The sequence below is a fragment of the Lonchura striata genome, chromosome 20 (genome assembly GCF_050655825.1).
Source record: "Lonchura striata isolate lonStrDom1 chromosome 20, ASM5065582v1, whole genome shotgun sequence".
NCBI classification, from domain to species: domain Eukaryota; kingdom Metazoa; phylum Chordata; class Aves; order Passeriformes; family Estrildidae; genus Lonchura; species Lonchura striata.
Window position 1 is genome coordinate 4933509 of NC_140722.1, and position 60948 is coordinate 4994456.

At 49.6% G+C, this 60948-nt stretch overlaps 4 protein-coding genes across 8 annotated transcripts; 1 reads left to right on the top strand and 3 right to left on the bottom strand.

Annotated features, from left to right (window-relative positions):
• Positions 1 to 10074: 10074 nt before the first annotated feature.
• On the bottom strand, positions 10075 to 27394 carry MYBL2 (MYB proto-oncogene like 2). 4 transcript variants are annotated; one of them, XR_014949627.1, is made up of 15 exons: positions 23458 to 23566; positions 22838 to 22931; positions 21681 to 21752; positions 21218 to 21310; positions 19389 to 19609; positions 19074 to 19230; positions 18060 to 18329; positions 16471 to 16857; positions 14907 to 15046; positions 14532 to 14631; positions 13772 to 13885; positions 13142 to 13258; positions 12836 to 12982; positions 11139 to 11343; positions 10075 to 10810 (listed from the first exon to the last, which is right to left on the bottom strand). XR_014949627.1 is itself a non-coding variant. In XM_085557972.1 (15 exons), exons 4-15 carry the CDS (start codon positions 21735 to 21737, stop codon positions 10682 to 10684), a joined length of 1932 nt encoding a protein of 643 aa, XP_085414098.1. In that variant the 5' UTR covers positions 21738 to 21752; positions 22838 to 22931; positions 24889 to 24938; positions 27305 to 27394; the 3' UTR covers positions 10075 to 10681. The 4 variants fall into 4 exon arrangements, 3 of the variants coding, with proteins under 3 accessions (XP_085414098.1, XP_085414097.1, XP_085414096.1); XM_085557972.1 differs by lacking the exons at positions 11139 to 11343; positions 23458 to 23566 and adding exons at positions 24889 to 24938; positions 27305 to 27394; XM_085557971.1 differs by lacking the exons at positions 11139 to 11343; positions 23458 to 23566 and adding an exon at positions 24889 to 25029.
• Positions 25308 to 27092, top strand: LOC144247204 (uncharacterized). The gene is made up of 2 exons (XM_077787092.2): positions 25308 to 25417; positions 26117 to 27092. The coding sequence occupies exon 2, from the start codon at positions 26142 to 26144 to the stop codon at positions 26889 to 26891; it is 750 nt and encodes a 249-aa protein (XP_077643218.2). The 5' UTR covers positions 25308 to 25417; positions 26117 to 26141; the 3' UTR covers positions 26892 to 27092.
• A 2175-nt stretch (positions 27395 to 29569) lies between the features above and the next one.
• On the bottom strand, positions 29570 to 38431 carry IFT52 (intraflagellar transport 52). The gene is made up of 13 exons (XM_021535482.3): positions 38190 to 38431; positions 37224 to 37311; positions 36833 to 36962; positions 35900 to 35975; positions 35741 to 35812; positions 35277 to 35403; positions 34614 to 34700; positions 34251 to 34319; positions 33440 to 33594; positions 32349 to 32436; positions 31095 to 31203; positions 30460 to 30605; positions 29570 to 29884 (listed from the first exon to the last, which is right to left on the bottom strand). The coding sequence occupies exons 1-13, from the start codon at positions 38306 to 38308 to the stop codon at positions 29837 to 29839; spliced, it is 1314 nt and encodes a 437-aa protein (XP_021391157.3). The 5' UTR covers positions 38309 to 38431; the 3' UTR covers positions 29570 to 29836.
• A 604-nt stretch (positions 38432 to 39035) lies between these two features.
• On the bottom strand, positions 39036 to 58042 carry SGK2 (serum/glucocorticoid regulated kinase 2). 2 transcript variants are annotated; one of them, XM_021535474.3, is made up of 15 exons: positions 57915 to 58042; positions 54057 to 54208; positions 48923 to 48992; positions 47694 to 47751; positions 47201 to 47250; positions 46579 to 46636; positions 45912 to 45995; positions 45501 to 45632; positions 44592 to 44704; positions 43507 to 43543; positions 42852 to 42938; positions 41476 to 41571; positions 41051 to 41206; positions 40597 to 40686; positions 39036 to 40391 (listed from the first exon to the last, which is right to left on the bottom strand). In XM_021535474.3, the coding sequence occupies exons 2-15, from the start codon at positions 54106 to 54108 to the stop codon at positions 40236 to 40238; spliced, it is 1239 nt and encodes a 412-aa protein (XP_021391149.2). In that variant the 5' UTR covers positions 54109 to 54208; positions 57915 to 58042; the 3' UTR covers positions 39036 to 40235. The 2 variants fall into 2 exon arrangements, with proteins under 2 accessions (XP_021391149.2, XP_031362401.2); XM_031506541.3 differs by lacking the exons at positions 54057 to 54208; positions 57915 to 58042 and adding an exon at positions 52511 to 52747.
• Between the last annotated feature and the right edge of the window lie 2906 nt (positions 58043 to 60948).

The following is a 60948-nucleotide window of genomic DNA, read 5'->3' on the forward strand; positions in this document are numbered from 1 at the left end:
CCACAGGTCACACCCCATCACTGCTCCCCACAGCAGATGGATCATCCCACTCATCCCATGTTGGAACTCAAAATGTCTCTCAGACATCTTTAGAGGTTCCAGGCCTTGGTCAGAAGCATTTTAGACCCTGACAGGCAGCTGGAAATAGCTGTGATTTTGAGTTTGAGCCATGGAATGAGTTACCAACTTTGGAGGTGGAACAAGCAGTCACAAAGGGTTAGATAGCATAGTAAAAGTAATTACAAAACAGAGGGGAAATTCTTTTAGCATTGTACAGGGGGGTTTTAGCACCTGTCCAGGGGGGTTTTTACTTTGTACATGGGGGTCAGAAGTTCTAAGATGGAGGAAAGTGGGCTGATCCTGTTCTTCCTCCTTCTTCTTCCTTGCCTCCATGTTCTTGGTGATGTTGGCACTCACAGATTGGTTTAGAGTAGAAAAGCACCATTTAATATAGGTAGTAGGTATTGGGGGAAAACTATAAACATGTAATACGTAATATATCATATAAAAATAGCAGCAGCCCTGGGCAGGGGGAGAGAAGAAGAAGACAGCAGATAGAGAGGATGTCAGGGTATGTGTGTGCCTCTGCCCAGGCTGCTGACCAAGAAGAAAATCTTTTAGATAACTTGCAATAAACTGCCTTGAGACCAGACAACAAGAGGCTGCAGAGATTTTCTTTGGAAGCACGGGTTGGAGGAGAGACTTTTCCACCACACGGAGCCCCTGACCAAGCCCGGGGTTCTCATAATCCCAGACATACCCTGGACTCCTTCAGACACCATTTCAGTATAAACTACACCAAGACCTCAGCCCTAGCTCTGCTGCATCCTCTGGGATGAACCCAGGGAGAAGCAGGACACCAAGGGCCACCAGGTCAGGGAACCTGCAGAAGTGGGGGGCCTCAGGCTCCCGCCTGTGCAGCACAGAGCAGCTGCAGGACAGCAGGACACTGAGCATCTCATCAGCTGTGCAAACAGGGCATTTCAAGGTCCAGCACACAAGGCCCTTCTCACTGCAGTATACTTATATTTCAATTAGCAGCTTATGGGCTGATTACCCTGTTGTTATCCGGGGTACTGTGTGCAGGGCAGGTGGGCTGCCAGCAGGAAGGGGGGCTCCAGGAGGGCAGGCAGGGAGCCCACATCACTGCCTGGCACCCCTCATCCTTCATTGCTCATTGCCCTGGGGCTGCTTCCTCGGGGGTGGAGGAAAACCGAGGTGGGAGAAGCAGGAAAGAGCCCCTGTCAGTCTGTTGAGACATGAGATGTCCCCAGTTCCTCACCCCTGCAGCACATAAGGCAGGCAATTCATGAAATACCACGGGGCTTTGGGGGCTGGGCCACCTCACCCCAAAGCCATCAGCTACCTGATAACACTAAAGTCTTATTTTTATCCTAAATAAGAGGGATTGAATAAACTAGGGCAGGTGGTGGAAGAAGAGGATTAAGTCCATAAACTTTTTTTTTTTTTAAGACAATAAAACTACTTTAATATGTGGGTCATACATCGTTTACTGCCACACACCTGCCTACATCTGCACACTGCAGCTCAGACATGCACATGATCCTCCTCTAAACCTGGTGCTAATCCTAAAATCCTAAAAACTGTTGACCCATCATTATTAATTAGCTTGCTTACCAAAGCACGCAAGAAAGATGATGATGTTATTAATTTCTGTGCTACCTGCTGTGATGCCATCTTGGGCACAGGGAGCCTGACAGAAAGGCTGTGGCAGGATTTCCCTCCCATACCCCCAGCAGCACCCCAGGAATTGGCTGTGCCCCCAGAGCAGAATTCCAGCTTGGAACTCCTCAGTGCAGGATAGTGTGTCACCATAGCAAGCGTGCAATAAACATAATTATAGAAGAAACTTATGATTATTCAGAAAAGTGTGTGGGCAGCAGCAATACTTGATGTTAAAGCATTTCAGTAACTGCAGCAGAGCTTTCCAGATCTCCCAGATCCATATTTTATGAGGAGAGCAGACAGAGGCATCAGCAGCGGGTCTAACAGAGCTCCCTCTCTAACCTCAGCACTGCCACCACAAGCTCAGCATAATCAGGGTTTGCTGACACCTCCTGCCACGGGCGTGTCTGGGTGTCCCAGAGCTGATGGCACCCAGCTCTTTGCTCCCAGGTTCGTTCCAGAAATTTGCTTTATCCTGAGAAAAGGACACACTGGTGCCTTCCCCCTTCGCTTTGCCTCTGCCACCACCCAGCAGAGACCCCAGTGGGGTGCAGGATGACCACGGGCAGCAGCAGATGGGAGCACACTCAGCTCAGCTGGGAGGACACCAGGCTCTGTCACACAGCCCCAGCCCTGCCTGGGAGCCCACCTGGGCATGCTGGACCACTCTTGGTGGCCTGAGCTGCTGACAAGGCCAGGCAGGCTGGTGGGGTGTTGGATTCACATTATTTATGGCTGGGGTGGTGGGAAGCTGTACCAGACACACACAGCCCCACCAGGAGCTGATGTGAATGCCTGGGGCAGGTTTCCTAACAGAGCTATTATGGATTTAAATGATAGCAGTTTCCAAGCACTGGCAGCAAGATGTTTTCAAAAGCCCTGTGCTAAGCCTTAGCTGAATAGCTGAGTGATCTCTTGCAAAGATGGGGACCCAGAGAGGAGGAATTTAGTTGATTCCTTATCAGCAATACCTAAAATGGCTTTTTTTTTCTTCCTAGGAGGAGGACTTATCCTTAGAAACAGCAGCTTTGCATTCCTGTCCAATGGAGACTGAAGCCCTTTGTCCTTACTGCATCATCCCACTGTGCTCTCACCAGCTTCCCACCCTGACCTGGCTCTTTCTCCATCTCCCAAAGTCCATCTGATGTCCTGCAATCATCCCTAGCCCAGTGCTGTGGCCACAGGGGCAGGAGAGGAGAACAGCCAGGCCAGAGTCAGCTGGGCACCAGTAAAACCCCACAACTGGAATCTTAAAAAAACATGAGGGAGATGGGGAAGTTTTTGCATTTCAATGTGGCTTGTCCTGATAACAGAGGAAACTCAGCAGGTCTCCAGCCAGCCACAGAATGCTCAAAACACCCACACAGACACAGCACGGCCTTTTATCAAACTGAAAAAATGCTCACCTCCCTTCACTTTATCTTGAGACACCTCTCAAGGCCACTGACCCAGAGAAGGCAACAGGAGGAACTACACAAACATGTCATGCTTCAGAGTGGCTTTTCTGACATAAATACCACATGTGAAAGCCCTGCCTGACCCAAACCAGCAAACTGCATGGGGACAGCTGGCAGAGAGCACCCAGAGAGCATCTCCCAGGCATTTACAGCTCAACGAGCCATCCTCCCTGGGGTCAGCCTCTGCCTGGGCTCAGGAGCCAGCACAACACCAGATCAGGCCTTTCTCCTCGGGATTTCACAGCTGTGGATGCACAAGTGTGAGGTGTGGCTGGGTTTGGGCTGGGAAATATCCATAGTTATGGATATCCTCATAGTTATGGAAATCCATAGTACCAGTCCGGAGGAAAGTGCTTTGTGAGAATATTGTTGATGTGATGGGAGGATGCAAGAGCCAGAAACACCAGCCTGGACAGAGGCTGAGGAGTGATCAGCCCCAGCTCCTTGGCCAGGAGGTTCCCAGGCAGCAGAGATCCTTTCTTTTTACACCAGCACCAAAAGCATCACAAGCTGTGCCTGCAGGCAGCGAGGGATTACAGCTCCTTCTCCTCCTTCTCCCTTTTCCTTCCCCAGGAGCTGGAGTTCCCTGCCAGTGCCACAGCTCTGAAGTCACACCCAGCAGAGCTCACCCTGTCCCTTTTCCCAGGGAGGAAGCAGCACAAACGTTTTTCACCAAGAGCTGACAGGTTTTCCAGCCTGCTGCTTCCCTGCCTTTGGGCTGTGCTCCTATTTACCCTCTCCTGAGGGGGATACAGCAGCTCCTCCCTGTGCAGGTCATGCAGCACGGTGGAAAGAGCTCTTGATTTCATGGACAAGTATTTTTAAGAAGCTCATGCTGGAGCCTGTGCTTCACCTCCCTGTTTTATTTTTAATCTCTGTTTCATAGAGCTCAGACAATTCTTTCAAGGTTCCCATGAATGATCTTTATCCCTTCTGCAGCTCTTTCCAATGCTGTGAATAAAATCCCTGGGTGGCCCTGAAAGAAGAAGAGAAAAAAGGATGACATTTGAGGTGAAGTAAGAAACTAAAAAGAGAACATATTTTTAAGGAAAACTCACAATTCTAACACCAGCAAGCCACAAACAAGCGTGTTTGGCATCTGCAGATCCCAAAACCCTGTGCAGGGAGAGGTAAAAAAGAGATGAAGGTGGGGTTATCTGCAGTTCATGGGCAGAGGGATTGGGGTTCTAAGGAGAGAAATCTGAACTGCACATGCATTTTGTGTCTCTCACAGGGCAGGGGAATGACCTTGAGGTCAGTTTGAGCACAGCAGTGATGACACGAGCATCAGAGCACAGGAAAGCTGCCAGAAGCAGAGATCCTGACCTGCCCTGCCCCAGTGAGCCTCTAAGCCCCATTTTTAACTCTCTTCTCCAGGCAGGGAGGGACCCTTTCCACAGCCAGTTTTGGGGCATTTCTCTTCTCCAAGATCCACTCTTTTCTGTAGCAGGAAAGTTCATATCAAGAGCTGAGGGTCCTTCCACCCTCCTGCATCCTCATCGTGCCTCTCCCCAGCAGTTTCCATCCTCCTGGACCAGCCAGTGGCTCAGCCCACGCCAAAGCCATGTGGCTGCAAAGGACGATGATTGTTTATTGTCCAAGCTGGGTCTGAAATTCGCGTCACTCCCCACTTTGACAGCGACCAGGAGGGTGTTTGCCCTCCCCCGGGTGATGCTGCGGCCATCCCTGCTTCACTCCTGCCTTTCCCACCGCTCCCGGAGGGAAAAGCAGCGGCGAGGAGGGGAAGGATGCGCTGCTTCGGCCTCATCCAGCGGCTCCTCGGCGTGGCAACACTCCCCCTTAGCGGTGGTAACGAGAATCATCCTTCAAACCAGAAATAACTCTAAAAGAAGGGACAAAACCATCTCCTGGCTCAACACGGCTCTGCCTGGGTGTTAATCCAGCTGCATTTCCACGGAGTGGGATTGGAAAACAAGAGGTCTGATATCCAGACAGGGGGAAAAGATTTCCTTCTGAAGAATTCACAGAATCACTGGGTTGGAAAAGACCTCTAAGATCATTGAGTCCAACCCAGCCCAACACCTCAACTGAGCCCTGGCACCCAGTGCCACATCCAGGCTTTGTTAAACACACCCAGGGATGGGGACTGCACCACCTCCCCAGCAGCCATCCCAGAACTTTATCACTCTTGCCATGAAAAACTTTTCCCTAATATCCAACCTGAATTTCCCTTGGTGCAGCTCGAGGCTGTGTGCTCTGTTTCTGTCAGTCCCTGGAGAAAGAGCCCAGCCCCAGCTGAGCACAGCCACCTTCCAGGAGCTGTGCAGAGTGATGGGGTCACCCCTGGGTCTCCTTTTCTCCAGGCTGAGCACCCCCAGCTCCCTCAGGGGTTCCTCACAGGGTTTGTGTTCCCAGCCCCTCTCCAGCCTCGCTGCCTCCTCTGGATGTGCTCGAGCATCCCAAGGTCCTTCCCAAACTCAGAGGCCAGAACTGGGCACAGCACTCGAGGTGTGGCCTCACCAGTGCCCAGCACAGGGGCAGAATGAGCTCCCTGCTCCTGCTGGCCACACCATTCCTGATCCAGGCCAGGAGCCATTGGCCTCCTTGGCCACCAGGGCACACTGCTGGCTCATGTTCAGCCAGGTGACAAACAGTGTCCCCAGGTCCCTTTCTGCCTGGGCACTGTCCAGCCACACCATCCCCAGCCCATGGCAGTGCAGGGGGTTATTGTGGCCAAAATGCAGGACTGGGCACTTGGATTTATCAGACTTCATCCTGTTAGACTCTGCCCATCTATGCAGCCATTCCAGGTCTCCCTGCAAAGCCCTCTGACAGATGGACACACACTCCCAGCTCAGTGCCATCTGCAGATTTACTAATGAAAGGCTCCATGCCCTCATCCATTCCTTGCAGTGGAAGGTGCTGGGTGCAGCCCTGAAGGCAGAGCTGGGGGGTTCTGCAGGAGGGGTCCCCATACATCCCCTGATCATGGGCTGGGAGGGAGCCATGGGGCAGGACAGGAGCCATGGCAGGGAGGGCCCCAGAGAGCTGCAGCTGCAGGGATTATTAGGCAGAAATTAATCTGTAAAGAAAACTTAGCAACAGTTAGAGCAAATATTGATTTTGTGTTTGTCTGCTTGCACAGGGCCTGAGAAATGGCAGATTTAGATATTAACTGGGCTGTTTTGGCTTAATTCAAACCTCAATTTACACTGACCCTGGGAATAGACCAGTACCTCAGCAGAATTGAATTTAAAGTTGTTTTTTTTCCCCTCTTATCTGGTCCTTTTCTGCAGATCTGACAGCAATTTTGGCACCTGTTACCTCCTGTACAATTACAGATAACTCACTTTATTTTCACAGCCAGGCACTGGGCTCTCCCTTCCCCAGTGGACTGAATTGAGCACTTTCAGCAGCCCAGTGTCCCTGGCTGAACTCAGAACTGGGCACAGCACATTGGCACCAAAAACCCCCAAAAAAACCCCAAACTGCACCTTTAAAGACATCACTGTTGTACAAGGTATCCCATTCCCTGGACTGGCTGCTTTGCTCTAAGTCAAAGCTTTGAGTGAACTTCCCCAAACTGAACAAATTTTGAAAAAATCTAAGGGGGATTAGGAATGCACCATCTATTTTCCTACAGCATCTATTTAGTATTTTGGGAAAACAAAACCAAACATTAAGCATTTACAAACACAAACCTGCTATAAAGTATTAGATTTGCCTTTCATAAGCTTTTCTGGGCACTGCCAGCCACACCTGTACAGGCCAGAGGCTGCCCATGGCTGGGGAAGGTGACCCTGTGCTTGTACCCTGGGTAATTTTGCTGAGTCTTTTCACAGCAGGGGTTTTAACTCCCTGAAATTTCTGTTTCCTAACATCTTCTCAGTGGAAACATTTATTTCCTCACCCTGGACTCTTTGGTTTACACAGCAAAATGTTTTCCCCTGACCTAGTACCATATTTCAATATTTGATTATTCTGTTCAGGCAGAGATGAAGAACTGCAGTTTTCTCACTCCAGAAACAGGGGCAGGCAGGATTTTAAGTTTCCAAAACACAGTTATTTTCCTGTCTAGCTGCAGCCAGCTCTTAGCACAATTGGTCTCCATCTCTTGCAAGACCCAGGAGCTGCTCAGCTAATCCTCAGCATGCGCCTGCCTGTCTAAAATCCTTTTAATTTTCCCAAACCTCTAAACCCACAGGTTAGAGCATCAAAAATAGCACATGGGAAATTTTACAAGGTTATTGCTGAGCAACTACTCAATAAAAACCATAAGCAAAGGCAGGAGAGGAAGCACTTTGCTGCTGTCAGTAATCCCCAGGATCAAAGCATTTTTTGGCAAAGCAGAAGCCCTGGATTCACCACCCCAACCTCAGCAGCCCCTAACACTGTCACAGGGTCCTTTCCTGCACTGAGCAGTGATAAACCCCATGAACATCACTGAGGTGTAACAACTAATATTGAGCTATTAACGATCTGTGATGGAGAATTTCCTCTACTCTGTTACTAAGGAGCCATCAAAGGTCAGCAGGCAAGGCTGGCTTGCAGCAGGAATTGCAGCCAGGTCAGCAGCATCTCCTGCCACAGCTGCCAACAGCTGGGGAACTCCTCATGCCAGGAACACAACCATGGACCCCATGCCCACAAAGCCCCTGCTTTGCCAGGGCTGGTCTTATACCCTGCTCCCTAGCTCAGCCTCATCATTTGTCTTTTTCTTGTATTTCCTTCAGATGCAAGAAATGCCCAAAATATGAGGAATTTCTCTGTTCACCATTTGCATTCCTCTTAGATCAGATGTCTCTCTCAGTGGGTGTGGAACCAAAAGAGTCCCCTGTAAGCAGCCTGCTGTTTGCACAGGCTTTAGCAGAATGAGCTGTGAAAATGAGATTAAAAGGCTGTGAAATCCCTCCAAGCAGCAGGAAGGAGCCTTTGGAGGAACACACAGCAGCTCCCACACTGCTGACCACAGAGCTGTGTGAGCTCAGTGCTCCTCAGCCCCACCAGCCTTCATCCAAAGTAAGATTGCCAATAGAAAAACATGGATGTCCTTTTTTAATCTCCTTACTCCATTATTTTTACTCTTCCCAGCTTCTTTAATTCTTGTCCCAGCTGGAAACAATGTCCTGCTAGCAGTCAAAGCACTGCCACAACCCAGGAGCTCTAGCTATGATATTCCCTCCCACTCCTGGTAAAAATCCTTTCAAAAACCCTTTTTAAATCCTTTCAAAAACCCTTTTAAAAACTTTTTCCCATGTCTGGACTCAACCATCTGATCTGTTGTGGAATGCAAACTACCAAAAGACAAACTTTAAAGTCAAGCAGAACATGGGGTTTGTGCAAGGAGCTGGGCCAGGGGAGGGGATTCCTCCCACACACAGCCAATGCTTCTGGAACACTTTCATCCTGGTCTTTCATTTAAAACTAAATAAAACATCCAGATTTCATTTGTGAATGAAGGTTGTGCCACTCTGTGTCACTGCAGAGGCCTCAAGGGACATCAGCCAGGGACATGGAGCCTCAAACTGAGAGGTCTCCAGCTCCACTCCAGTAACTCCACCGCCAGCATGAAGTTCAACTTCCCTGAGATTTTTACTGGAAAGAAAGCAGAGCATCCAAACTCACAGGAAAAACCTTTTTTACTTTACCTGTAGAACAATGTCTGTTCCTGGGCCCCAGGACAATCAAACCACGCTGGCAAACTCCACACTAGAAGAAGCTCCCTTTTCCAATTAAAAGCTAATTCTCTTTTTTACTTATCAACTATGCCAGAACTTGGTATTTTTCTGCCCCTTGAGCTTTCTCCATAAACATTCTGCACAGCCTGGATGTAGAGCCTTAGAGAAGCAGTTTATTCTGCCTCATCCTCCTTTAATTTGGGGCAGCTCTCAAACAGGGCTGCCAAGCTCACAACCTGATTTATCCTCCAGCACATCCTGCCTGCTCAGAGCTCCCAGCTCGTGTCAGCTCCAGGAAGGAATTGCAATTCCAGCCTTGGGTTTCTACTGTCACCAGTGCAGGAGGAGCCGAGCCCACCAAAGCCCAAGCAGAGAGAGATGGGTTTACAACAATTTTTCTTAAAATAACACCAGAATGGGAGTAGCTAAAGCCAGGCTTTCAGACAAGTGGTCCCAGCTGTCTTTCCAATGCAAACACTGCAACACCAAGAAACAGAAATAAAAATTACTTCATGGATTTGCTCTGGCCCTGAGCTTGTAAAAATGAAAAATGAGCAGGGTTTCTAAACCTCCCTCATTTCCCAGGATCCAAGGTTTTATTAACAAGTTTGTCAGTAAGGATTTTTTTTACTCTATTTCCAGCGTAAGGCTGGAAATACAGTAAAATTTTTTTTTTTACTCTATTTCCATTCTCTGTACAATGAGATATGTACAGCCCAGCTCTGGTTTTCCAGCTAGGGGTGGACACATCTTTGCTGTGTGCACAGCCCCAGCCAGAGGCAGAGCTGCCAGGCTGGCTTTGGCCATGGAAAGCACATCACAGTCACCCAAAAAACTCTTCCTGTTCTGTGGAGCTGCTGTGCAGTTTTCCCAACACCTTTCCAATTGCAAAGTTAATACATTACCAAGATCACCATCCTTGGCTACCTCAAACCAGGCCAGTGCTACTGTTCCCCCCTGGAATAGCTACATGGTGCAACTTTAGCCTCCAAAGAAGGGCAAGAAAAGGCTCTGCTCCATCACACATTCCTGCTGCTCTTCTCCAGCCTCCATCATCCCTGCAGGGATCCCAACCACCCTGACTCAAACACAGCGTGGCACCTGCCCACAGCCAAAACTCTGGAACAGCTGATGGAACTGCCAAGAGTGTGTGGGGGGAATCTCCCTTCTCCTCCCTGCTGAGACACCAACAGGAAATAAAACAACTTGCCAGGAGAGCAAGGAGCCCACACAAAAACCAGCACTTTGCTGCCTTCCCCCAGTGCTGTGAGGCAGAGGCAGAGGCCAAGGGATGTGAGCACCATCATTTATTGGAAGAGGAAGCACAGTCGGGGGAGAGGACCCTGCTGGAGCCATGGCAGGACAAAGCAGCCCCACAGGGAGCAAGGGGCTCCAGGCACAGGTCACCCCACAGCACCACACCCTCCCTCCTCATTCTCCAGCCCAGGGAGACACTCCATCCCCTGAGAAAAGCCAGAAGGGGGACTCAAGGCATGCAGGAACCTTCACAAAGCCATTGCTGAGGTACCAGAGCAGCAGCAGGAATCCAGGGGTGCTGTGAGGCTGGTCTCCAGCACCTGCTGCACGTGCTGCTCCAAGGTGGAACACAGCTGCTGCGTCCACTTTTCCAGAGCTCAGGTCTTGCAGAGAGAGGTCTTGCTTGTCAGCTGTCCAAGCCTCCCTTGTTTGCCTTTCCATAATTATCCCAAAGCTTGCATTCCACACACTAGCCAGCAGTTAGCCCAATTTATTACACTGTAGATCTACCTGGGAACTGAAGGGAAAAAAGAAATCCACTCCCATATGCTAAGGCCTGGCAGAAGATATTTTTTCTCCTGTGGTTCCCCCTCCACTTATTAAAAAGTTTTAAAAAATAAGATTAGAAAGCAGAGCAATCCTTCATGATAAGATTAAGGTCCTTGATGTGTGACTCTGTTTCAACGTGCCCAGAAACTGTCGAGCTTTCTCTTGCATGAACAGTTGGTCTCGAGTTTCACCACAGGCCACTGCTTTCCAAGCCCTGGTCATCTGCAGAGGGAAGAGACAGGAGGTGTACTACACAGTCAAGGGCAAGGACAAACATCTTGTAACATCCTGTTCTAAAAGATTGCAAAAATAAACAAAACTAATGAGGGAAATAAAACTTCAGAACCCATCTCACAACCAGGAGGAACTTGCCCATCACCAGTTACTCCTCACAGCTGAAGTGGTAATTTCTGGGGTTTAGGGTCAGCAGTTTCCCAGGTGGGTGCTCCATTTCAAGACAGTCCCTTTCAAGGCTTTCCATTACTTGCCTCAAGACAAAAACCCCAAAGCACAAACCTACTTAAACTCACTGGAAACTATTAATACTCACACATTCTGGAAGAGATTCCAGAACGATAGAAGGAATTCAAGCACAGCTTTGGAGTTTATTGCCAACCAGTTCAACTCCTACAGGAGCTGATGGGGTCCAGATCTGTTTTGATCAAATGTTATCCTTCACAGAAATCTGGTGCCTTCAGTTTCAGCAGGGTCCCACAGCACAAAGGAGGAGCCACAAGCCAGGAGTGCTTCAGTCTCTGCATGCAGAAAGGGCACCCATGAGGTGTTTCTGCACTCCAGGAAAGCCCCTGAGGATCCTCTGGTAAATGCCAGGGGACAGGCAGTGCCCTGAACTGGAAATACCTGTCCACATGCACTGCAGGGAACCAGGGCTCCAGTGCTGGCCACAGCAGGAACATCCCATACAGCCACAGAGTAGCTTTGGGCCCACTGAGCCTTAGCCCAGAGCTGGATGAGCTTCCTCAATAAAAAACTGCCTGTCAGCAGCACCAGAGCAGCACAATAAATCCCCAGAGGCCAGCAGCAGCACAGGCTGCCCTGCTGGCTGTGGACAATGGGATTTCACTGCGCACCTGTACTCTGTCACCACACCAGCTGCCTCCCTGTCACCCCCAAAGTTTATTTATACAGAGCTATTAGCTCACAGAGCAACACAGCCTTGGCCAGGACAGGAGGAGAAATGGAAGTGTTTAAGAAGGGTTTATTTTGGGAAGGAGAAGGAATCACTCTGGCTGAGGGGTATTTATTTGTCAGAAGAAACAGGTTCCACACAACAGCTCTAATGCAGGGACAGATCCCCCTCAGTGCAGCTTCCTGAGGATAACCCTGCACCTTCCTGGGATGGGAAAACACCATCACAGGAGCCCCCAGCTGCAGTTTAAACCCCCAAGAAGGACAGCACATGTTTCCATCCCCACTGAAGCTACCAGAGACCTCAAGTGACTCAATCCAAGCAAATACCTACAAAATTATGGTCCAAATCCCCATGCCTAAGTTACATTTAGACTTTGTCTCAGCCTAGCAAATAGGGATACCTCTCCAAGAATGCATCCTGCCTGAGAGTGGTGAAGATTGTAGAGAGATCTGCTTATGCCCCAGAGGGCATTTGTAGGCTGCTGTGAGTCCAGCACAAGCCAATTCCAACTGTGCAGAGCTGAGGAACAGAGCTGCTGTAACAGCACCAACCTCAGCACGAGGTACAAGGTGCCACACTGCCAGCTGGAGCTCTGTACCGTCAAGGGGTCAGGATAAAGCAGGATAAAGCCAGTCTATACTGCCTAAGGTACACAGCCTTCCACACTACCCAGAAACATCCTAAAAAACACAGGGGTGGGAAATACCTTCCTGCTTAACCTTTATACAGCACTTCAGAGTTGCTCTGACCTGAAAAGCAAAAAAAGATGAGCTTGCTGCTGTCCACTCAGAGTGCCCACTGAAAAAAGGAAGGTCTACTTTACCGCCAGAATAGTCACCCAAATTCCTTTCTGGGTGAGAATTCCCGTGAGGAAATCCAGAGCCAAACATGCTGAGCAGGCCACAGCTGTGGCTTTGAGGAACAAAATGACACCTCTGGCTCAGCATCTCCCAGCCTTGGTGTAAAGACAGCCCTGAGAGTGCAGGGATGCCTGTGCAGCAGTTCAGAGCTCCATCCCTCACTCCTCAAGGGACAAGGGCTGCACTGCCACATAAACTCCTGCCTGGGAGAACAGTGGCTGCTGCAGGGCTTACCGGTGCTGGTGGCCTGAAATGGCTTGGCATTTTCCTGTAGGACATTTTCTCTGGCTGCACTTGCACGAAGGCTCTGTTGAGCAGACCACTGTCATTCTTCCTGCTTGATGAGGACAGGTTAAGGGACCTTGAGAGGAAGTTCACAGGCTGCACCAAGAGGAAAACATGTAAGGAAAAAGTAAATCCAGCCCATCATCCACATTGACATGGACTGTTCAAAGGCAGCTCCAGGCTGCTGCTGCTGCTTTGCAGGGTGTTTTCATGGCAGAGCCAGATCTGCCCCTGCTCTGAGCACACAACCCTCACCTGGGCTCTTTTGAAGCACACAGTCTTGGGGAGGGCAGGCAGGTTTTGTGTCATGTCTTCATCCACAATATCCAGCGCCAGAGACTTCCGGACCTTCTTGATGGGGCTCCTGCGTAGCTGGGGAATGTAGGGACACCAGTGTCACCATGAATTCACCCTGAAAAGTGCCACCCTGAGGGCCCAGGTGCACACCACGGCCACAGCACCCCAGTTCTGCATGGCACCAGCACCTCAGGAAGAAGATGTGTGCAGCCTTCCCCACCAAAGGGCACAGAAGCTTCCAGTGTCCCCCTCCTTGGCACCTCGAGCCACCAGTTTAGAGGAGGAGCTTTTAGTAGGAAGGGGTGGCCACCAGGAAACTGAGACTTTTCATGCCATCCCACAGCCTTCTGAGAGCCCAACTTGCCCCAGGTGCTCCAAGTGTGCCAACAAGCCCTGAGCTCAGCATAAACCAGGACAGTCCTGGCAGTACTTTAAGCAGGCCTTAACCTCTTCTTGCTGATTGAAAAAGAGCAGCCACAGGGCTAAAAACATTTTGGCATCAATAGCAGGATAAATAAAACCAGGCAAAACACTCCTTAAGAGCACAGGGCAGCTTAGCAGCTGATACTGGATGCACAGCCAGCTCACCCCTTGTTTCCTCTTCTGTTTCTCAGGCTTCACATCATCCTCTATGATGAGTTCAATGCCAGCTTCACTTCGGAGCACCTCCTTCAAGTCTTCTTCTAGGTGAGGAGTCTGGGGCTGGGTAGAAAGGCAGAGAGCACAAGGCAGTCAAAATCTCCATGCTGAACAGGCTTACAAGCATTTCCCTCAATAGGGTCAGGAGAGCCCACAGTGAGAGGACAAACACAAAAACCTATTTGCTTCCCAGCTGGAAAAGATATGAGAAGTTTTCTGCCAGCCTGATGGATTTACAGGATCTCCAGATGCAGGGACTTATCAGCTGAATCCCAGCATGCCATCAGGAGACCAGTGTGCACACAAGGCCTGGGAGATGCAGCTCCTCAGGGAGGCCTAGGCAGATCATTTCCCTGTTCCTCAAGGTCATCAGTAGCCAAGCAACAAAGATCTGAATTTTGCAAACACCTCAGTATCTGACCTGTCATTACACAGGTATAATACTTCACAGAGAGACTGCAGCCTGATTCAAGGGCAGCTTTTTGGCATTTTTAGCTGGCTTACAGAGGATCTAAAAATCCTACAGCTGCTTACAATGAAATAATCACTGTGACAATGTCCCCTTCACCCCTCCCCTCTCAGCCTGGCACTACCAAACTGCCCTTTGTTCTGGCACAGATAAGAGTTTGCTCACCCCCTGTCCCAACCTCCCCTAGCCCCATGTCTCATTTGCATTCATCAGCCCCACAAGGCACAGCCCAATAATTACCAGAGGTCTAATTGGTCCATATTTCTCCAGGGCATTTTTGAAAGGCGTGGGAGTGTGAGGTGTGTTGTCCACCACATATGTCTGATCTGGTGTGACAAACCTGGAAGCAGAGTGGAGAAGACAAGGGATCACACAGGCTGTAACCCACACAAGGCCACAACCCACCCAGCAGCAGAGTACAACAGAGGTCACTTTGCTGTGCCCCCAGTCAGCTTGGACACTCACTCCCTGCAGCTCAGAGATGTTTCTGGGGGGAAAACAGTGATTTAAGGAAAAGCCCAGCCTGCCTTGCCCCTCTCTCAGTAACACCATGACAAGTACTGAGAGCTTTGTCTGAACTGGACCAGACTCCTGTGTGGAAAACGGAGGACTTACGCTAAGTTCTTCTGGAGCAGAGGGGTCTTGTCCCTGTGCAGCGGGGTGGTGACAATCACCTTCTGGCTGCACACAGGCGTGGAGGTCAGGGAAGGGTTCTCCAGTTCTAGTGTATCCTGTTTGCTCCAAAAGTTTAAGAACTGCACAGCACAGGAAAGAAAAATTGAAGACACTCAGCTTCAAGCAGTCCAGCATTGCATCACAAGCCATTACTTTTTCCTAAATATGAGGGGAAACCCTGAAGTAGAAACAACCCTCCAAAACCAGGGTGGGTTACAGACTCAGTTCTGTGCACAGATACACACAAAAAAGCTTCCAGGAGGTGCCTCACACCTATAAAGATTATTCATTTCCCATAAGGGATGAGTTGTTACAACTATCAGAGCTACCAACTGCAGAGTGGAAGAGAAGCCTCTCCTTGCACTGGTAATCTCAGCTCACCCAGTTTATTCCAACCTCAGGCTGGCAAACATAAGGGAAGTCCATTTAACACAAAGTGTACAAGATAAAAGGTCTTGCACTGAGCTGTTCTCAGCTTAAACTATGAGAAAACAAGCTGTGTTAGCTCTTCTAGGGATTTACTTCCCAGCAGCCAGTAAGTGACAGCTCTGCTCCCACAAGAAAGTGTTTGTACCCAAGAGCCTCTTGGAAGAGAAAAATTGTGTTTGTGAAATTCACTGATGGCTGAAGCTCAGCTTGAGGCAGGGCATGCACTTTCTTCTCAGACTCGCTCCGGACATTCCTGCCTTTTACACTCTGTAGAGCTGTACATTATGGGGTATTATGGGTCCTGCTCTGATTTCTTTTTCATGCTGGGCTTCCATTCAAGTCCACCTGAACCTGCATTTTGGACTCTCCTGTGGTGCCTCTCCTTTGTTTTCTGCTGCAGAAACAAAGGCCTAGAAGGCACAGCTGGGGAGGGTCTGGACAACAAAGCTTTACTGGGAGCTGTGCTGGAGTACGCAGCAGCCTTTGATTTATAGGCACAACTCCACCACTTCCACATGAGACACTTGTAGGTCTGACCACCACAGTGCTTCAAGGTGATGTGTGTTGGAGACCACGTGTGAGGACACTGTGGGAGTCACAGCAAAGGCTGAAATATCCTGAGTCCCATTTGCAAGAAAGACAAGGCCAGAAGCATTTCCATAGGCACAGCAGGACAGACCTGCACAAGGTGTTTGCTGCCCAGCCTGTCTGTATGACTGAACTGCAAACAGACAGGGAAAACAAGTTTTCACTGGTGCCACTCTGCTGCCCACAGCTGGGGCAGCAATGCCCTGGGGACAGCAGCAGTGTGCCCTCCATCACACCCTGGTATGCAGATGGAGCTCCTTCCTCACGATGTGGCCTGCCCCACACACAGGGTAGCTGGGCTTTTTTAAACTGCACTTACTCCCCACGAGAAGGGCAGCACTAAAGAGAAGCAGTGCCAGAAACCAACTCTGAGCCTTCTTTTAGTGCAGGAACATGCTCTGCACACTGGCATGGCCTCATTCAAGGCAGGAGGAGCACAAAGCTGGCAGAGCTGGTGGGAACACATGACACTAGGGCAAGAAGATACCTGAGATGGAGAGAAGGGCAGTGTCTTTACAGGGGTGCCCTTGGGCGTCATGCTGTTGCAGCAGTCCAGGAAGGACATGCTGGTGCTGGTGACGTTCTCCGTGACAGGCGAGAGGGACACCTTCCTCTTCTTCTGCCTCTTCAGCACTGAGGGAGGGGTGCCAAAGCTGCCCTCGGCGTGTGGGGAGATGGGGATGAGCTCTCCCTTGCTGCTCCTGCTCAGGTCAGAGATGGTGTGGCCATCCAGGCGGTACTCGGTGACGCTGGGCAGCACCGGGGCCGCCTCGCCGGGCGCTGCTCTGGCCGGGCTGGTGCTGCCGCTGCTGCTGCCAGCCAAGGGCTCCTCGGGCAGGTCAAACTGGGTCAGGTCACACCACCCATCTGGGTCCTGCACACAAGGGAAAGCGTCAGCAGCAGCCCAGGGTGGCAGCTGAGCAGACAGACTGGCGAACTGGGAGGTGAAATAAGTGGGGGTGTGAGATGGCACCCAGCTTTGGAAGGAGCCTGGCCAGGGACAGCCCAAGCCCTGCTCTCCTCTGCCACAGGCACAGCTGGAGCCAGAGCAGGGCTGACCCAGCTGAGATCTGCTGCTTGTGCACAGGGCAGGTTTTTTTATATTTATGCAAGGCTGGTTTCCCTGTTTGGTTCACAGCACAGCTGCACAAACAGCTGCACCCCCTCAGAGACGGAACAAAAAAATCAGCTGGGCAGAATGCTGGGAACAGGCACTGAAGGAAGCAACTATCACCCCAGAGAAGCCCACAGTCTTGGGCACAGCTGTACAGCTGTGGGCATGGGGCTCTGGTGTAACCTGCACAACTGAAAGCAGATTAAAACTAACCAGACCAGTTCAGATATGAGCTGCTTCACAGCTCCACCCCAGCAACACCCAGCACCATAAAAGCAAGCCCCCAAGGGCCCACAGATGTGCTGCTCAGCCTCAGGCACATCAACTTGCTACACAGAGTGACTCCTTCATGCCTCAGGCAGGCTGGGGGCTGCAGAGGCAACTTCCCTCTGATGGCAGCAAAGTGCCCTGTTGATTTTAGCCAGCCTCCCAACCCTGGCATGCCTCTGACACCCAGGGGACTTCAGCACTGCTTGACTGGCTGAAAATCACTAATTTCAGTGAAGCCACCTCCACTGAAAGCAAATGATGGCAACCATGCCAGTGTGAAGGGGTCTGTCCTGCATAGTACAATGGGCTTGGCTTAATCCCAGTTTGTCCTGTCCCACCCCATGACAGGACAGAAAGGACAGCCAGTGGGCATGGGCCTGAACCATTACAAAAAGGAAAGCCAGAGGCACTCTGGCTGACAAAAAAGGGCTTGAAATCAATTTGCCAGCACTTACAGCCTCCCACACAGGCAGAGCCCATGCACAAGGACATCCAGCTAGGAAAAGCTACAAGCCCACAGCAATACTGGCAGAGCTGGAAAAGTCTAATCCAGCCCTGGAAGAGAGACAGGGGGAGGCTGCAAGGCAATTACAAACCCAGTCCTCCTCAGGCTGAGGATCAAGGGGATCCAGTAAGTTCACTCAAACAAAAGGAGCAAGGATAACACAGTAACTGGAGGGTCTGTTACTTACAGATTCAATCATGTCCAGAGCTTCACTGAGGGCTGGGGTACAAGATGGGTACAAATAGTTGGCAGCTTCAACAACCCATTTGTATGGTGATTCAACCAACGAAGTGCCATCCTCGGGCACTGCATCATCTGGGGTCCCCTCCAGGTTCTGCTCTGCCACTTCTGCAGCTGGCAGCTCCAAGGGCAGCTCCTGCACACCCGTCACTTCCTCATCACTGACATCTTCTTCCTTTATTTCAGAGATATCCACTGGCCAGTTTGGCAGGAGGTTCTTGACACATGCAAAAAAAGAAAGGCCAGGTATCAGCAGACAGCAAGGGAACAGTGTCAAGTCCTGGGGACAGAGAGCACCTGGACACGTTCAGCTTTGCCCACTCCCCTACCTGCCACTGGGTGTGTTTCACATGCCCATTCTCCCTCACAGCTCTGTCCCATACACTACCTAAGAAGGAGTGCATGCAACATAACGAGCATAGGACTCTAATTCAATATTTCACTGAACAGTGTCCCAGGAGAAAGTTGTACTTAGGCTGAGCATGTAGCACTAGCTCTATGTGTTCTATTTACTCGGAGCCTGCTTTCAAACGCTACATGATTTCTTCATGAAAGCAATCGCTGGGTGGACTTCCCTGCTTCCTCTTTTAGAGGAAAGGGACACAGTATCTCTTCACCCTGCTCCCACACACACACTGTCTGGAGCAGCCTCCTCCTCCCACCAGCAACAGCAAAATGAAGCCAAAAGAATATTCAGTGTTCAAGACAGACTTGATGTTGAGATTGGCAAGGTAACAGCTCTAGCAGACTGCTGTCCTTTGCGTGGATAACACACTCAGGCTCTCACAACACCTTTACCTCCTGGAGGGAGAGATCTGGGAGGCTGGGGAAGACACAGGCTGTCTATGCAGACACAGGCTGTGGAAAAGGCAGCGGGAGGCAGCAGAAGGGTGGATAAAGAGCTCCAGAATGCATTAGCAGGGCAGGGGACTGACCCAGCTGCCTGCTGCAGATGCAGTACCTGGCTCTCAGCTGTCGTCTGACTTTGCTTCTCCTTGTTATCCACCTCCACAAGGAAGTACAGAGACTTGGACTCCTTGGTTTCATTGAGGAAACCTCCCGTGTCCACTTTCCTCTTGATGGTGGAATTCCAGTGATTCTTCACAGCATTGTCGGTCCTGCAGAGGGAGCAGAAGGGAAAAAACCATCACTTACAGCAGCTTTAAAGCACAGCTAGCAGCTCCAACACACTCCCCAGCCCCATCCCAAGAGCCTAACACACGGATCTCCACGGGCCACCCAGCAGGGAAGGCAGCAGTGAGCAAAGGGGTCCTACCTGCCAGGCAGCAGCTTGGCAATCTCTGCCCAACGGTTCCCCAGGACCTTGTGGGCCTCAAATATGATGCGATCCTCCTCCTCTGTCCACGAGGACTTCTTCACCTCAGGGTTCAGGTGGTTGTGCCAGCGCTCCCGGCACTGCTTCCCTAACCGCCCTTTCAGGTGCTTGGCTATCAGGGTCCACTGTTTGGTGCCATATTTTTTAACCAGTTCAATTACCTTTGGAGAGAGTGGGAGGGAAATAAGGAAATGGAAAAAAGGAGGGGAAGGTCAGTGCAGTCATCTTCAGGCTTTGCTCTTCACCCTTCCTGGGACCAGGTAAGGGCAAACAAAGGAAGGCCCCTTTGGAGGACAAGCTGGAGGGAGCCAGCAGGGCTATCAGGTGTTCCAGCCCTCACAAAAGCAATGATTCTGCCAAATTTCTGTAGGAGGCTGTTTCCATGCAGACATTTTGCCACAGGGCACCTGTGAATGCAGATGACCCCTGACAGAAGATGGGGTGGAGACTGGCAGGTGCCCAGATGCAGAAACATATTCCCATTTCTGAGGAAGGGCCAAGGCCCACCTGCTCCAAGGCTCCTTCCTCTGCACTCCCTACTTCCAAGGACCTGGCTGTGTGACAACAGTCCCCATCAGCTCTGCACTGGCCTGCTGCTCCCTTTAACAGTGTGGTACACCCAGGAGAGACAGGGCTGCAGCTCCATGCCCTGACAGCACCAGGACACACAGGGAGAAATCCAAATTCAGTTCAGAACCATCCACTTGGCCTCTTAAGCTCCACCCAGGGCTTTTTCACTTCTGCCAGAGCCCTAACACAAATTCTTCTGGGCACTGAATCCATTCTGGGCTCCTAAAATATCCAGGGCACAATCAGGATGAAAATATCTGCAGTGTTCAGCCACCAAAATCCTGACTGAAGAGTTCTCAAAGAACATTTCTACCCTGGCCGGCTGTGCTGAGCTGAAAGGTGTGCAGGTAGAAGTGATGCTCATGTAACAAACGTCCCTTCTGCAGACTCTTGTCTTTCAAGCACAGAAAAATGGACCAAAGATGCCAAACTGAGGCCAAGGAGCTGGGCCAAAGCAATGAGGAGAGAGCTGGAGCCTAGCCTGGCCAGGATGGGTAGGCTGGCAGAGTCAGAACAATGCAAAGGGAAGGGGAAAGCAGGAAACAGCTGCTCTGCTGTAAGAACAGGGAACAACATCAGGAGAATCTTCCTTAGGGCTTGACAAAATGTAATGGGACCAAAAGGGAAAGAGTCAGGGAGCAGAAGTGTTACAGAGAATCTGCTAAATTAGGATGTTCTGTACTAGAAAACCTTGGTAAAATCTGGATTTCACTCCAACTTTTCTTAAGTACATCAAGATGATGAGTCTGTCTTAGCCAGCCCCTCTTGGCTGACTCTGGAATCAGCAGAGAAACAGGCTCACAGAAGTCATGATTCACCCAGCCAACCTCAGACCTCCACTCCAGCCTGCCTACTGTGGCACAGGAAATGCCAGTTTTATTTTCTCTTAGATCCAACCTGGCCAGGCCAGGTGGAGACCTGCCAGCAGGCAGATGAATTAATTCCCTTTTCAGCTCTCTCCCTTGGCAGCCTACTGTAGCAGCACTGTGTGAAAGGGGGAAGATGTTTACCTGGAGAGGCCTAGATCACATCACATCCCAACCATGGCTGCCTGGGCTGCTCAGGGCAGGGCAGACAGAGCTGCTCTCACAGGTACCCACCAGGGAGAACAATTACACACAGTTCACAACCCCTGAGGATGAGTCTGACATTGCCACCCTTTCTGCAGTTCAACACTGATCCTCTCAGCCCTGACTTACCTTTTGATCCTCCTCTTTGGTCCATGGGCCCTTAACCAGGTCTGGATTCAACACTCTCAGCCAGCGGTACTGACACTGCTGGTCACTGCGGTTCTGGGAACAGCAATGGGAACAGCCTTGTGTTAGACCAGAGGCTCCTGAGGCCCAAAATCCCCCAAAACTGACAGCAGTCCCCATACATACAGTCTGTCCCACAGAACACCTGCAGAAGCACATAGAGAACACATGTGGAGGCCCTGGACAGAGGGACAGGATCCTCAATTCCTCACCCTAACTCCAACAGACTCACCATGGAAAGCCCTCCATGCAAGAAAGTCTCCCTGCCTTGAAGCAGCCCCATTTCACAGCTTGGAGCTATGAAGTCAGAGCAGAGAGTCCCACTGCACAGACTCAGGGAACCAGCACAAGGAGAAGCAGCAACATGCAAACACTGGGATTCCCAGCTGGGAATGGGGTCACTTACAGGAAAGTGGCTGGCCAGGAACTTCCAGTCATTCTGCCCATAATGGCTCACTAACATCTTCAGCTGCTCATCCTGCAAAGGACAAAACATCCACTTTCAGAGACACTGAGGCAACACAAACCACAGGGCTGATGATAGCAAAAGAACAAGTTAGATGTTTTGAACTGTCAAGGTTTTGTTGGCATTGTGTGCTCAGGGGAGGAGGGCAGCTCACACCAGTGTTTAGCAGCCCTCCAGTACATGGAGTCCAACTGGAGCAGACTGGTTCTGAGCTCTGTACTAAGACAAGCTCATGCATTAAGTACAAAACAAGAGCTCAGCTCTGTTCCCCTACAGTCTAGTTCAAACCCTGTGGCCCAGAACACTCCTGACCAGACAGCCCATCTCCCAGCCCAGCCACTGGTTTTGTCTGGCCAGGAAAGCTGACTGATTGAAGTGTATCACCACCTGCCCAGTGCTCTTCTGTCTTTCAGTGCTACAGGGCTCTACAGAATCTCTTTTGTGATCCTTGCTGTAGCCTGGGTATGCAAACTCCTACAGCTCACAGAAAGCCTGTTAGAGACATCCTTGTCTGTGAGCTCTGGAGAGCTCAATAGTGAAATTATTCCCTGCCCAACATGAGCCTGAGGCTTTGATCCCCCCACTTTACTTGGTGTTCTGACCCCAGCTGTAGTTTTCACACAGCACAAAACTGATAGTGAAACTGGGAGGAAAGAGGAGAACATCCCAGCTAACTTCAGGCTCTTAGCCAGGATGACTAAGCCATGATCCCAAGTGTCAATGCTCCCTGCTTTTGCTCCAAAAAAAGGAGTACATTTCCTCTGCACATTTCAGCTCATTGAAGGCCGCAGCCATCATCTGAACCCCTCTGTGCCCACAGGAGTGCTGCAGGCAGTGGTGTTTCACTCAGTACTCACACGTTTAAGTTAAAAATGTTTGAACTCTTGCTCTTCAGGCCACACTTCAAACTCCCCTGAACCTCATTCAAGCCTGGGCTCAGTACAAATGACACAAGGTCCTCTCCAGTAGCAAGACAGGAGGAGGCGTGATCATGGCCAGCAGGTGAGGACTGGGGTGGAGTCACCCGAGCCCAGAGTGCCATGTCAGAGGCACCACGCCAAAGCACCTTTCTCAGCAAGTGTCAGGCTCTCACTCACCTCTTCTGGTGTCCACTTGACTTTGCACCTGCCATCCCGCTGCTCCGGCACATCCAAATCGGTATCCTGGTAATGAGGCTCATCCTGGTCCTCACTAGGGATGAGTAAAGAAGATTATCCTTTCTACCTGATAAAAATGCAGGAGAGGCACCAACCTCCACCATACAGAGCAGAGCTCCAGATCTCACCCTTCCAGCACCGAGCCCAACCTCACCGACACCCACCCACACACCCCAGGCTGAAAGGAGATCCTCAACTTTAGGCGCCAGCTGGCGAGTTTTATTCTGCCCAGAGCGAGGGAAAGCGCGTTTCTTTCCATTCCCTTCCACATCTGTCCCTCGGGGTGGACTTTGCATCTGGGCACCCAGGCAGAGCCCAGCAGCTCCCGGCTCGGCGGTGCGGGGAGCGGTGCGGGAGCGGCGCGGGGCTCCCGCTCCCAGCGGGCAGAGCCGGGGCAATGTCCCAGCGCGGGCACCGCCCCGCATCCCGCATCCCGCTGGCCGGCCGGCGAGCGGGAACGGGGCCGCCGGGAGGAGTCTGCCGCGGCTGGGAGCGGGACGGCGAGTCGCGGCACGGCGGGGCCGGCACGGCGGGGCCGGCACGGCGGGGCCGGCACTCACCCGCGGGCGCGGCGAGCCATGTCGGGCCGGGGCCGGGCGCGGGCGCGGGTCCGGAGCGGCGGCGCTGGCGGCGCTTTCCTATCTCGCGCCAACGGCGCCCCCCCCGCGCGGGGCCGGGCCGCGCATGCGCGCCGCGCCTCCCGCCCGCACAAAGAGGCGCGCGCGGGAGGGCGCCCGCCCGCCCCGCCCCCGGCACCCTCAGGGAGCTCGTAGAGACCCGAGACACCGCATCCACCCTCATACAGACCTGAGACACCGCATCCACCCTCACACCGACCTGAGACACTGTATACACAGAGCTGAGACATCCTCACACCGACCTGAGACACCGCATCCACCCTCATACCGAGCCGGGACACACCGCATCCACCCTCACACCGAGCCCGGACACACCGCATCCATCCTCAAACAGAGCTCAGACACTGTATACACCGAGCTGAGACATCCTCACACCGAGCTGAGGCGCCGCATCCACCTTCACACCTACCTGAGACACTGCATACACCGAGCTGGGACATCCTCACACCGAGCCGGGACAAACCGCATCCATCCTCACACAGAGCTCAGACACTGTATACACCGAGCTGGGACATCCTCACACCGAGCCGGGACAAACCGCATCCATCCTCACACAGAGCTCAGACACTGTATACACCGAGCTGGGACATCCTCACACCGAGCTCAGACACCGCATCCACCCTCACACCGAGCCGGGACACACCGCATCCACCCTCACACCGACCTGAGACACTGCATACACCGAGCTGAGACACCGCTTCCACCCTCACACCGAGCTGACACATCGCACCCACCCCTACACCGAGCCGGGACATCCAACCCATCCCCACACCGATCGGGGACATTGACCTGGGACACCTGCATCCAGACTCCCGTATACCTCGGCACATCCTGCGGGATCCCCGCATCCAGCCCCAGGACCTCTGCACCGAACTGGGACTGCCGAGACTCCCCACATCTAACACAGCACCCGATCCAGGACCCCGCACATCCACCCCTGCACCGACCCCGCACTGATCCAAGTCCCACCGCATCCAGCCCCGCATTGATGCGAGCTCCCACCAGGAACCTCCTCATCCACCCCCACACCGACCTGGGCCCCCCACGACCCTCCCCATCCAGCCCAGCACCGACCCCAAGATCCCTCTGCATCCACCCCTGTACCAACCCCAAAGCATGGGGATCCCCCACACTGACCCAGGACTCTCCCTCACCCTGCCCTACACTGACCCATGTCTACTCATTTCTATCCTCAGCACCTCCACGTCCCCATGGACTCAGGACTCCCGGGACCCCTTCATCCACCTGAAACCACTGGGACCCCTTCCCCCCCACACCAGCCCAGAATACCCTCCATTCACACCCCCCAACCTTGGACCCCCCATTTCTACCCTCAGGCCCTCTCACACTAACCTGAGCCTCCCAAATGTAGCAGCCTCAGGCACAGGGCAGGAACATCACACCTTAAAGAATCACAGAATATTCCAGGCTGGAAGGGACCCCCAAAGATCATCAAAGTCCAACTTATGGCCCTGTCCAGGACAGCTACAACAGTTCAACCCTGTGCCTGAGAGCATTACTCAAATATTCCAACACGTACTGTCTATTTCATCAATGAAAAGTCTGTACTTGTGGATATTCCTAATCAACAGCTCACAAAACACAAGGCAAGACTTAAAAGAAAGTAAAGCCTTATTAAGGTTCTTTGACAGGACAAATATAACCCATCCCTCACAGATCTCAGAGTACCTCCATCAGTCAGCCATGGCCCACCTTCACTACCCCTGTGCTTTAAAAGAGGCAAACAGAAGCCCCTCCCTCTCCCAAACTAGCTTAATTAGGAAATCAGCCTGTTAATTGATTACCAGAACTATAAAACTGCTCTAAGTAACACTGGCAGAAAAGGCTTGGGAACCTCAAAGGGTCTTCACAGGAGCTGAAGGTACTATTTATTGTTTTCTTATTCCTTCATTTCTTATATGCTAAGATAAGATGGTTTTAGTCTCTTAAATAATACTTTCCTTCTAGATTGACCATACAGTCCCTTTGCAGTAAATTCAGACACTATTTATGACTGTTTAGCATGTATTCAGAGTAAAGCTGGGTTGGGAATATAGCTATCCCCTTCCCTGGCCTGCCCTAGTCTCTCAGGAAAGAGCTGGAAGTCAACTCCTGGCTGAGCTGGAGGTGAGAGTTATTGTGTACAGCACTAAAAGTAAGATGAGACCTGCCCTTCAACTTTTCCCATCCTAGCCAGAGCCTGGTTTTGGTGCCTCCTCAGAGGGATTCAATTCTAGCTGGGGTGAGTGGTCCTCTGACTGCAGGAGTGAGGCTAAATGCTTCTATCCCCTGTACAAAGTTAAGACTAGTGATAATACAGGCTGAGGTCAAATAAATACAGCTTCAGGGAGATTCTGCTATGACCTCTGAGCTACTAACAGGCTGTAGTGGAGTTGTTTTACTCTAAAAGAGAGTGGCAGGCTGGATGCCCCTGCATGTCCTGAAACCTGCTCAAGGTCCTGCAACAGTGAGATGGGATTTTGCCAAGAGTGGTCCTGCTACTGTAAGTCTGTAATCCATTGGTGAATAGTAGTGAACAGTAACAGGTTTATCCTGACAGGCTCATCCTTATCTCTCTAAGCCACAGAGCTGCTGGATTCTGCACCATGCTGTCCACCCAGAAGCACAGCACCAGCATTGTGACCAGAAAGGAAATCCTGGAAAACGGGTTCTTGGCCAGCTCCTCCAGCCAGAGCTATTCTCCTGTTGTGAGCTATTACAAGGACTCTAGCAGTGCTTCCAAACATGAAACCTGGGAGCTTCCCATGGACTTGGACAACACAGCAAGTGGCAGTTCCCTGTGTGTTGTCAAGCAGGCAGAGTCTCTGACCAGCTGTGTGAAGCCGGAGCTGCACAGCTTGACCCAGGGCATCTCTGACCTCAGTCTTGTCTGCTTCTGCAAGGCCCACCATGGCCAGGCCACCTGTGAGCTGTCTGGTTTGCCCTGTGAGCACCCTAGCAGAGATGGCTGCCTGATGAATGTGGGATCACAGAATACTTCGACACCTTGCAATAAAGACAAGCACTTCAAACCCCTGGAGAGCCTTCTCTTCAAGAGCTCTGAGCTGGCTGGTGACATCTCAGCCCTTGGGAAAGTGCCAGCACCCAGGTGGGACATCTCGGCAATAAAATCCTTTATGGATACCAGTACATCCCTCGATGTCAGCACGGAGGAGTTACGTTTACTGGGATGCTCCAAACCAGACACATCATCCCTGGAGACCCCTGTGGTGATTCCTCTGGCTTGGCCCAGTGCCTTCAAGAAGCACCCCACACTGATCCACAGGTCTGCCACCCAGGAGACCCAGCTGAGTGACCCTGACGCTGTCCCTGTGTTTCTGCAGCAGGCTCTGTGATGCTGCTGCCCTGCCTCCAGCTGGAACTGCTGGTGCCTGCCCCCTCCCCTCCTGCGAGGAGCAGGGATCCACGCTGCAGCACAGAAGATGGAGCCAGCGGCTTGAGTGGTGATGGCAGCAGCTGGTGACGAGCTAAATCTGCTCACCTGGGGTGGCCGAGTCGGCACTGGTGGTGGGGGATGTTTGGGCTGGTGATGGCACCTCCGAGAGCCGCAGCATTGCTGGCTCCTCCTCCTCCCCGATCGCTCTTTTGTATTAGCACAATAAAGATATAAATGTCTCTCTGCTGGTGGTCTCTGACTCTCGCTGCCCTCCCGGCCTGAAGCTGAGCCCCCTGAACGCCCAGAGCCGGCCTCCGTGCAGCCCCCTCCGAGCTGGGGGTGCCCGGGCCCCCGCCCGCCCGCCCCCGTTACCTGGCCGAGGGGTCGGGGCGGGTCCCGGCGGAGAAGGGGCAGCGGGACGCGGCCGCGGGGCCATGGCTGCGGGGCCGGCGCTGCCCGCCGGGAGCGCGGGCGGAGGCGCGCCCGGGGCCGCGGATCCCTCTCCTGGCGCGCCGGGAAAGCACAGCCCGGCAGCGGGGAGCGCCCCGGCACAGCCCGCCTGCCTCATGCGGGGTGCCGCTGCTCGTCCTGGCCGCGGCAAGCCGCCACCGGCCACCGCGCAGGGACCATTTCCTCTGTCACATCCAAACCCTGCTCCGAGGCAAGGAAAGGAGCCCAGGCCATCGCACCCATCCCATTAGATTTTTCACGCTCTCCTGCTAGATCGCACCCCACCCATTATGCAATCCTGATTTTCCTCTCCTGTCTCTGCTTACAGCAAAGAAAGGGAGGAAGAACTTGTTAAAACAGCTTTTCAGGACATTTGCTCTATAACCAGTGTACTGTTCCCCTCTTCTTTTAGGGGCATATTAGGGGATAATGAGTCATGTTGCATGAGAGGACAGAGAAAAAAAGGGAAAGCAGCAAGAGCTGCTTGAAACCAACTTTTGAAAATCACAGCAGAAATTTCATTTATGTATTAACTCCCTCACTAGCTACCCAACGTGCCCAGCGTGTTCCCCCTGGCCTCACCTCACCTCTTGAAAGCACTCACCTACTTCTACTCCTTGGAAATTCTGTCAGTCAGCCATAAAATTTATATGCATCATACTCTCATGACTAAAGTGTTTCTAGTAACAAAGTCAGTTTAAATACTTCCAGAGGGCCAAAGGGACAGCTTTGAAAGAGAGATGTGAGCTACATGTATTCCACACTAGTAAGAAAAACATCCATTCAGTGAAAAAATGTGTTCTTCAGCTGTCAGAGGCCTGAGAGACACCCAGAAAACAGGGAGCTGCTTGTATCCCCGGGCTGCTCACATGGCTTTTTTTAAACCATGTTATAACATCAGAAACAGGTGACAAAACAACTTGGAAACAGAAAGTTATTTACAGTTTGAAGTATAAACACCCCAGAAGAGTACAAACCGGAGCTATAATTAGCAACAGGAGCACTCAGGGGGTTGGTTCAGCTGCACCCTGTGCTGGCTGACTGATTGCTATTGCTACTGCACAGGAGAAGAGATTAAGGTTGTTGTGTAAATCTGGAGCTGGAATGTACAAAGTGCTCTGGGTGACAAACACAACCACGGCCTTAAAGGAAAACAGAAGAAGAAATGAAAAATTTCCAACATGCTGCTGTGAAAGGGAACGGCTGCAGTGGAGAAAGAGATACAACCACTTCTGCTAACATTAGCACATCTCAACTGGGCAGGAACTTGGCAGGGGCTTTGGGGCACCTCCTTTAGAAAAACCTGTGCCAAAATGCTATGTGAAGCATGAAATGTAAAACAAAAAGGTATTTTGGAGGGATAAAAAGATGAACAGGTTTTTTTGCAAAAAGCAGTTCTGATTTAAAAACCATGGCAGAGCAAGGTAAAACACAGAAGTCATTGAAGTCCTGAGTGGGGGAAGAATTTAACAATCTGAGTGTCAGTCTGACAGCCAAAAAAGGCTTTATAATGCAATTTCACCACATTAACATAAAAACAAGTCCTTGCAATAGAGGTGTGGTGGTGATGATGTTGACAAAAATCTTTTCTTCTCACCACTGATCTCCTTGGCTCTATTTTTGCTGTGCATTGAGCTTCAACATTTCACGGAAAATTAATTTAACCTGGATTTCCACTCCTGCGTATTACTGAACTCACTACCTCAGGGAGTGGACTAGATATCAAATAAATGGAAGTAAAAATATCCATTAATTTCTGTGCAGTATCAGTGTCTTAATAATGATCCATTCAATCTTAAGGTTTGCATCCATGTGCTGTCCTCTCTTTTTAAAATTCTGTAATTCCAGTCTGATATGAGGCAGCAATCTGCAACAATGTCATTATTGCTTAATTTCAAATCCGCCCCTCCCTTGGAAGAAATGTTTTCTTTCTACAGTAACAAACTCACCTCTCCTTAGTTCTCTTTGGCAGAGAGACAAAATGAGGCTGCCTCAGGGTGATACATGTATTTTCAGCAGCTCCTGCTAAAATTATGGCTCTATTTTTTTGTCCTAAGTTAACAAACCAAAATAACAACCCTTCTCACAGTGCAATTAAGGATTTCATGTACAACAGGAGAACCAACAGGTAAGGCAGACTTAACTACAAGAAAATAAATGCTGGAGCCAGAAAGGACCCAAAACACATTCTCTTGGTATATTATTTTTTTAATATATTAAAAAATTACAGTTTCAATAAAGAAGTAGAAAAATAAGAAATTCTTTGGAAAGTGCTTGTGAAATACAAGCAGTTCCCCAGAAGGCATTAATTATCTGAACTACTACACATAAATGATCCAAGCATCCAGTGAACTACTGAGACAGTCCCAATCAATACACTGAGAAGAGAGACTTTAAAAATGGAAAAATATACTTTCCCTAAAAGGTCTATCTCAAACTGGGGAAAGCCAGCTCTCAGGTACTGTTCTGGAATCCAGCTTCACTTTGGTCAGTATCGTGTTCCTTAAGTAAGGGAAGAGGAAGGAAAAAAAAGGAAGAAAAAAGAGTTTTAACAACAGGGTAGAACTGTAAGATTTTTGGCTTAACTAGATTATGTGAAACAGACAATTCTTGTTAGCACAAACTGTTGCTCTGCCAATATGCTCCAAACACACTTTGAAACATTAAATTTGCTATGAAGAATTCTTTCAGCACAGCTGCATTTCAGTGCAGCTCCTGAAGAACAATGCTGGTCACCTCTGCACAGCAGCACTGGCCAGAGCAGTGAACACTCCTGAGGGCTCCCTGCTCTCACTCAGGCACCACTAATGAACCGGATTTAGCTGCAATTACAAACTACACTTGCATGTACTAATTCCCCAATTAAAATAAATGAGAGACTTAATAAATTGAGCAGTACACATTTTATGGAGATTAAGAGTCATAAGTACTCTGGATCACACTTGACTGGTCTCATTTATAGCACAGCTAATGTCTCACATCACCTCTTGCCTGTGACAACTGTAACTGCTACGATGATACACCACCCTTACTGCTGCTACTACCAACTACTCACTTGTAATTGCTATTAAAAATACCTGATTCAGTTTCTTAAACTCAACCACTTGGAAGAAGATGTGCTCCAGGATATATTTGGCATCTTGCCTGTCCTTTGGGAGTTCACTGGTCACTCCCAGGATATCACCACATTTCCGCACGTAGAACTCCAGGTCATCATCAGTGCCTAAACAAGCACCCAGGGAAGAAGGCAGGTGAGTCTCACACATCTGGAGCAGCTGGCCAGAAACCTGCTCTGAATCTCCTTTTGCTGCTGGCATCCTGGGAGGCTCAGTCCATCACTAAGCTCAGTGGACTAGCCATAATGTATTCCTGCAGCCAGTACCTGCTCATCTTCTTTAGGTGTTTATAATAATCTCAACATTTTAACTTAAAAGCATAAACAAGATGTGAAATTTATCAGCAAGAGTGCACAAAGCAATGCACAATATAGGAAACGGGAAGAAACACGATAAAATGTCATGCAACAGACAAAACATAATGTCATGGTACATAAAGTCACGCTATTAATTTCCAAAGCCTTTCAATTTCTTAGATCAGGATAAGAGCAGTAGATTTCCCAAATGAGGTGCATGCTTTAACATTCAATATTAGAAATTTCCTCTAAAAAAACTGGACTTTTATTTTAAACGTGCAAACAATCTTCTCCACTTACATTTGTTTGTAATCTCTGCAAGACGTGCTTTCTCTGAGGAAAAAGTTTCATCCAAGTCAAACAGTTCCAGAGCAGGAGGAGGCAATTCTTTGAAAGCAGGTGGAAAGACCTTGGAAAGAAAAAGCAGCATGGTTGACTGCCACACATTTTTCTTTACAGATCTCTAAGACAACAGTTTTGAACTTATATTGGACTTGAAGAAGCCCTTTTAAAAAGTCAAAAGCAACTCCAAAGCCACTGAACCAAGGGGCAGCATTTGAAAATTCCATTTTTATGCTGTAAAAATAACTGAACATTCCAAAAGAATTTAGTCACATGGATGCCAGAATTATCACCCAGCATCACAACTAGACATTCTTATTTGCAGTTTCAGTTTTGCTCCATGAGACCCAGGTGATAGCTGAGAGCTGAGGAACTAAATTGGCCCTAATAGCTCACCCTGAAAACATACTGACATCGATTTTGGTCAGAGTATTTTCTGTTTCATGCAGGCACCATTTATGTCACAAGCTGGACTTGGGTTTTTAAAAAGCAGTGAAGGAGACACCACTTTCAGCTGCACTCCTGAAGCTCTAAAGGATCCCAGAAATGCTTTCGCAGTGGCCAGGGTAAAGAAGGATGGAACAATGACGGCAAAACTCAGATACCGAGATTCTTGCCTTCTGAAATGAGTTTGACACCCTCATAGTTTGTGTTGTTGCTGTCTGCCCAAACATTGCTGGTTAAAGTTTGATCAGCTTCTGATGTAAAAGACCAATGCTCTGCTTTCTGCTTCCCCTGAGGATCTGGGAGATGGAGGCAGAGCAGGACAGACTGGCTCCTCCCTGGTACAGGCAGTGCAGTACCTTCACCACCACAGCTTTCTGAAATAGCACATCCTGTTTTCATTGGGAAGGCTGAGCCAGCACCTCACAGGACTGGGAGCAGCCACTCAATCAAAGGTTCACCACACAAGGATTCTGTTTTGGTACCACACACTACAGTGTGAAGCTCTTTTAATAGATTTGAAATGTAAATTAGTGCTCTTTCCTAAAAGATGGTCCCTAAAGTGTAGTCAACTCCCAAGTCATTAGATATCACTACAGCATTTCTCACTGCTTCTTTTACAGAACCATGGAAATGACACACAGAGGTTTGGCATGAAACAAATGAAATAGAGACTCATTAAGGTTGGAATAGACATCCAAGATTATCAAGTCCAACTTTTGTGGATTAGGTTTCTCCCTGTACTGTACAAGCAAGAAAAGTACTCACAGCTGGCTGGAGGACAGGTAGTGGAGTCTCAAATTCAGGCTGAATGAGTTGGAGTGGTTCGTGTTTCATATTCAGTTCTTCATAAGCTCTGCAGCACAGAAAAATTCCAAGTATGAGGGAAAATCAGATACCACATCTATTTCCACTAGCAGGCTATAGAGATGGATTTTTGTGAACAGACCAGCATCAAAATTCTGCACTGTAACAGCACAAAAGAAATGGGATGTCAATTTTATAAGGACCTCAGAGAACTACAGATCCGTAATACATAACTTCTACAGTGAGAAAAGTGAAGTTGTGACGGGAAAATAATGATAGGTGGATATATAGGGTGACTAAAAAAAAAAAATCACAGCTTAATTCTACAATCGAATTTTAGCAGGATGAACTCAGATGAAGGAGAAGTGATCCAGCACAAAACAAGTAGAACTGGAATTTCAAAAAAGTTTGTAAGGAAGTCAATAAGCAAAAGGTATTTTTTAAAAGAGTATTTGTTATAGGATCAGTTGTGAATTCACAACTAGTGAAAATATAAGAAATACAGAGTAAGAAGAAGGAGTGTCCCCAGCAGCATGGAGTTTCATGGAATCTGTATTAAGCTGCCACTACTCAAAGCGTTCAGACATGATCTGGGTAACATGGGAGTTACGATAGACAAAGCTGCTAGTGACACAAACTGGTAAAACTGAGCAGCTAATAAACCTCAAAACACAATTATTGGTTAATGCAAAGATGACTGAAATGCAGCTTTCAGTAAATGCCAAGTAATTTAAGAGTGGAAAAATGAGCAGCTCTCAGTTATCACTCCAAAAAGTGCCCAACTTCACTGCAGACAGTTCTCAAAATCAGACCAATGAATCTCATCTAGTCAGAAAAAAAAAAAAAAAAAAAAAAAAGACCAGAAGCTACAGCTAAGACAAGAAGCAAGAGAAAACATCATTGCCACACTCTACAAATCTATCTTCTGATATATCCATATTCAAGTGCTCAGTCCTTCCTGCTCTTAAGGAGACACAGTTAAGCACAAACAGAAAATGCAGAACACTGAATGCAATAAAGAAATAAGTAATAAGAAAATTACAGCTGCTGACTTGATAACTGAAGGGAGGACAGTTGTGTCCAGCTGATAAAGGGATGTATCAAACAGCTTTGTGAAGTCTCTGGGGTTCTCATCTCCTTCCTGCAGGCACACTCGCAGCTGCTCGGAGAGTGCGGCTGTGTCTGGGAGCACGGTGTAGTCTGAAATCTGGACACACAGATACACACCCCTGTCATCTGAAACAGCCAACCCATCCCCATTGTCTCTTTCTAGCTCCTATCTCACCTAAACTCTCATTTAGAAATAATTGTTTCACTCTTTACCAGGTACGGCCCTTTGCAGTGCAGCTCACTAGATCAGTAACTGTGCCAACTCTTCTCTCAGCTGTAAAGCTACCCAACATGTGGGTGTTTTATTTGGATTTCTGTTAATTCTTTGAAACAGAAAGCTTATTAATCAGCTGTGCAAAATTGTTGTTTTTTATGAACACTTAATCACATAAAGATACTTCCAAATAAAAACAGCATTTGTATACAACTAAAACTGACAATCTGCCTTTCTTTCCTGCACATCCCCCTTGTCTCAGGGCTCAGAGGGAAGTGCAAACTCATCACACTGGAGCAGTCCATGTCATAAACATGGACAAATTGCAAAGAGATTTTCACAAATTATATCTATGATGAATAGCAACTTAAGGCTGAGTGGTACATTAATTTTTACACCTGAGCCATCTGTCTACTCAATCCTAGATCATGAATAAAGGTTCTGCAACAACAGCAGCACCCATACTGCTGTTAGCCACTCTGTGCCAAGACCGGTGCTGATCCCACTGGTTTTACCTCCTTGTGATGGATCTCTCTTACCTCGGGGTCCTCCATATCCATCTGGTTTAAGTGGATATCTGATGTTGTGAGCCACTGGAAAAGCACATCCTGGGGAAGGGAAAAAATTACTTTCAGGAGGATCCAAGTAATCTCATACTATGCTTAAATATTCATATTAAATCTATTAAATAGCATATAATGAAAAAGATTTAAAAGAAGATAATAAATCAAAGAATATCTCAGTATTGGCTGAGAAGTCCCATACTGAATCCATTTCACAGATGCCTTGCTCTAAAATGAAGCTGAGCCTGGAGTGCTTTGCAAATGTTGTGAAGATACAACAGGGTGTTTTTAAAAGGGAAAAAAAAAAAAAAAACCAACTCCCAAAAAACTCCAACTTACCATGATCTTACCATTTTCTTCTTTATCTAAATACTGGTCATTGAACATGTGGGAAGATCCCAGGGCTGCCATCTTTCCACCTTTACTCTACCAACAAAGCACACAATATAGCAAAAATTCCTTCCAAATTGCAGTTTTAGAGGCAATTGTTATTGCATTGCATTACTTGTCTACATAGTAAAAAACTGTGTTAACTTATTCACATTCATTAATAATATCAATCCTGTGCTTGTAACTCTTTACTACTACATTTCTGCATTTATTTTTATAAATTAACTAGGCTGAATGTAAAAAAACAACATACCAAAAAAATACTGATTCCAAAGTGAGAACCTTGTAATTCAATATGCTGTACTTACAAAGCTAATAATAATATTATTTGATAAATTATTACTAAAACAGCAGAAAAAACACCAACATTTTAATGAACTAAAGATATTCACCAGTCAACCAAAAAAATATGTAATCTTTGTTGACCACCTCATTAATTCTCCTCTGAACCATGAAGAAGTTTAACATAAGAAAAGTCAGGAGTTACTGGGCTCATCTGGAGTTTGCAGTTGCATCAAAAACCGAGGTGGGTTTGTAAGCATTCCTGAAAGATCCCCTCACAATTTTTGTGTGGGGCAGGGGGAATGCAGGGAGGGCCCAGGCAGCTCATACCTCATGCTGATAGAAAGCCAGGATGGGCCTGTTGAGAGGGAAGCAGACAGACCCCGTGGACAGAATTGCCACTGCTGGCTTCATCACATTGAGTGTGGCTCCAAAAGGATAAACAAAGGTGAGAGCTCTGCAGGAAATACAGGAATTCCATAAGCACCTGCATGCACCAGGCAGGCTGGACAGATTCACAGAACTCAAACTGAAACCCATAGACTAGAGGCAAACAAGATCTGGTCATGAGAACAGTAATTCCTTTCCACACCTATCCCTCCTGCTCCTTCAGAGGACACCAAGCTCTACTAAACAGATTCTCCTTTCCAGATATAACCTCAGAAGCACAAGAACATAAGAAATGCATTAGAAAACCTCACCATAAGCAGAGTGCACTGCTGCTAATCACAAACCTGACAATCCTGAGGTGTTCTACATAATTTCACATCAGTTTCCTCAGAGAAAACACTTACTGTGAGTCATGGCCCCTTCCATCTTCATCTGTTGTCTCAAGCACTGTTTTCTTTGCAGCTTCACTGATTGCCCTACAAGATATTGAAAAACAAACCTTACTGAAAAAAACTCAGATTACAAAAGTTTACTGTGGATATTCACATACTCCAAATATTTACCTGTTCAAAACTCCATCAGAGATTAGTGCTTCTTTTGGGTGGTGGTACTTGTAATACACATTTCGTACTACAGCATCTTGAAAGAAGAAAAAAATATATAGAAATTGACATCTTAGCTGACCATTGTCTTAGATTTAGCAAAGAAAAATCAGTTTAGCTCTTGGATTCCCTGGGTGTTTGCTTCTAACACCACAAAGCTGGCATTTGGCTACCAGAAGAACTGAAATCAGCCTTTACTACTGTCTACTTTTGGACAGAATAGATTTAGGATAGGAAAATGCTTGCAAATACAAATAAAAATACAAAAAGTTAAGCACATCACCATCTTCTGCAAAGCAAAAGAGACAAAAAATGATCCAGTTAAAAGAGCCTGTACCAACTTTTACAACTCTATTTTTTATACATCTTCCAAACACTTGATGAATTGAGTCCTACTGATGCAAAAAAAGGCATAGTCTAGAAAAGCCACTAAAAACCCCAAATATTTTATGTACATTGACATACACTTGCCTTGGGTTGTTGGGGCTTTTTCCCCACATTGGAAGCACAAAAACAATGAATTACATTTTCTTGGTCTAATAAAGAAAATTCCACTTCTTATTCAGGGCGAGTATTAAGTGATTCAATCATTTAAAATGTGTGGAAAATGTTTTAAATTAATGGCTTTTAAATCAAGAAATTTCCCTAAAATTTTTTAAAATAAATTAAAGAAATGGAAAGGATAAGTTGCCCATGTACTCTGTCTATGCAAAGCCTTTGCTGTGCTCCAATATTACCTTGCCATGTGCATGCAAATTTAAAGAAAAAAAAAATCTTTTAGATCAAAAGATACTTTGTGAGAAAGATCTGCTTGGCTTGTATCCACGAAAGCTCAACCTGCTCTTTGAGTTTTGCTGCAAATTGATGATTAAAGGTAGCAGTGAACCTCATTACCATTATTGAAAATGATCCCATATTCTTCTAACAAAAAGTTAATATTTGTGCCATTCCGGGACTCTCCACCTTCTCTCAGCATCACCAGGATGGCCCCACCATCCTCCAGGAATTTCTTCAGAACTGAAAACTAGAAATCAACAAAGATCCAGAAAAAACAAACAAACATGAGAAGCTACACACAAAACTGTAGGAAACTACACTGAGATGAGGGCAAAGAAATTATTTTGACTGTTTGCATTTAACTTTATCCTATAAGAAAAAATGTTTAAATTCCAATTTATATGAACTCCTTTAAAGCAGCATTATAGCAAAGTCTTCTGTCTTGTTCTTTTCTACTTAAGCAAATTTTAAAACATAATTAACTTGAAAACAGTTATTGACTTCTTACCTCATCAGCACTGAACTTCTCTCTTGGTCCTGCTGTAATCCACAATTTCACCCCAAGCAGTCTCTCAGATGTGATCTCATCTTTTAAGCTATGAATAAATTAATAAAGACACACATTATTCTTGGATATAGTCCTGAACCACAACTTTTTCCTTTTGTGTTTTTTATAAAGAACTGGCAAATGAACACAAAGCAAATCACTTCAGTCACCTCACATCCTTTCATCTGGGTTTAAAGTTGACAACTTGAGCAAAAATAATCCTAACAAATGTCAGCCAGCTAAAAAGTAATGCTCCTCTGACAAGGCACTGCTGCAAGCTGTCACAGCTGCTATTAAACTTTGCACCTGAGGAGCTTCCTATTATTTTTCTTTTTCTTCTTTTTGATCTGGCCACATTTCAAAAATGAGGTGGAAGGAACCCACTGGGACGAGTGGAGCCCAGCCCCATCCCTGCACAGGCCCCCCAACAGCCCCACCTGGGCACCCCTGGCAGCGCTGTCCCAACGCTCCTGGAGCTCTGGCAGGTTTGGGGCTGTGCCCATCCCCTGGGGAGCCTGGGCAGTGCCAGCACCTCTGGGGAAGAGCCTTGCCCTGATCTCCTCTCCCAAACAACTCCACGCTGTGCCTTTTTGCAGTGGTCAGATAAACAGTACCATCTACAAAACCTCTGTTTTCTTTTTTGCCCCAAACTCCAAATCGAGCCAGACTCACCAACCTGTATGAAGAGCCTCATCCTTACACGTTACACTCCATCCTTACACCTTACACTCCACCTCCTCCACAGGTGAGCTGTAGCTCCCAAGAACCACCCACAGCATCCCACAGCGGCAGAAGATGCAACAGGGCGCCATCGACGCGAGAGAGCGGCCTCAGCTCACCGCACACACCCCAGAGGCCGCTCGGGAGCCCAAGGCGGCCCACAGCCGCCCGCCGGGGCCTCTCCGCGCCCCCAGAGCCGCCCCTCACCTCTGCACCTTCCAGCTGCCGCGCAGCCTCTTCCGCAGGGCCTTGTAGCCGCCGGCCGGCGTGAAGCTCTCGCCTTTGGAGGCGTTGAACACTATGGCATTGCGCGGGCCGCTCTCCATAGGCTCCGGGGCTGCCGGAGGGCTCTGGGGAGCAGCGGGCCAGCGCCAGCGCCGCGGCCGCCCGCGGGTGCCCAGCCAGGCCCCGCCGCGCCGCCGCCACCACGCGCGCCCTAGCAACGCTCCCCCCGCACGCATGCGCGGCTGGCGTTCCCCCCCCATCGAGTGCAGAGGGCGCCGTAGTGGTTCGCTCCACTCCCATCCAAGGGAAAGGGGCGGGGCGGTACCACTGCGGAAGGCGGGGGGTGTGACGCGGCGGCGCGCTCCCGCCCGCCCTCAGCCCCAGTCCGCCCGCCCTCAGCCCCAGTCCGCGCTTGTCAGGGCCAGACGCACTGCTGCTGTTCTGGAGCCCTTCTTGGCGTTCCTGGGCCTTTCATTTTGTTTGTGTCAAAAATCCCAGCCCTGACAGCTGTGAGGGTGGGGAGGCCGTGGCACAGGTTTCCCAGAGAAGCAGTGGCTGCACCTGGAAGTGTCCAAGGCCTGGCTGGATGATTGGAGCAGCCTGGAAGAGCAGGAGGTGTCCCTGCCCACTGCTTTTAAGATCCTCAAAGGATCTGCTCCTTTGAGAATAATGGAATTTTTGATTCTGTGTGTGCTTTTATTACGGAATTCCTCTCTAATTATTTAAACGCAGCAGTGTTAGTCACTGTCTGCACGCAGCGCCGTGCTCTCAGCCCAGCACAAAGCAAACAGCCTCCTTCCCTCTTAGCCAGGACAGCCAGAGAACACATCAGTGTTTGCAACTTTAATATAAACCATGTCATATTTCCAATGACTTCGGCATATACAAGATAGAGCCTGATAAAAAAAAACCAAACAAAACACACAGTTGTACCAGCACAAGGTTCCCCACCACACAACTTTTAGAAAGACCCTTGGTTATCCCCGTGTTGCACTGAACCCCCCTCTCCTCCCCACATCAACAGCACAAAACAGCTTAAAAAACGTGGGAAGTGACATTCAATGAACACACCAGCTTTTAAATTAAGGCAGAATAAATAACTGTTCCACTTCAGTGATGGGCATTTTCAGTGAGTGCTGGAGTCTGGAGCATGGCCACCACTCATTGTTCACTGCCCTGTGCTCAATACAGTAGTGTTGGTGTGCCTGGGGCAAGTCAAGCACATGCTGTGAAAGCACCCCCCACCCCCAATCAGATTTCAGCTATGAAGGTATTTTTATTTTTCCAAGCAACTCAGTCTTTCCCCACCCCTCCGTGATCTGGGATTTTCCCCCTACACATTGGCTCCTCCATCACAGCCTTGTTGTTGCTTCAGTAGCTTGCCAATCCTGGACCAGAAAGATAATCCACTCACTTTAGAAGGATCAGACTGGCCTGAAAGGCCACAGTGCAGTTCAGGATTCACAGATCTGCAGTTGCCTTTGGAACAATAACTGATGAACTGTTTTTCACTTAGCCCAGAGTGAATAGCTTGAGTGACAAAGTTCACTTAAAGGAAGGAAGCCACTGTTCATAGTGATGCGAAGAGTTTCCTTTTCTCTTGAGACCTTTGAGAAAAATGTTGGACATAGCTGAGCATTACTCCACAAAAAAAAGCAAAAAAGTAAAATAAACATGTCCAGTTAAAGGGACATGGCTCTTGATGTGAATGATGGCACATACCTCAACCATAAATATAACCACAAAGTGAATACAATTCTGCCAAGTAGCACAAGACACTCAGAAAATCATAGTCAGTGTCTCACTTTCCCTGGCAGGGAAACATTCACTTAGGGAGAAAATCCACAAAACAGCAAAAATTAAGATCTCTTCCATCCCAGTTCTGAGCTAGTTAGTGTGTTAGTGCCAATTTCCTTAAACCATGAGGAAAGGACAGTACCAATCCTCTCAAAAGGGGAAAAGAAAACAACAAAAAACCCACAAAAACCCATTGATTTAAAATATGGCTCGTCAAAGCCTTTGTAAAACTTAAAAGTCCTCTTCAGTTGGTGCATATGAAAATCCTAAAAACGCATCTGAGGCACTGGAGCTGCTGGCTGCTAGGTCAGGCGTGCGGGTGATGGAGGCAGAGATGGCTTCTTGGGTGAACTCAGGATCAAAGTGTCGCAGATCAGCTGGGCCAGCCTAGGCCAAGGAGCAGAGACACACAGTCACCAAGTGAGCAAACCCAAACCAAACCCTCTGTTCGGACAGTCAACACAGCTGCTCTTCCAAAAGAGCCATCACCACTGCATGTGCAGGTCCCAACCCACACCTCAGAACCCTCAGTGTCTGCACGAGGCATCTGGAGAGGATCCCTTCTGTAGAACAGACAGGATTACCCACTTACCACATTGGGGTTGAATGGAGGAGTAATCCTCTTGTGATATAAATCATCCCAGTTTATTGGGCTGAAGAATACGTGGTTCTTTATCTCAAGCTGTACAGAAAGCAGGAAATAAAAGTCAATTTTCTGCCAACACTCATTTTCCAGCACCTGGTCGCACAGCTTTAAGTGGTTAATTTGAAGTTACCACTAACTCATATCACAAATCCTTAATACATGAGGGTCCTGGTCCAGGAATCCCCCAAAGGGAAATGACCCATCACACACTGCTGTCCTTAGTTGGCCACCACCCCTCTCCCTCTGGAAATCCAAGTCAACCCCATGTGTCCCTTGCAGGAGGCTGAAGGGACAGACTGTGTGGGAGGGTTTTTCCAAGACATGCTGCTATGAAAGAAATGCTCAGAATAGAAATTTTTCCCATCCATCCTCCCTCCTGCTCTTAGTGAGGGCCACCTACAAAGTCTGTTTTGGCACCCAGCCTCCTCTTCTGGTCCTTGTGGAGAAGTCCCTGAAGGATGTCACAAGCTGCCACAGTCTTGGTTCCTTGGATCTGCAGTGGCTTGTGCAGAATGTTGTCATACATCTGAGACACATCCCGGCTGTAAAAAGGAGGCTAATTTGAAAGAGAGGAGAAGCAGCCAGGTAAGACATGAGCTATCAGAAGGAACCACACATTGCAGGGCAAAATGAGTCCTGAAGTGAGTAGATGAGGGAGACCTGCCACACCTCTGCCCAAAAGGGCAGGTAGGATTGGACCAGATCATTAACTCAGGATTTAGTTGTTTATAAAGTACCTTGTGAACACCAGACCAACCTCACACCACGGCTTTTGCAAATCAAATTTCCACTATGTGAAGTAAACCAGCCCATTTCCAAACTTACCAGTCCAAAGAGCATTTCATAGAGAACAGCTCCTAGGCACCACCAGTCTACTGTCCTGTCATAGGGCTGCTTCTTTAGCACCTCAGGAGCCAGATACTGGGGAGTCAGAAGGAAATATTGGAGTCAAATTATAAAGTTAGGGCTTTGCCCTTCTTAGTCCCAAACCTGGCCACAGTTCAAGTTGAACAAATGCATTAAGAGTAACACAGATGCTTTTCCTAGTGTTATCTAATAAACTCTTGACTTGCTTTGGAGCAATGGGGTTGAGAGCCCTCATAGTGTCCTTGCAGGCTACAGGAGGTTCTTTTCCTCAAGTGGACTTCTACAAGAATTTGGCACCTGTCAAAATTCAGCCAGCAATCCTGTCCCACTACGAGACATCACACCTCTAAAAAAATCCTGTATTTTTTGTAAAAGCTGCAGTTTTCAGCACCTGTAAGTATGTCCAAAGCAGCAAAATTACCAAGAGCCACCATCGAGGAGCAACAGGCAAGAAATTGAGCACCCTGAAGAAGAGTTTGCCACACAATTACCTCTGTGCACTATCAGGCTCTGTCTAGAGCAGGAAAACACCAACACACACCAAAACTAGAAAACAAAGTTCAAACATTCCTGCTTGGTTCATGCAGTGCTATTGCATATGAAACCTCACTGAAAAAGGAGGGAAATTTCTTCCTCCTTCTACTGAGCTTGAAGGCTGAAAGGTGTCAAGTTTACAGACCCTTTGTCAAGCTGCCTGGGGAAAACAGCAGGACAGATATATTACCTAGGCTGTAGTGCTACCAAAATCCCCAGGCTCAGTAAGAAGCAGGCATAAAAAGCCTCCAAGAAGCCAGACTGGAAATAGTTTTTTGCAAAATCCAGTTGGAGTACACTGGAGGAAAGGCATTTCCTCCCCTCTGAGCAGTGTTTGCATTCTAAGGGAGAGCCTGCTGCTCCTCCCCTCTGCACAGGGCATTCTGCAGCTCCTGCATGCACCAAGGACACACAGGAGAGCACAGCAAGCTCCTGTGCATGCCAGCACCAGCAGGCTCCTTGTTCTGCACTGCTGTGGTCTCAAAGCAGGTAAACAACCAGCAATCTGCTCCCAGGGACAAGGTTGTCTCCACCTCCACAGCTATTTTCACAAACCTGGCCATTTCCAAGTGCAGGAACCCCTGCCTCAACAGCTCATTCATACTCCAAAATTACTATGTTGTTACAGGTGGAGCTGTCTCTGCTAGATAGGGAAGGCCATATCTGAACTCCAGCTTGAGGCTGACAATTTCAGAGAGCCCATTTTTTTTGGGGTGGCACAGAAGCCCAAGTCCCAGAGCACCAAGTGCCTGAAGGTTTCCAGCCCCCAGGTCTCATCAAAGCCCCAGCACATGCAGTACCTCAGGAGTGCCACAAAAGGTAGAAGTTGTCTCCTCTTGCTCCATTCCTTCTTTGCAGAGTCCAAAGTCTGTCAGTACTATGTGTCCCTGAAGAAAAAAACAAATTTTAGCTTGTCCCAACTCATTATGGAGAGGAGACAGGATTTCCAAGTATTTTGCCTATGCATTACATCTCGTGTGAGTTTTGGTTCCCACTGCTCATCTGCCTCCCCTCTCTCCCATTATATTCATCCTGTAGTACAGATACTTGAGCCTGTAGAAAAAATAAAGTCTAGCTTTCTTCTTATTTTTTATTTGTCTACAGCTAGATAACAACAAAGAGCTCCAGCACTGCTGGGATTTTCTGCCGCTTTATCCCAGAGCCAATTTATGTAACAGTCACCACCAGAGCTGCAGCTGTGACCTGCTCTTCACCACCCTGATCCTTCCCCACAGGTCAGGTCCCAGCTTCTGGGAATGAGCCCCAGAACAATGCAGTTCTTCAGAGGGCAAGCCCACTCATCCCTCCAGGATCTGCACAGAAGTGCAGTGGGGCAGACAGACAAAATCCATGCCATCATGTCAGCTACAGTCCAGTTTGCAAAGCCACAGCCCTCTGCTTATGGTCCTGATGTTTTTAAAGCCAGCAGGAAGCCAGCCCAAGCTGTGAATATACCTGGCAATCCAGGAGGATGTTCTCAGGCTTTAAGTCCCTGCAAGACAAAGTGCTGTTTGAGCAGATTTGGCCAGATATTTAGAAAACATGGATCTGAAACAGCTTCAGCTAAGAACAGGAGTTAACAAAGCGTCCCAAATCCAGATGACCAAGACCTTCCCAAATTGCAGACTCCCATCAGTATACATACATGCAAACATAAATAGGCTGCTTTCACACAGGATCAGGTGCTAGCCTGCATTTCCATGCATAAATTGTTACTGAGAGATGATTTCTTACTTACTGAGCCAGGTTCATTTTATGTCTTTAAACTTAATACTCTCAGACTGATACTGGGAAGGAGAAATATTGGTTTCTAAAGGTTGGAATTGAAGGCACTTGAGACAGCATTTCATGTTTGGATTCAGGTGTTTATTATTTCTTATCTGTTAATCACTACTGTGAGTTTGGCAGCTTTTTCATAGCAAGGCACAAAATGGCTAACTAATTCTTGTTACAAGGCCTTATAAAACTAAACTATCCAATTAATAAATGACACCTAGGTTATTTTCCCTTTTAACCCAATAACTGATCCCTCAAACCCCACAATGCAGACTTTTCTGTCCAGTCACAAAACATCACCCAAACTCATGAAGAAAGAAGAAGGTGAAGAACAACCTGCCTCTGCCCTAAAGCCTCCATCTTTCTTTATATTTATTTCTATATTCTAAAATCCCAAACTCTAAGTTTTCCACCCTGTGATATTATAGACTTCTATCCAACTACACACCCGTAATCCCAGTGCTATTAATCAATTTTAAATGCCTGTTCCACAACCTCAGATCAAATGCAGTGTTCTCTTGTGGGTCTGTGCCTTTCAGCACAGAAAGTTTAAAATTCTCAGCATCCAGGATTCCAGCAGGGAAAGAATGGTTTATTGCCTGTCAGGTCCTGTGCAGGCTCTCTTGCAGGGGAAAGTGCCAGCAGCACAGTCAGGCTGGGATGTTCTCCAGCTACTCCAGCCCTGCATTTCACCTCCCCAGTGAATCCCTTTCCCTCCCAACACTGCACCCCCTGCCTGGGCAGGCTTGGTGCCCCTGCCTTACCTGTAGATGATGTTTAGGGAATGCAGGTAGCCAATGGCACTGGCCACTTCTGCAGCATAGAATCGGGCCCGGGGCTCACGGAAACAGCGCTCCCTTTGCAGGTGGAAGAAGAGCTATGGGAAGGTGAGAGTGTTGATCATGTGGTTAAAAACAATGAAAGCTATTTTGGAGCAAGGCTGAAAGACAGCTACACAGATCAAAAGTGATTTGCAGCAGGTAGCACATTAACAGCATGAAACGAGCCCAAGCCAAGTGAATTTAAGCAATCCAAACACCTTTCTAAAAATGGTTTCATTTCTCCTCCTCATCATTCTCAAAAATTAATAATTAATACTCAGGCCCCCCCATCATCCACTGACCTGGTTAAGCTCTTAGCTTATTACAGCCCACAGGCTGATTACAGTGGTAGTATGGCCATGAGAAGTAATATGTGCAGAGAGCTGAACATGCAAAAATCCCCAACATGAACTCAATTAGAGCAAGATAGCCACCTTAACAATACCTAACAATCAGCACAGAAAGACAGCTGAGAAAAGTAAACTTCTACAGGACAGAAAGTTGCAATGGCATCACCCATAGACATGGATCCAGAGCTGGCACACAAGGGAGCTTCCCTAAAGCTCACCAACAGCAATATTTCCTGTATTTTCCATAGGATTTTAAAACTCCCCAATACTGCTTTTCTCAGAATCTTTACTTTGGGAATCCCCTGACTCAGGTCATAGCCAGCAAGATCTTGACTCAATTTACAGGTGAGATATCCTGCCTGGTATTCCTGGCTGCTCCTGGCCAGCAGTCAAAACATTATCCCTCAACATCATTATCTTCTGATAAGAAATAGCTTTAAATAAAACATCATGTTTGTGAAGGACCAAAAAGGATTGAAACAAAGCCTGTAAGTGCACTCACCTCTCCTCCATTTACATAGTCAAGCACAAAGTAAAGCTTCTCTGAGGTCTGGAAGGAATAGTGGAGTCCCACAAGGAAGGGGTGTTTGACATTTTTCAGAAGCACGTTGCGTTCTGCCATGATGTGGTTTTGCTATCAAAAAGGCAGATAAGACATGAAGATTTCAGGCAAAGATCCAGCCCAGCCTGCCCTAAGAGCTCACTGATGCTTTCAAAGCAGGTAGAAGCTGGGAGCCCATGAGGGTCATTTCCAGCCCCAAAAAGAGAACCACTCCCTCCTATCTGACCTAATTAACCTCTGTGCTTTTGTTCTCATGGCACAGGCAAATCCATGTTTAACATTTGAATTGCTTACCCAGAGAGCCCATACACCAGCCACAATTTCCAGAATAGCCCAGGAGAGCAGACATACCTCTTTTTTCTTGAGGATGGTTTTCTTATGCAAGACTTTCACTGCATAAAAAGTCCCATCACACTTGCGTTTGGCCAGGAGAACCTGCAACAGAAGGTTCTCTGTCACAGCTGTCTCACCTTGGTCAGGGTTTCCTCATTAGCTACTCTTGTGAGTGATTATACACAGCAAGCTACTTCAGAGGCCAAGGTACATGGTTTTAAAGACCAAGCTCCAGCCCCCTCAATTCTCAGCACTTTTTCATTGCCAGAAGAAAGGCACTCAGTATCTCCACATATATCCCCTAGACACCCAAGAGAAAATAGTTTTGGAGCATTTAGGGCCAGTCCCATTTAAAGTGAATCCTGCCTGTCTCCAAGGTTTCTCTGGAGATCTTTTGCTGAACAAGTTTGAAACTTATTTTGAATCAAGCACTGCTCTCTACCAACACCACCACCCTGAGCATAAAATACCTCACTCCTCAGTCCTTAGAGAGGTTGGCGGTCCTTAAAGTTAGAATAGACTATTCATAACAGTATCTGAGGTCTTATTTAATCTCAGTCCCACTCAGGCCAAGCACCTCAGGAGAGGTGCAAGCAAAGGACACAGGCAGAAACTCCTTCAGCAACACATTTTCCTTCCAAGCTGCCTCCAACCAGCTACAGCCCACCTGCACAAGCCCACTTACTTTTCCAAAGCTTCCTTTGCCAATAACCTTCAGGAAGTCAAAGTCTGTTGGCTTGGCACTGTTGGGCAAGAATGAAACAAGTTAATGTTTCTGGGAGAGAAACACGCAACAGTAACACCACCATCAAAGCAGAGTTCCTGCCTGGAAAAAGGAGTGTTTGTGGAAAGGATTAAAGGGCACTGGTGGGTGACCCTCACTCCCAGGCGGCTCAGGATTCAGCCTGTGTGTGTCAGTGCACCCTGCAGAGCACGAGCACCCTCAGCAGCCCAGGGGCTGAAGGCAGCAGCAGTGACAGCACCCATAAGGACTAAGGGATGCCTTTACAGGGGACACAGTTTATCCCTGTTTCTAGAGAAAGATAGCCAGGAAGTGACAAGATAAACCCTCCCTTACTAGCTCTCAAAAGAAAAGGGATAAGGAGCTACAGATGTAGGATGATTATAATGAGTACCAGCTGCAGCTTAGTCTTGGAAGCTTTGGTGGCACATATGGTGTTAAAGGCCAAGAAATGTAATTGTCCAGACTCCTGCAGACACCACCCTGTGACACACAGGGACCATCTGTATCCTCCTATTAAATCTCTTCACACTCCACACTCTACCTGGCTTTGCAGGGAGCTTACTTGGGGTTAGCAGAAGGTCCGAGGTTGATGTTGTCAGTTGGTGTTGAAGGCTAGAGAAGATAACAAGAATTTTGGTCACAAGGACTATGCTGCAGGTTGGGTTTTCCCTTCTCAACACAGCATCCCTCCCACAGAGCCATCGATAGACACCCAGTGGATACTTCAGCAAACATTTAAGGTCTCTTTAGATGGCCTTATGCACACCCAGCCCCACAGAGCTGCAGCCTCTCTTCCCAAAGACAAGGGGATACATACACACACACACATTCTCTTCCTCCTGTTCCCTAGGACTCTTACTGTCCCCAGACTCTGGGAACACCATGCCTTGACCAAAAGGGCCTCCCTGCTGGTTTTCCCCACCCAGCATCACCCACAGGACATGGCAGCAGTAACACCTGCTCTCCCAGCAGGATAACACAGGCTCTCCTTGTTTTTCATTAAAGGCACCAGCCCCCTTTGTCCCAAATTTGCTTGTTCAGAGCCATGATCTCACCTGGGTGCTTTTGTCTGGGCTCCGGGAACGATCCATTAAAAAAACAACTCGCTCAGCACTTGAGAAAAGAAGAGGAAGTCAGTGTTGGATACAAAATCTGAGAGAGAAACAGCTTCACACCATTAACTTGCCAGGTAGTAGTGCAAACCCCAGTGTGTTCACCCCTTCCATCACAGGAGGGCTCAGCTGAGCTCCCCAGCACTGCTACCCCCAAAGGGTGGGGTACCTGCATTCTGGGGGACACAGGGAATGGTGTGTGCTGACAGGAGATTAGGGAAGCAGGGCTCCTGAGTGAACAAGCTTAATAATATTGGCCCCTGACTCACAATAACAAACTTCACAAGCACAGGAGGGCCAGCACAGCCCCGGGCCAGGTAAAGTCACAGACCCCATCCAGGCAGATGCAGCCCCCTCCCCACTGCACAGGGATGCTGCAGCTCAGTGAGTATCCCCACAGGGCAGCCAGGAGAGTCCAGTAGGTCCAGCCACCACACTCCATGGGGCTGGCAGCAGCCAGAGGCCACTCTCCAGGCCAGGTCAGACCAGGGCAGCTCAGGGATGTTGACCTTGCAGGGAAGAGGAGCTGCCATGGCAGCCAGGGCAGGCTTGGTGAGCAGAGGCATTAAAGACCTCTTGTCTGCCTGGTGCAGCTTTTGCTGGGGCTGGAGAAGCCAGACTTGAACACTCATGGGTTCAGATCCATCCTGCCTGTGCACCACTGGGGATGGGTGAGCCATGCCTCAGGGATTCCTCCCTCGTGGTTTCAAGGTTTCCCCTATGCTCTTTGCAAAGGCCAGAATTAAGAAGATAACATGAATAAAACAGCTCTGCTCCTTTCTCCCCTGCCCCAGAGACCTTAGACCCCTCTCTCTGCCCCACCACACAATGTCAAGGCTCCGAAAGCTCTCATCCAGACAGCCACCCTCCCCTCCCAAAAAGGGGACCCAAAGACCCCACCAGCCTCCCCACATCTCACCTGTGGGTGCTCCCATTCTCTTCCCCCACACACCACGAGGCACAGACCCCCAGCCACCCCAAAGAAACCCCTCCTGCACAGCCAGGCTGGGCGTAACAGGAGCTGCTGGGGAGCAGCAGATGCTGGCAGCTGTGTCAGAGACTGCCCACATCTGCCTGGTGCCAGCCAGCTCCATCCACCAGCCAGCCAGCACAGGGGTTATCAGCTGAGCTGTTAAAGGGCTCCCATCCCACTGGGAGGGGTTCATACTCACTATGAGCAGAGCCTGGAGCCAGAGGCCTTGATGGTTTGTTCTATCCTCTCCCGGCCGTGCTTGATGAGTTCTGCAAGCAAAGTTGGAGCACCGGAGCTGATTAGCTGGCAGCGTGATCACAAGTGCACAGAGGCACATTTGTTCTTCACTGACCTTGCTCTTCTCTCCACAGCCGGCCTCCTCCCCCTTCCACTCACATACCAAAATAACCAGGAAATTATAGGAACCAGGACATCTTCCCTCCCAGCCTCACCAGGAGCCCTCAATAGCTCACAGGACAGGGATGAGTGCCACAAAACAGACACCCTTTCTGGTGGCCAAGGGGACTCAGGCTGAAGCACCACTGTCAAACCTTCCTGAGCCACCCCTGTGTCCCCAGGGGGGACAAGGAGAATGCTTACAAGGACGAGGTTGTACTGGGATACGTCACACACTTGGCACATCCACTGTCCCTTCCATTCAGGACTCTGTGAGTAATTAGGGACGTGAATGAAACCTTTCAGGCCCTGCAGGAGGTAAGCCAGCACACACACATCACTGCAGTGACTTGCCCAAGGACACATAGCCAGTGCCAGAAGCTGGGATTCCCACCATGGAGCATCCCTGCTGCTCAGCTCTGCAGGCAGTTGCCACCACTCATCATCATCATCACCTCTCCCTTCACAGAGAGGAAGCCCTGAGCCTGCTCCCTGCTGCACAGGCTGAGCCAGAGGGAAGCCCAAGGAGTGCAGCCTGTACAGAGGAGTTCCTTGTTTTGCTTAGGAGTAGATAGCAAAATTATCAAAAAGACTCAGTTTTACTCCTCATTTCTGCCACTGAAGGGAAAGCAAGAATCAAAATATTCACAGAAATATGTGTTTCCTTCTCCATCTAAAAAGAAGGGACTTTATAGACACAAGCAAGCTGTCATCCTGGACTAGCTCTTCTACTGACCAAGGAATGGACAGCACCAACTGCCAGAGCCCATCTCCCTGGGCAAGGATTTTGTAGGACAATAAGTTTTGAGGCAAACAAGCCCATAACAGAGCCCTTCCTGAATGGATCTTTGGATCTGCCAGGCTGGGGGTCCTGTGAGCTCCTGAGAGCCCCTCAGCAGATCTGGGATTGGGGGGCAGCTCTGATGAGCAGCCAAAATACCAAGCTGTGAGTTTAGAATTTCTGAATGGATAAGAAAGGCAAAGCAGGAATTTAAAGCAAAGCCCATAAACCATGCAGAGGGAGAACTTACAACATCAGGTTGGTCTGAGCCCCTGACCTTGTCCGCACTTTCCCTTGCAGCAAGTCCAAGATCCTGTCCCAGCTGGCAGCCACCAGCAGGGACAGCACCCAGACAGATCAAGCCCCATCTCCTCCCACTGGGCATAGTCCTTTCCCTGACAGCCTGGCTCTCCCAGGTCTGCTGAAGGTCATCCAACACCAGCCTCAGGGCTGTGTCTGCCTCACAGGCTGGGCACATTCATGGCCACAGCAGAAGGAGATCACTGCTGCTGTCTCTGGGCAGACAACGCTCCCTGAAGGATCCAGGCCTGGGAGGAGGCTGGCACAGGGCACACACGTGTGTGTGGACAAGCCCCAGGCTGCACATGGCAGTGGGGAGAGGAGTGAAGGTTCCCACCCCTGCTCAGGAGCCTCTTGCCATCCTAACACCTCACTTCTGCAGCTCCAATGGGTGACACAGCCCATTTTCTCCAAACCTGAAGCCCCACAAGTGTGGGTTTGGCCTCAGGGTCAGCTTGCTGCCTCTGTTCTGATCCTAGACTCAGGGGAAATAGTGACTCAGGCGCAGAGGGAGCTATCACAGCTTTGGCATCTTGGAGAGCACATGGATAAGCCATGGAAACATATCCACATGCCTTGGAGGTATTTACAGGATCCAGGATAAGTTCCTGACTCGCTCCAAGGGGCTTGGACAAGCCTATTTTAGCAACCTGCAGCTAGGCAGGAGCCCCTTCCCACATGGCAGCCCATTTATGCCTCCCTCCAGCAGCCCTGTTCTGCTCCACTGCCTCTTTGCTGGAAGTGAAGCCACTCAACAAGTCCCCATTGACCAAGGGCAGCCTTTTCAAATACTTTTACATTAAGGGGACTTGCTCTGAGGTTAAAGTCTCTGGCACTGAAGTACCATTCCCATTTGTAGGATGTGTATATCCCCATCCCACATCACTTTCTATTCAAGTTCCAAGCCACCTTCCCCAGCCCAAGTCCACCTTCAAAACCAGGTTAGTTTATGGCTTAAATTTCACAAACAATAAAGAAGGCTTTTCCTTATCACTAACAAACCCTACTCCCCCTAAAGCAGACAGATTTCCTGAGCGCACACACTGAACAACAGAACCAGAAATAGGTCACGAAGATACGCTGGAATCTTGGTTATCCATGCCCGGCTGCATCCCTCCTTGTGCAGCACGGATGCTCCAGGCACAGCCAGGGCCACACAGAGCATTGGCAAGCAAGGCTAGGAGTTCCCCAATATCATGGGACTGTTGCACATCAAGAACACAGACCCCTGCACCCCACTCCCCCCTCCTCAAACACCATTTCACCCCAGCTCCCAGCCACAGGCACCCCCAGGCTGGAAGCACCTGCTCACACAACAAAGCTGCTACTTCCAAGTTGGAGCAGTTACTGCAGCTAAATGTCCCCCCACCACACATCCCTGGGTAACATACGTTTGCTTCCCAGCACAGCATGAGCAGCTCCCTGTTCCTCGCCCAGTTCTGGCAGTGCTGACCCACATTCCCATGCCAGCCCGGCGTTATTTGCTACAAACACATCACTGATGCAACGCGTACCTCGCACGGAGCCACAGCCTCACCGCTCGTCATCCGCGGGCTGCTCCCACCTCCTCCCTGATGTCACCGCTCCCGGCAGCCGTCCCTGCCTAACCTACATTGCAAACCCCTCCGAGCCAGCCCCTCGTCCCCTGCTGCTCTGGGAAGGGCTGGCTGCCAGCCTGGAGAGGCCTGGCAGGGCTGTGGCTGGAGCAGCAGGTGATGTTGTGGAGGAAGCTCAGAGTTTGGAGGGGCAGAGGTGAGGGAAGGGCACCAAAGGCAGCCCAAGAGCCTTCACCCAGCACAGGGGCTGCTCACAGCTTAAGGGGGAGATGCCCCAGTTTCAGCTCAGCGAGGAGCAGGGAGGGAGGTGGGAAGGGGGATTCCTGCAAACATCTGCTTTTACTGGGGAGAGAAGAAAAGGCTCAAGTCTTCCCCTGCTACAGATCTAAGAGATAGCTGCAAGCTAGTACTGAACTCCACTTTCATCCCCATTGAGACACTACAGCAAGTCAGGAACAGGTTAGGAAAGACTTTAAAGATGTTCTGCATTTCAGGAAGCTTTCTTAGCCACCCTCAGGAGAGCTCCTAGCTTGTCAAATTTTCTCCTGCAAATCCTGTTCCCTACATCCCAGGGACACTGCAAAACAGAGCAGGAACCCAGCCAAGCAGCTCTGGCTCAGGGCAAGCTGGAGACAGCCAGTCCTCAAAATTTTAGAGAAAAGCTACATGCAGAACTGAAAGAAAACAGCAGGTGGCTAAAGCTTGAAGCACTTTGCAAAAAAATAACTCTACAAAAACAAGTAATCAAACATACCTGGGAGCACATCCCCCAGAGGCTGAGTCCTGAAGCATGGGAAGCAGTCCACAAGCACCAAGCACAGAGACCTCTCATTGCCCATCTCTTCACCAGCCCACCCTGCCTGCCCTGTCAGGCCAGGAGCCCAAAGCTCCTTCCTAAAACCTAGAGGGGAAGAGCTTTGTTTCCTGCAGCAGCTCATTTAGCCCCTAAACACAACCACCCCAAAGTCCTCAGAGTGATCGTGCCACTGCTGGTGCCTCACCAGAGCACTTTAAAGAGAGGAGAAAAAGCTGACCAGCTGCAAAAGATGAAGAAACACCTGCTAGCTGTACCCAAGGAGTGAGAATTTAGGTGGGAGGGAGAGCTTTGGGTGGGGAGGAAGAGGTGCAGGTGGTGTGAAGAAGCAAATTACAGCCTGGCAGGCAGCTCAGGTGTTCTGAATAATTTTTGACAAGTCAGCTGGAAATTCGTCTGCTGTCCAGTGGTTTGGAGGAAGGTCAAAACTGGCATTTGGTTCAGGTCAAACCCTGAAGAAGTTGATTTTTACACTGTCCTGGGGACCCTGGAGGACTGCAACCAGGTTGGTGCTTTGGAGCACTACTAACTGCAAACATAAACACATTGGGAGCCTGGTGATTTGAGAGACCAGAGACTGAGCTCTGAGCAAAAGGAGACTTGATGTCTTCACTCTGTTCATTAAATATAAAGCAGCTGCTTTTTGCTTCCATTGTAGTTTCCTGTTAAAATCTCCCTGTGTGCAGCTGCAGCAGCAGGAAAGCAGCTTCTGGCAGTGCAATTTCAGTGCTGGGTGCAAGGAGGTCAAAGCCAGGCTATGGCAGCATTACCTGTGGGAAGCAGAAAGGGTGGCCACCGTGGAATGAATCCCACACCCAGACTGCAGGGGGAAATCATCGGGAACATCTGATGTGCTTGGTGCCATGGGTAATGAGGGAGGGGAGCAGCATTCTGCTTGAAATATTACCTTCTTTCAGGTCAAAAGCTGATGTTTTGCTCAGAAAATATTCTCAAACTATCAGCATTAACATCTTTTAGGAATATGCCTTGTTTTTTGTTTTTTTTTTCTCCATCTTTGCCTCCACTTGCATTGAAGTGGTCAAGTTTCAGAATAATTTCATCAGCTAACTGACATTTTCTAGTCAGTGCCTTCTGCACTTAAATTAAAAACCCGCTTTCTATCTAAAAGAAGACAAAGTGGGGAGGATCCCGTAAGGAAAATTTTAACAGCTAAAGTGCATAAAACACCTAATCTGATGACAGATAGTGATGGATAAAGTGGTGCTGGGTTTTGTCCATCCTACCCCCTCTGTGAGGATCACTGACCCTGCAGGACTGGGTGTCACTCAGGGCTGGGTGTGCAAGGCACAGCTGTCACCTCTGTGTGTCCCAGGGGAGCCAGGCTCCCTGCAGCCCTGCTGGGCAGGCTGAGCCCACCAGGAAGGCTCTGCAGCCCATCACCAGTGGGAAACCTCCACGGGGAAGCCTTCTCCATGCCCTCACCCTGCCCAGGGCTCAGTGGCACCGTGCCACCCAGCAGCATTACCCTTTGTCTTGCCCAGGGCAGTGGAAGAGGGCTCCATCCAGGCCACGAACATAAGCCAGCCAGAATAATCTCCTCTCCTTGCAGCTGGGGCAGGAATTCAGCTGCTGGCCCCGGGTGTCCTCGGGAAGCAGAGCACGCAGATGTTCCTCCACCTGCAAAGGTGAAGGGCACAGGAGTAAGAGCAGAGACAAGTCCTTGGGTGCAGCACTGGCTGCCTGTCAGCCAGGCACGGCTCTGGGACACGGGGACGGCACCAACCCAACATTCAGTCTGGTGAGATTACTGGGGGGCTCTGCCATCACCCCAGTGACAAAGCACTTTGGGACTGGCAGACAGAGGGAATGGAAGAGAACTGAGAGGTTTGGCTCCTGTAACACAGAAGAAATTTACCCAAAACCTGTTAAATACATGTATTTCTGCTGTCAAGAAAGGATTTGGGGTTTAGATGCTTTTGAGGAGCTGAAACTCAGTTCACCCTACTGTACCCAGGGTGACTGCTCTGAGACCAGGTGGCTCCCTGGCACAGGAGCAAACATTCCCTGGAAGCACAGGGACACATGGCCCACTGGTGAATCCCCAGTGCAGGGCAGGTCCTCATCAGAAATTCAACATCAGACACCTGGGGCAGCTGCAAAGGGCTCTGCCTGTGGAACCCTGTGACTGTCCCTGGAGAGGGGACCAGGGGGAGCAGTTGTCACCATGATGGGGACATGAGTGGGACAGGCAGGTGTGAGCAGGGTTGGCCTCCTGCCCTCCCCATGTGTAAGAGGTGAGGCTTTGCCCTTGGCCTGCCCTGTGTGCCCACAGCCAGTCCCCCCCTGTTTCTCGCCCATCAGTGCCCGTGGCAGGACACATCAGTGCCACACTGAAGGGACTTGTGCAGGGCACACACATCACACAGGCACGTGTCCCTGTGGGTGCCAGCAGGGTAACCATGCCCCCAACAGCAGCACTGACCTTGGCCCATTCCCCTGCCCAGGACTCACACGCTCCTGAACGAAATTAAACAATTCTGGTGGAGCTGGAGAGCTGCTGATGTCAGGGCTGGCTTTTGCCAGCATTGCTCTTCTTCTGTGCCTGGCTGCTGTTTCCCTGCCCTCCAGAGAACCCATCTGTGCCAGGAAAACCTCTGGCTGGACCTGAGTTCAAAGGTGAGGAGCAGGTCTTGGGCAATTTGACCCATTCTGTGCACACCTCCTGCCTGACCCTGGCCAGACCATGAGGGGAACAAACTGGCCACAGAGAGGGATTTTTTTTTCAGCTGGACTTGCCCAGCTCAGAGCCTTCAGATATTGCCTATTGTTGGAAACATCTTCTTTCCTCCCAAGGGAGGGAAGCTGCCTTTCTCTCCCCCAAGCCCTATGTGGGTCAAGGGCTGTGTGGTCCTTCAGTGGCTGAGTTGGATCCCTCCAGGAAGGACCATCCCAGCAAAGCCACATTTGCAGCTTCACCAGGACAGGGCACATCCAGTGAGGACAACAGGTCCAGCCCATTGTCTCTACACACAGAGAATTACCCTCTCTCTCTCTCGTAAAATATTTTATATGCTATTCTACAGGGGAAGATAATCCTAATCTCCCTGTCTAACAATATCCATAACCATAATCATAAAAGTGTCACTGAAGCAGATCCACAGAGTCCTGAGCAATTGGAATTGCAGGGAAAGTCCAGATAAGGCTAAAACAAATAATTCTCTAGAAAGCACAAAGCAGGAGTCCATGGATCTGCAGTAAAAGGTGACCTAAAATATTTGGCTACTCAGTTATTTCTGCTGAGTAAGAGCTAAAATGGGACAGGATTAGGGATAAGATGATTAGGATAGGATAGGATAGGATAGGATAGGATAGGATAGGATAGGATAGGATAGGATAGGATAAGGATAGGATAGGATAGGATAGGATAGGATAGGATAGGATAGGATAGGATAGGATAGGATAGGATAGGATAGGATAGGATAGGATAGGATAGGATAGGATAGGATAGGATAGGATAGGATAGGATAGGTTGTTCTTTAAAAGCTCAGAGGCTATTTGTTCCTTTTAGGAGGATTCATGAAAGAATAAATAGATTATTGGTGACCATTTCAGCTCTTTAAAATATTTTTCCCCTCTACATTTTTCTTTTAGCTTCAAAAATCAGGGCTCTGCTTGAGGCTTTGCCTTTGATTTTGCCAAGGAATCCCACAAAAGTGCTGGGATATTTTCCCATGTTTTGGAAAAAGGAGACAAGAGGAGGCCACTGGGAATCAGGGTTTTTATTCCAATGGACTGCTAATATGAGGTTGAGCAATTCTTGCCACTTTTTGTGCCTCTGTTTCTGTAAATATTAATGTAGCAGAATCTTACTGATCTATTGTAAAGCCTTTATATTTTCTGTAGAATAAATTCCTGAGGTTATTATTGTCATTATATTAAGTGGCTGGGACCTTTTTTGCTCCCAAGTGCTTTTCAAGTGTAGGCACAGTCTCAGTGAATAAATAACACACCATTGGGAGCAGTCTGACTGTAAGTGACCCTTCCTGGCCAGCCTTGTCCTTGCAAAAGGCTCAGCTGTCCTTGCTGCTTGCTGTCCCCTCTTCTCCTTCCCAGCAGCACTTCAGGACACATTACAGCCTGTGCTTGAGGGCCTTGAAAAAAAACAAACAAACAAAAAACAACCACAAATCCAAAAACCCACAAACCACAAACCCTGCTTTTTGGGGTGAATACCTCTTTTCTCCTGTAGCACAGGTCGGTGTGACACAGGGCCACCACCCCTAGCTCAAGCCCCAGATGTGCTCAGCCTGGTGGGGACAAGGGCAGATTCCTGGCTGGATGGAGCAGCTCAGAAGTGGCTCTGGGAGCTGCAGTGCCCAGACCCAGGCCCCTGGCTGCTGGCACAGCACTGGCTTCATCAGGAGCAGCTGTGGGTGCAGTGTTCCTTACAGGAGCTGCCAGCTCCAGCTCTGCTCCATGGGATCCATGTTTTCAACCCTTTGCATCCATGTGCAAATCCTGGGAAGCAACTGGAGCTGGCACAGGCAGAGATTGTCTCCAGCAGAGTTCTACATACTGCATCCAGTGAGCAGCCCAGCCCAAGCTGGGCTCAAGGCATTGCCAGGACCTGTGAGCCCTTGTGCAAGAGCAGCAGAGCTGTCCTAAAATCTGCCAAGCCCAGCTCTGTTCCCCTGCTCTGGAACCCAGCAGGAACAGCCCCCCCCAGCCAGAGAGGGGATTGGGAATGCTCTGTTAGAAGACTGCTGGACACCCCTGAGCTTCACCAGGCCTGGCCTCAGAGACCCTCACAGCCCAGGAGAACACAGCCAACACAACCTGGAATTTCTGGTGAAAACTTCACCCTTCTGGTGCTGGCTGCAAATCCCAGTGGGGCCCGAGGCTCTTTTCTATCTTTGGGTGGCCCAGGACATGGGGACACACAGCTGGTGTCTGCTGCTCTGCCAAATCCTGAAATTACCCAGATAAGGAGTACTCATGGGTGCTGCCCACAGGAACTCACCCAGCTGAGCTGCTGTGGGGCTGCAGGGATAAGCAGGGTGATGGAAGTTCCTTTGATGGAAGTTTCCTGGGGAGGCAGAGCTAATGCCAGAAATTTTCCCAGCTAGTTTGCAGGAGCAGCAAGGAGGCTGCTCATCTCCTCTCTGGACTTCTTCACATCTGGGAAACAACCCTGCTGCTGGAACTCAACCCCCTCCACTTTCAGCTGCTGACCCTGGGGAGCAGCTCTTCCACAGGCCAGCCAGGCTCCTGGCTGCGAGGGACAGGTCCTTCACAAAACCCTCTGCTGCTCCCAAAGGGCTTCAGGAAGTCATTAAAAGAAGGGAAAGTCTCAGTCATCCCAGAGAAAGCAAAGGGGCATTACCTGCAGGCAGGGCTCCTGGGATCCAGCAGCAGGGCTGGCGGGCACTGCCACACTCTTGCCGTGGGAAGCAGCTTGTGCCTCTCTCCCTCCCGATGTTTTTATTTTGGCAATACAGTCTGAAGGTCGAAGAAAAAGTCCGAAGGAGTGGCTTGTGGCAGGCAGTAAATTATTACCCTGGACCGCTCTCCGAGGGGACCAAGGCACAGGGAGCTGGGGTGGGAGAGGAAAATCCCTCCTTGGGGGGATTAGAGGGCAGCTCGCTGGCAGGGAAGTGCAAAGGGTCAGAACAAAGTGCTCTGTTTGCCGGAGGCTGTGCTGGGTCACATGCCGGCTCCCAGCAGAGGTAATGAGGCATGGGTCACCTCCCAAACTCCAGCAAGACCTCCTGGCTGTGGACATGACCTGTTGCAAATCCCCCAGCAACCCACAGACCTTGCCAGACAGGAAGGAGCTGAGTGAGATGGAGTCTTGCCCTCTGGCAGCACTGAGGGGCAAGAAATCCAGAGACTTTTACATGCCTGATCTCTGCAGGTGCGACAGTCCTACAACCTCCCTTCTGTCCCCTGTGTGTGCCCTAATCTATGGATCCTGGGCCACTCATACAAAGATCCATCCGAGAATCCAAGAAGGACCTGTGGGCACATCAGGACTGAGCCCAGAGGGGCACTCTTAGAGCCAAAATCTACTGCCCTCCATGCTCTCCCCAATTTGCTTCATTCCTCTCACTTTCCCTCTGCAGGAGCCCAGGACCAGTGGTCACACATCCCTCTGTGGGAGCCCAAAAAGAGTCTGGCAGGTGAATGTGTTGATGGAGTCACTGGTGGAGCCTCCAGCTCTTCACCTGAAACACAAACTCAAAAAATGTACAGAATCAGTGGATGGAGAACATTGATGCCACTGTCAAAATAAGCATTTTCTGAAATAGCCTGGAATATGTGATATGGAGTATCCAAACTTCATGAGGCCGAGATATCCAGCTGCCACCACAGACAAGGTCTCTGGCTCTATGTGTAAGGAGAAGGCAGAGCCATACCTGCCCTCTGCACACAGGGAGGAGTGGGCTCAGCCCTCACCTCACTGCAGCTCCCACCGATGGTCCCATTAGGGGGCACAACTGTGTGGACGCATAAGGGCAACAGAGATTTGGTATTACCCTCATGTCTCAGGAAACGAGCCCAAATAGAGGTCCCCATTGTGTTTGAGGAACTGTAAAGACACAGAGAGAAATAAATCCGTTCCCTGGTAGTGCAGAGAGAGCCTTTGTTTGTCTGGTTTGCAGAGTGAGAAGGTTTAGAGGATTGTTGCAGCACATGACCAGAAGCTCCAAAGCACAGACAAAAGCCATTGGGAACACAGATCAGACTTTGACGTCGCACTGGGTTTTCAGCAGATTTCTGCTTTGTTCAAGTGAAACTGCTGCTATTTTGGGTGCTATTTTCCTCTCTCCGCCGCGTCCCTTGCTGTCGGGGCTGTACGTGTCCCACCACACTGGGCACACGAAAGCTGTCACAGGCACCGGCACAGCATCGAAATGTCTGCTGCGACGGGCTGGAGGGGCTGCCCGTGTTCCGAGCCCAAGGCACAGGTGTTGCACCAACAGCCACGTCCGCTCCAGCCACGGGCAGGTTTAGAGGACAAAGCCTCTGCTTACCGCAGGGCTTGCACAGCCGGCTCGTTTCGCAAGCGGGTCCCGCGTCCGCCACCAGCGAGCGCCGGCTCCCGGCAGCAGCACGGAGGGAAGAGCCTGAACCGAGCGACAGCGGGACAAAGCCCTCTGGGGCTCGCTGGGAAACCTCTGGCTTCGCCACAGCTGCAAAGGCAGCGAGGCGGACGCTGAGGTGCCCTGTCAGCCCCGGGAGCCGCCCCGCCTGCTGCTGCCGGGCGGCGCAGGGAGGCACCGATGCTCCTCCAGCCGGGGCGATCTCCCGGCAGGAGGAGCTTGGGGAGCTCGGGGATTTGAGGTGCATTGCAGGGGCTGAGGGAACCCTCTGGTCAAGCTTCTCTGTTCTTCACCCTGAGGGATAGGAGAGAGGATCCCTGACCTTGCCCTCACTGTCAAAAAAAGGGCACAAATCTTCTTACAGCCCCAAGTACAGCAGAGGCCACTTCTGCTCGCAAGGAGAACGGGGGGAAAGTGCTGAATTAGGTTTAAAACCTCTGCAAAATTAAACCTTCATAAAACGGTTTCCATTATTGTGTACTCTGAACCAGAGCACTTTTGTCCCCTGTAAAACACAAAGACCAGGACAAGTTAGTCTGTGAGCATCCTGTGTCCAGACTCAAGAAGCTGCCGGCAGGAGAGGAGAGCCGGCTGCTGTGGGCTGCAGCATGGCATGGCATGGCATGGCATGGCATGGCATGGCATGGCAGGGGTCCCTTTGCTTCTCTGGTGGGGAACACAGAGATAGAAACATCCTGAAAGCACCGAGTGCAAACCAGAGATTTGCAGAGCACTGTATTAACCTGCCAGGCAGCCTGTGCTCCCCACTTATTCCCAGGATCCGAGGGGTTATCCAGCCCTGCTCAGGGCAAGGAGACAACGGGCTGGATCTCCTCCCACGCTGGCCCCTTATCATCGCCCTGGGGAGACGGAACAGAGAGTTCAGGGGGGAAGCAGGAGCAGCGAACACACCTGAAGAGAAGCCCCCGTCCGGGCTGGCTCCCCTCATCTCGGGCGGGTGGATGCAGTGGCTCCAGACCAGGCACAGCCCGTCTCCCGGCGGTGGATGGATGCGGTGGCTCCGGACCGGGCCCAGCCCGTCTCCCGGTCATGGATGATGCGGTGGCTCCGGGCCGGGCCCATCCCGTCTCCCGCTCATGGATGATGCGGTGGCTCCGGGCCGGACCCATCCCGTCTCCCGATCATGGATGGATGCGGTGGCTCCGGACCGGGCCCATCCCGTCTCCCGCTCATGGATGGATGCGGTGGCTCCGGGCCGGGCCCAGCCCGTCTCCCGCTCATGGATGATGCGGTGGTCCGGGCTCCCGCCGTCGGGCGAGGGCGCTCCGCCGCCGTGGCGGCTCCGGGCCGGCC

Excerpts from the sequence above, each read along its gene's own strand:
- SGK2 (XM_031506541.3), bottom strand. The coding sequence starts at position 52,694 with ATGAGCTGCTGCAGGAAACAAAGCTCTTCCCCTCTAGGTTTTAGGAAG. Across the intron at positions 41,207-41,475 it reads ATGAAATGCTCTTTGGACTG|CCTCCTTTTTACAGCCGGGA; the intron begins GTAAGTTTGGAA and ends CTTTCAAATTAG. Across the intron at positions 40,392-40,596 it reads CTCCATTCAACCCCAATGTG|GCTGGCCCAGCTGATCTGCG; the intron begins GTAAGTGGGTAA and ends TCCTTGGCCTAG.
- IFT52 (XM_021535482.3), bottom strand. The coding sequence starts at position 38,308 with ATGGAGAGCGGCCCGCGCAATGCCATAGTGTTCAACGCCTCCAAAGGC. Across the intron at positions 34,701-35,276 it reads TGGCTTTCTATCAGCATGAG|AGTAAAGGTGGAAAGATGGC; the intron begins GTATGAGCTGCC and ends CTTTGTTGGTAG. Across the intron at positions 30,606-31,094 it reads TGCAGAGATTACAAACAAAT|GCACTGATGATGACCTGGAG; the intron begins GTAAGTGGAGAA and ends GTGCTTGTTTAG.
- LOC144247204 (XM_077787092.2), top strand. The coding sequence starts at position 26,142 with ATGCTGTCCACCCAGAAGCACAGCACCAGCATTGTGACCAGAAAGGAA.
- MYBL2 (XM_085557970.1), bottom strand. The coding sequence starts at position 23,477 with ATGGCTCGCCGCGCCCGCGG. Across the intron at positions 13,259-13,771 it reads AACAGAAGAGGAAACAAGGG|CTACGCAGGAGCCCCATCAA; the intron begins GTGAGCTGGCTG and ends TACATTCCCCAG. Across the intron at positions 10,811-12,835 it reads ATTTCAGGCCACCAGCACCG|ATGACCAGGGCTTGGAAAGC; the intron begins GTAAGCCCTGCA and ends TTCCCTCTGCAG.